We start from the raw sequence: 72,089 nt of genomic DNA, 5'->3' as shown, positions 1-72,089 counted from the left end.
GAGCCTTGGCTCTATAAGCCTTCTTTATTTCACTTACACTCACGTTCTGATCAGCATGAAGAGAAAGAACTTCATAGTAGTTTGTACTGTGTTTTTCTCTAGCTAACATGGTAGCTCTGCATGAAACAGTGATAGATTTTCTAGATTCAAGAATGCTTTGTGATTGATGAGAAGGATGTATGAGTAGTTTTGAACCATTAAATCTTGAGCTTAATGACATATCCATGATGGTGCTCAACTTTGATCAATAGAAGGATGAAAATTTGGTTACAAGTTTCTTTTGAAACTTTGAATTTTGGATACACTTGGCCACTTAGGAACGATGAGTACTATACTACTATACTTATAGGAATGATAGTTTGTTGATGACTTGATGTAGTTTTATAGGAAGAATGGAGTTAAGGGAGATAGGACAAAGCGAATCGAGTTTAATTAGGAAATGCCGGCAGGACAAACAACTAATCGTGATAACAAAACGTGTTTTTTCTATGGTAATTATCGAGCCATGTATAATTTTTATTTATTTTTTCGGTATAGCCGACCATACTCATCAAAATGTCACCAATTAGTCAACGAATTTCTACTTCCGTGATCTTACCAGACAAACAGCCGCTTAGTGCAATTCATACAAACCATATTTCACATTTGCTCTCACTGGCTTCACAGAGGCGGACCATTTCTTTATGGAAAATAAAATAAAATTCAAAGCATGTCTGTATAACAGTTTATATGGAATGAAAAAGGTTCCAAAATCAACCTTACAAAGCATACTCATTTATATGGATCAAAATATTTGTGCGTCTAGGTCCAATAAAAAATGATTCACATGTTTAAATATAGTTAAATTGCACAATATACCACATGGCGTTATGCATCTAGCTACATAGTACAAATTTTCCAAAAGTAGCGCGATCAAAAGTAGTACATAATAAATAAATATATAAAAACTAATATAAACTTCATGCCGTTTTTAGGGACAAAATACCAGTTTTGAATGATAAAACCAAAGTTGCTAGCTGAAATAGTCAGCCAATCAAAGCCAAGTTAAGCGCATTTCTTCGTATGAAAGTGGTACCAAAAAAAAATGTTTGTTGAAACTTGAAAGTATGACAAAAAAACAAAAAGTTAAATTTCTTCGTATGAAAGTGGTACCAAAAAAAAATGTTTGTTGAAACTTGAAAGTATGACAAAAAAACAAAGTAAAGACTCTTCTTTGACTGATAATACCAATGTGACTTGGCGAACAAGGTACCTTTTAGTCATTAGTCAAAGCTTCCTTGCAGACACTAATAAGTTTTATTTTTTTCATGTAAACTGTAATAGTAAGCAACTTGTCACTCTGTGGCTTGTAGTGCCAATTTTGTATTATTGTGTTCGGCTATAGAAGACCCTCATTTTGGCAGTTAGTTATAATAATCAAGTATTTCTTCTTATATCAAACAGTTATGAATTGAATATGTTTGGAAATGAAATTCTGGCTTTTGTATTCATCATTAATATCATTAATGGTGGTTACAAAGTCGTTATTTCTCTCTGTTTCGTTCTGGTTTTACAAATATTTCTGTAATGAATTCAATCCTTCCCTTTATTTCTCTTGATCATCGCTTTATATAGTCTTCCAGCTATATTGGTGCCCAATCCTATCCTGACACGTGTCAATTCTCATTCTTTTCCTTCCTTTTTCCGCTTGTTCATGTAATACATAAACTTATGCACAAAATACCGACAATTATGTCGATATTTTGAGTTAGTTATGATATTCGGGTTGGAATATCGGGTTGACAATATTTGCCCACGACATTGCCCCCTCTTGAAATTTTCAAATTTCAATATCGAAAATTTGAATGTTTCGAGAAGCAACTGGGAAAAACCAAAAGTTCAATCTGAAATACTCAAATTCAAAATTCAAATTATCAAGCGGTTACCAAATTATCAAGCGATTACTGTTGGGACAGAAAAGTCCCATCAAAATATCAAATATAAAAACTCGCCTTCACTTTCTCTCTCTTCACTTATTCGCAAAAAGCTTGAAACATTCAAAACCACACCACCATTAACAACTTGAAAAGCTTCGATTTGGAATTACTTGCTATCCTCTTCATCAGATTTTCCTGCAAATAGGTTAGTTAGAATAAAACTTTAATATGTTTATTTCTGTCATAATCACTTCTCCTTTTATCTGTTCATCTTTAATATCGCATCTGTTCTTTTCTTAAATTACGAGGGTTAGGGTTAGGGTTTAAACTTGAATGTTTTATCTGTACAACCACTATACTAACTAGATTTTTGAATTATATATTTTGATCTGTTTTAGTATGGCTAGGAGAAAAACTTTTGTTAATTTTAGGCGAACAATCTCGAAACGATCCTAGCTTTGACGTCAAGAACGTATGCTTTTGAGACACATTATCACCTCGAAAACCGTCATTGTCACCACGAAAACTCGATACATGTATAATAAATAATATATTATACAATTGTACTGAGTATAGCGATAGTAGTATCGATGAAGGATATAATTCTAATAAAAAAATTATTGTTTCTAGTGATACCGATATGTCGAACGAAGGTATCGAGTCTGAAGATAGAACCAGCTCTTATTCCTTAATTTCGACATCACAAAGGACTGAAACTAATGAACTAGCATGACACCTAACGTATTTTGTTGACGGCCTAGCATGCCATCCTTTCGAGACTGTGACCTCAGAATCAGAGCGTGAAATTATGGAAGAAAATAGCATATGGAATGATGGTTTAAATCCTCATTTTCCGAAAAGACCCAATTTAGCATTAGTTAGAGCTGCAACCTAATACTGTCACTCTTCAACACTATGCTGGGTGTAGGAAATGTACCAAATGCCAAAGTGGTGATGCCCAGTCAATCATCATCACTGTTGGGTAACTAGCTGTTGGTTTGCGACTCCCTTTGACTAACCTCGATCGAGAGGTACTGAACCATTTAACCATCTCTCCTAGCCAAGGCACAGACAATTTTTGGAGATTGATGTACATTTGCAACTATTATAATGCGCATCTTGAACCTGATATGCAGAGATCCTAAAAAATCAGGCTTATCGACATTCAGACCCACTATACCTTTGTCGATTGTACGGAAAAAAACAAAAATGGTTTAAATGAGCCTAGTGGATATTTTTATCCTAAGAAACGAAGTAACCGACAGGGTATCATAAGAGTGAATCGAGATAGTAACTTTAGATGTCCACTCTATCCTCTCATTATATTTGGTCAATGGGAGTCATCTGCTTCTGTCGTTGTTCCTTCCTTGGTACACCATATTTTTAATCTTAGAGGTACGTTATCTATGACCCTATCTCTTGAAACAAAATTTCGACATTCCATGTCGAACCTTTTCTATGATTGGCCTACCCTTGTGCCCTTGTTTCAGTACTAAAACATGCGACTTCAAGAGGTCGTGGAGAGTCTACTAGAGTAATGGAGCTTCTGAAAGGCACTGATGAAGAAATAACTGGTAGAACTGGTGTTGATCAATATGGAAATCCAACCTCGAATGTCGACTTACAAGATATCGATAATTATGTTGCTCCTTTATATACCTTAAAGAGTAATTTGCTTAGAGGTCAAGATCCTTGACCTCCCCAAACTGTAGTACCTTCCCAAGCTACTCCATGTTTATTACGGCCTTGTTCTTATGAATAAGGAATTAGAAAAACTTTTGATTCTTCTGAATTGGCTGATAACACTCTTCGATGTTATTTTGATTATATGATTAATGGTTTTAATATGTTTGAAGATATTTTTCCCAAAATTAAACAAGAAGTTCCAGACTTCTATAATTATCCACTTTTGAAAGATGTGTTTGATCATCACTGATTATTGTACACAGATATGACATCTCCATCTATGAAGGTATCTAAGACTGCGAAAACTACCACCACTACTGCACCTGCCTTTGTGCCCTCGAAATCTTCAGCTGTTCCATCCACTATTCAACCCACTGCTCCATCCACTGTTCATGGTTCTTCTTCTTCATCTGAAGTTTTTGTGGTTGATTTTATCCTTCGTAACAAGAAAAGGGTTCTAAAATCTTCTTCTCTATTTTCTTATCCTCCGACACCTAGACTCGGAGAAGCTCTAGTTATGAACATGATTCTTCCTCGAGATCGATCAGCGATGGCTGAAATTCCCATTACTGAACGATTTCACATTTTGTGCTCTTCTCTCGAAAAGTAAGTATATACCTTTGGCCTTACTCTTATAACGGTTTGTTCATTATTTATAATGCATCCATTTGTTGTATTCTTGATTTCAAGCTAAAGTTGCTGTGGTCAGTTAGTTTGAGAACAATATGACTTCCTTCCGCCTTCTTAGGGAAGATAATGACAAATTGAAAAAAGACAAAAAACAACTTCAATACTCTTTTAAAGAAGAAAAGAAAAACCATGCTCTCACCATCACCAAACTCAATGCTTCCGAAACCGCTCGTCAAACTGCGAATGCCAATCTGAAGACATTTATTGACGAGAATACCATATTGACTGATGGACTGAGGCACTCTTATTCCAATATGGAAGCGAAACTCAAACAAGAAAGAATAAATTTTGAGAAAGAAAAAGTTGAACTTGTGGCCGAAATAGCAAAGGTCAATCTCGAACTGGTTGAAGCTGATCACAATATGCATGAATTATTGTGTTTTTACTATGAAGAGTTTCAAACAATACCTTCCTGCATATGTTCTTACTCAGTATAACCTTGATTTTGATGATGAAAGTGATCATACTTTTGAAGCTGCCCTCGATGTTGAGAAAGAAGTTGTCATAGCTTATACGAATGCAGCCGAGGCTATTGAGACTGAGAAAACACCCATAATGACGATGTGGCCACAATTAAACCCATCGAGACTGTGGCTTCCCCAACTCTCATTCTTGACTTATTTCAGCTTGATCCCTTTACTCTAGAAGGAATTGACATGCTGGCTGATGTTGACTTAGCCCTCGAGGCCTGATGTAATGTTCTCAGTCAGCCCAAAGACTCCACCACGAGCTGAAATTTGCTCCAACTTGTAATATTGATACAATGAGCTATATATTTTGTCTTATTTTCTTAAACTTTCTTCGACATATGAAATAGATCTCTTTTTCTCCTTTTGGTTTGTTTATATTTAAAATATATCTGTTAGTAGCCTTTGACACTTAAACACATATCTAAAAAGAAAATTTTAATTTTCAATACCACTCTATTGAAAAATAGTATCAATTGATACTTAGTAATATTTTGAAAAGAAAATTAGACTTTCGATACCACTTCAATTAAATGCAGTATCTAGTGGCGGAGCCAGGGGGCCCAGGGTGTACCCTGGCACACCCTCACTTTCCAGTTTCCACAAAAAAAAAAAAAAAAAAAAAAAAAAAAAAAAAAAAAAAAAAAACTATTTGGGTCAGTCACTTACTATTCCCTTGTAACAAAAACACAAGCAAATAGGAAAGAAAAAAAAAAAAGCAAAGCAAACCCAGCCAAAAAAAGAGCCCACTGACCCTTACTTTTTCTCTCTCCCCAAAAATAACAAATTAAAAGTAGAAACCCCAAATATTAACCTCACGCACTCTCTCTCTCTCTCTCTTATTTTATATAAATAAATAAAAAAAACCAAAAAACCCTCACGTACTCTCTCTTTCGGTGACTCGGTCTCTCACTCTCTTGAGGACGCTGTGGTAAGTTTTAAGTAAATTTTCTAAACCATTGGGTTTTTTTTTTGGTATTTTGTAGGTTTAAACTTAATGCTTTATTTCTCTTGAAATTTAAAGTAATAGATTGCATTGATTAATTGCTACTTAAGTATTGTTTAAACAATTATATTAAAATATTTGATCAAAGAAAAATCATTGCTAACTCAACCAATCTTTGAACTTCGAGAAGATGTTAGTAATGCTGAAATAAGATCCTCTTCAAAACGAAGTCACCAAGAAAAATGGTGGTTGAAATATTAGTTAAAAGAAATAATGAATTTTGTGATTGGGTTTGAAATATCTAAACAATATAAAAAATTTGGAGTGTGAGTAACAGTAGATTCTGTTTTGTCACGGTGGCAGAATCTTAATTTTTTGGTTTTCGCGTGGCAATTTCATAGCTTTGTGATTTGTTTTTATGGTGGGCAAAATGGTGGCAGTTATGTAGATTTCATCAAATACGGTGACAAAGTTTGAAGTTTTTTTTAAAAAAAAAAGAAGAAAAAAGTGATTTCGTCAACTCATGTAGGCTTAGCACCACTAAAAAAATTATAATAAAAAAAGTGTTGAAAAAACATGGCTTGCCACGTGCACAAGGCTAGTTAGTTTAAAAAAAAATTGTATGCTTGGTTGTGGTGGCTCACCCTCACTTAATTTCCTGACTCCGCCACTGGCAGTATCAATTGATACTTAGTAATATTTTGAAAAGAAAATTAGACTTTCAATACCACTCCAATTAAAAGCAGTATCAATTGATACTTAGTAATATTTTGAAAAGAAAACTAGAGTTTCAATTTCACTCCAATTAAAAAGCAGTATCAATTGATACTTAGAAATATTTTGAAAAGAAAATTAGACTTTCGATACCACTCCAATTAAAAGCAGTATCAATTGATATTTAGTAATATTTTGAAAAGAAAACTAGAGTTTCGATACTACTCCAATTAAAAGAAGTATCAATTGATACTTAGTAATATTTTGAAAAGAAAATTAGACTTTCGATACCACTCCAATTAAAAGCAGTATCAATTGATACTTAATTAGTATGATTTTGAAAAGGAATTTAGACTTTCGATACCACTCCAACTAAAAGCAGTATCGATTGATACTTAGTAATATTTTGAAAAGAAAACTAGAGTTTCGATACTACTCCAATTAAAAGCAGTATCAATTGATATTTAGTAATATTTTGGAAAAAAAATTAGACTTTCGATACCACTCCAATTAAAAGCAGTATCAATTGATACTTAGTATGATTTTGAAAAGGAATTTAGACTTTCGATACCACTCTAACTAAAAGCAGTATCGATTGATACTTATTAATATTTTGAAAAGAAAATTAGACTTTTGATATCACTCCAATTAAAAGCAGTATCGATTGATACTTAGTATGATTTTGAAAAGGAATTTAGACTTTCGATACCACTCTAACTAAAAGCAGTATCGATTGATACTTATTAATATTTTGAAAAGAAAATTAGACTTTTGATATCACTCCAATTAAAAGCAGTATCGATTGATACTTAGTATTATTTTGCAAAGAAAACCAGAGTTTCGATACCACTCCAATTAAAAGCAGTATGGATTAATACTTAGTAAGATTTTGAAAAGGAATTTAGACTTTCGATACCACTCCAACTAAAAGCAGTATCAATTGATACTTAGTAATATTTTGAAAAGGAAATTAGACTTTCGATACCACTCCGATTAAAAGCAGTATCGATTGATACTTATTAATATTTTGAAAAAGAATTTATACTTTCGATACCTCTCTAATTAAAAACAGTATCGATTGATATTTATTAATATTTTGAAAAAAATTTATACTTTCGATACCACTCCAACTAAAAGCAGTATCGATTGATACTTATTAATATTTTGAAAAAGAATTTATACTTTCGATACCACTCCAATTAAAAGCAGTATCAATTGATACTTATTAATATTTTGAAAAGGAATTTAGACTTTCAATACCACTCCAACTAAAAGCAGTATTGATACCGTTGTCTTTGATATATCGATATCGAAGATGAGGATCTATATATCACCAGGATTTTTTCTTTGATCTGGTACCGATACCAGGATACGAACTCGTAACCTTGCTTGAATACAAATTTGATAATGAACTTGTAACATTTATTCAATATAAAAAACTCATATTACCAACAATAAATAAATTTAACCATTTGGCTCAAAACCCAACATGCACTGAATTAAACAACACCATTAAACTTTAGTGAACTATCATTTAAATCTTAAACCATCCCGCACACCATTAACTTTTTCATTAATTTTCCTCATTTTCTTGGTAATCACCATTAAACTTTTCTCGTTTTCTTTCTAAATACCATTAACTTTTCTCGTTTTCTTGCTAAACACCATTAACTTTCCTCGTTTTCTTACTAAACACCATTAACTTTCCTCATTTTTATAATTTTTTACTACTATAAAAAGACCTTCACCTACATGATTCTAAACCATCTTTTGTAATCCTCTTACTGAAAACACCAAACCTAAACAAAAAAAAATGTCTCTCGTTTCAAACTTTCTTACTATTCTTGATGTCTTCATGGTTCTCCTAGACTGGCTTCATTAGTCAGACTGTCCTATCACCGAGTATTCAGATGATGAAGAAGATCAAGAAGAAGAAGAAGAAGAAATAGAAGAAGACGAAGAAGAAAAAAAATATGAAGATAAATGGTTTCGAGACCCATATTGTTATGAAAAAGGTAACGATAGTCTTCGACTGATGGTGATGATGAGGATGAAGATGAAGACGAGGATGATGATGAAGATGAAGATGAAGATTAATGTTTTTCTTCATGTTATTTAGTTTTACATTCGATGTGTAACAACCTTGTTTTGCTTATGTTGTCCCTTTTTAATGAATTATTATCACACTACTTTTGCTTAAACACAAAATTTTCAGTGCAATTCTATCAAATGGCATTTGCAATTATTTAAAAAGAACAAATTTGAAATTTGATACTATTCCCCTAACATATTTGGAACCAAAAAATAAGAAAGAAAATATCCCTTATTGTTACATACCTTAGGCGTCCGCTTCCTTTTTCTTTGACTTGGTATCGAGCAAATGACACCACATGCACCAGGATTTTCTTCACAATTTTGACCTAATATCGACATTTCTGCCCATACCAGGATTTTCATCACGATCTTTACCTAATATTGACATTTCTGCCAATAGCAGGATTTTTTTACCCGAACTCGACATTTCTGCCAAGAACTGGATTTTTTTTACCCGAACTTGACATTGCTGCCAAAAACTAGATTTTTTAACCCGAACTCGGCATTGCTGTCAAGAACTAGATTTTTTGACCTAGTATCGAGATGAGGATCTATAAATCACCAGGATTTTTGTTTGACCTGGTATCGAGATGAGGATTTACAGATCACCAAGGTTTTTGTTTGACCTGGTATTGAGATGAGGATCTACAGATCACCAGGGTTTTTTTTACCTGGTATCGAGATAAGGATCTACAGATCACCAGGGTTTTTTTTGTTTGACCTGTTATCAACATATAATTCTAGAGATACAAGGATTTGCGATATTTGTATGGATATTGCTTTTGAACTTATCAATCTCTTTATTGAATGCATAACTTTGAAAAATACATCATGATACTTAGAAATATTCTTTATTGATAAAATTCTTTCAAATTGCTTACATTTTGAGGCTTTGGTAATATTATGCCTTCAGTCATTTTTAAGTAGTAAGCACCATTGATTCCCACTTTGTAAATGATGTAAGACCCATCCCAGCTTGCTGTTAGTTTACCAGATCCTTTCTCTTTAGTTGCTTGAGTAACCATTTTCAAGACAAAATCACCTTCTTGAAAATGTCGTTCTCTTCACTTTCTTGTTGAAAGCTTTTCTGAGGTGCCGATGGTATGTGTCGAGCCTTAATCTTGCTTGATCTTTTGTTTCCTCGAGATTTAGGACTTCTACTGCCATTACTTCATTATTTTGGCCATTCATTAAAACTTTGGTTCTGGATGTCGATACCACAATTTCTGATGGAGTTACTACTTCCATGTCATAAGCTAATGTAAAAGGAGATTCACTCGTGGCAGTTCGAGGTGTTGTTCTATAAGCCCATAGAACATTGTTTAATTAATCCACCCAGAGACCTTTCTTGTCTTCCAGTTTTTTCTTTATATTATCTATAATGGTTTTATTTGTTGCTTCTGTTTGCCCGTTACCCTGAGCATAATATGGCGTAGATGTGAAATGTTTTAACTTGTATGATCCCAAAATAGCTTTTACTTTTCTTCTCTCGAACTGTGGCCCGTTATCTGATATAATGGCATATGGCAACCCGTATCGATATATTACTCTTTCGAAAAGAAAATTTATCACATCTTGCTCTTTTATCTGTTGTAAGGCTATGACCTCTACCCACTTGGTGAAATAGTCTGTGATTGCGAACATGAATCGTCTTTTACCTCTTCCAGGTGTTAGAGGACCGACAATATGCATGCCCCATAGCCAAAGGGCCATGGGTTCGATACATAGTGCAACTCCTCAGCTGGAACGTGTATAACATTTCCATGTATTTGGCATTGCATACACTTTTTAACATAACGAAGACAATCTCTTCGCATTTGGGGCCAAAAATATCCTTGCCTCGTTATTTTATTTGCTAATGATCTTCTAGCTGAATGGTTTCAACATTCTCCTTCGTGGAGTTCTGCAATGATTAAATGTACATCCTCAGGTGATATACATTTTAGATGCGGACCTTCAGGATTCTTTCGATATAGCTCATTATCAATCAATACATATCTTTGCACTCCAGACTTGATTATTCTAGCTTCATTTTTGTCCTCAGGTACTTTACCCTCAAATAAGTATGATATATATGCTTCCATCCATGACGACCCCAGTGTGTTGATTTCCATAACCTCTGGTTTGTCGACATCGATGCTTGGCCTCTCCTGGATACCGATGTGCAAAGTGCGACCCTACGTGTTTTCTAGCATCGCTGCCACAAAAGTGAGGGTGTCTACATGCCTGTTTTCATTTTTATTGAGGTGTTGAAGCCTTATTTTACTAAAGTCCCTCAACCTGGTTTTTATAAAACTTAAGTAATCCACCATATTATCACATTTTGCCGAATATCCTCCATTAATCTGGCTAACAACGAGCATTGACTCACTAAAAATTGATAATTTTTTCATTTTAAGAGATTTGGCCATCTCGAATCCTACGATTAATGCTTCGTACTCAGCCTCGTTGTTCGATGCATGGAATCCTAACGTTACTGCTGTTTTGAGCCTTTGATTTTCGGGTGTAACCAATACAACCCCAATGCCACATCCCTTACTCCCAGATGATCTATCGACAAATAGTTTCCAACCATTTGTTCCAACCCATGGATCATCTGTATCGATAATATCCTCGGGCTCTTGCAACGTTGAGAACTCCTCTTCTTTCATGCCCCAACTAGCATCCCCACATGGAAAATCAGCCAAGAAGTCGGCCAGTACCTGACTTTTCTCCGATACTTGGTTTTGGTATTCAACACCATATTCGTTTATTAGTACTATCCATTTCGACATTCTTCCTGATTTGACAGTTTTCGCCAAAGTCTGCTTTAATAGGAGATTCGTCATAACGATCACATAGTGTGATTGAAAATACAGCTTTAGCCCCTGAGATGATAATAAAAGTACCAAAGCATATTTCTCTAGTGTCGAATATCGTTTCTCTGCCTCGAGTATTGTTTTGCTTTGAAAATACACCAATCTTTCAACACCCTTTTCAACTTTTACCAATACCGAACTTATAGCAAATTCTGACACAGCCAAATAGAGAAGCAAACTTTCTCCTTCATCTGGCTTTGTAAGCGTCGGCATTTCTTGTAGATATTTCTTTAATTCAGAAAATGCTTCTTCACATTCTTCATTCCAACATAATTTAGTATTCTTTTTAAGCAACTTGAAAAGCGGCTTGCATCGATCAGAGGTTCTGGATATGAATCTGTTGAGCGCAACTATTCTTCCAGTTAGCATTTGTATCTATTTTCTAGTTGTTGGAGATGGCAATTGTTGAATTGCTCGTATCTGATCAGGATTAGCATCGATGCCTCGCTTGGTAACATTATACCCCAAGAATTTTCCAAAATTGACCCCGAAAGTACACTTTTCTGGGTTAAGCATCATGTTAAATTCTCGCAATATTTGAAATACAGTATCGAGGTCCTTCACATGATCTTTAGCTTTCATGGACTTTATAACCATATCGTCGATATAAACCTCGACAATTCGTTTTATGAGCTTCTTAAACATTTTCTCCACTAACCTTTGATAAGTAGCTCCGCATTTTTCAACCCAAATGACATTATGATAAAACAGCATATACCTCCATTAATGACAAACACCGTTTTGAGTTGATCTATGATAGCCACTAGAATCTAAAAATATCCCGAATATCCATCGCAGAAACTGAATAATTCAAAACCAGCTGCTTGATCAACAAACTCATCTATCTTTGGCATCGGATAATGATATTTAGGACACTTCTTATTTACATCGGTAAAGTCGACGCAAATTCAAACTTTACCATTCTTCTTGGGCACTACTACTATGTTCGCCACCCATTGAGAATGATTCACTTCTCTAATTATGCCATTATTTAACATTTTTTGTATCCCGGCTTGCACCGCTTCTTCGTACATTGGTCTAACCTTTCTATGCTTTTGATGGACCGGAGTTGTATTTTCTTCCATATTAAGCTTGTGTGAATAGATAGCTGGGTCGATATCGGTGAGGTCCGACATTGACTGTGCAAAAACATCATGATTCTCTTTCAAAAAGACTATCAACTCATTTATTATAGTGGCAGACATTTCTGTACCAATGAACGTATGACACTCACTTTCTCTTGTACCAATACCAATTAAACCCAAACAAACTAAATTGTGGTGGCTTTAGATGAGTCTCATCTAGACCATTGCCTGTGAATGCTTTTCAAAATAAAATATTTACGGAACTACCACAATCCATGAGTATCTTTTGCACATCATATCCAGAGATGCGCAAAGTGATTAATAATGCATTATCATGTGGCAACATCACCTTAGACAAGTCATCTGGTACGAACATAATTGCTCCTGGGATACTAGCCGATACCAAACTCTGACTTATTAGAACAGGCTCGACATTGACCTTGAGCACTTCTTTTACCGTTGAAATCTTTCTTATTTTATCTCTCACGATTTTCTTCTGTGGTATTTCCCCTTTGTAGATCATATTTATTACTCAAAGGGGGTTTATCGTGTATTGTTGTTGTTTCTGCGAGTCTGACATCAGCCCTGAATTCTCAAAACTTCCCATCCTTCATTAGTCCATTAATTTCTTTTAATAACTGCAAGCACATATTTGTCTCATGGTTCTCAATCTTATGGAATTAACAATAAGGCTTGCCCTTCATCTCCCTGAGAGTGTATTTTGGCCAAGTAACGAAAATTTCTTTTGCGACCCTCCTTAATATATCTTCCGATGTGGTATTGATGGCGATAAAATTACTGGGATCTAGCTCTTCTTTCAGTGTCCTCTCATATTTCCTTCTTTGTTGTAGTTGATTATCCCAATTTGTATAATGCTCCTGAGGTCTTTTGTTATCTGACCTCGAGGGGTCTCGACTTTCATGTCGATCTCTATTATCTTTGTCTCTCTTTCCTGTCTTTGACACTTACAATACAGTTTGCACAGTGGCTGCATTTATCCCTTCTTCCACTCTAATATCTCTGTCAGCTTTGTCATACAACTCTTGTAGACTTTTAACTTCTTTTCTCAAGAGATATTTGTGCATATATGATCTAGGTATCACACCTGTTTGGAAAGCCATGACAGCTGTCATTTCAGACTCATCAAGCCTCTCGACTGATTGAGTTTCGGCCTTGAATCTCACCAAGAAATCCTTTAAAGACTCCTTTTCCCCTTGTTTTAGCTGGAATAGAACTGACACCTGTTTCGGCTTCACCCTCTGATTCCTATAATTGGTGAGGAATCTTTCTTCGATTTCATGAAAACATGAAATGGTCCCCTCAGGTATTGTACTAAACCATTTCAATGCTTTGCCTTTAAGGCTCGAAGAAAAAGATCGACATAGTACAGAATCCCAATACTCCGTTCCGTAAAGAGATGGTTCATGGGGTGGTCAGTGGTCCCATCATACTGGGTGAACTTTGGATTCTTGAATTTTGGAGGTAATGGCACCCTCTCTACTTCCTTTTTCAATGGGTTTCTATTTACATCATCTGCCAATTTACGAATCAAAGCTTATACCTTTTCCAAGAGCTTGTCCCTAAATTGCCTTTGCACCATTTCCTTCGTAATTGGTGTTTTTACCTCTTCCTCTTGCACCACTTTTGGTGTCGATTTTGCTACTGATTGCACCTCTTTGATGTGGCTTTTTCTCACTTTCTCGAGATGACTCTTTCTCACCACTGGAGTGCCTGAACTCGACTCCTCGCCATCTTTCTCATACATAGCATCTACTGCACGTTTCTCATTCTCTTATCTCACAGCTTTGTTTTCAGCCATTAAAACTTTGTTATGCTTTTCCAATTCTTCCAACCTTCTCAACAAGGCTTTTAAAGATACCTCTTCTCCATGTATCTCATCTACTTCTTCCATCAATCTATTTACCGATCGCCTTGTTCTTCGTTCCTCATTTTTGGATGCTGCTTGAGAAATACTCCCTTCATTAACCATCATCGTTTTACTTGCTGTAGCACGCTTTGGAGGCATTTTGACAAGAAAATGAATACCTCCTTAAACAACTTCATTGATCTAACAAAATCTTCTTGAACACACCCAATTATTATGTATCTCAAAACTTCTACCCTTGGATTCGATCTTCAATGAAAGAAGAAAATAAATATATTTTCTTGTCTTTGAATCACGGATGGCGCCAATGTAGTAATCAAGTGTCTTCTTCTTGGATCAGTTATGAATTGAATAGGTTTGAAAATGAAACTCAAGCTTTTGTATTCATCATTAATGGTGGTTACAAAGCTCTCTCTCTCTCTCTCTCTCTCTCTCTCTCTCTGTTTCGCTCTGATTTTAAAAATATTTTTGTAATGAATTCAATCCTTCCCCTTCTTTCTCTTGATCATCGCTTTATATAGTTTTCCAGCTATAGTGGTGCCCAATCCTGTCCTGACGCGTGTCCATTCTCATTTTTCTCATTCTTTTTCCCGCTTGTTCCTGTAATACATAAACTTATGCACAAGATACCGACAATCATGTTGATATTTCGAGTTAGTTACGATATTCGGGTTGGAATATCAGGTTGACGATATTTGCCCACGACAGCAGTTACGAAATTTGTTGAGAATTTTTTGTACACAACAATAAGGATGCTTCTATCTATCTCTTTTCTTTTTTTTTTTTTTTCAATAACAGCCATAATTAAATTCGTCAAGACTGAACGATAGTGAATAAAATTTAAGATAGTTGAAGCCCTTTGCATGCCAAATGCCGATGCTTTTGTCTATCTATTATTGTAATACACCTCTTCTCTCACTTGTCTCTTAAAAATATTATTTTTTTTCCTCTGTTTTTTAGGGCTGTCAATGGGCCAGGCTAGGCCCGAAGCCCGATTGAATCCGAACCGATAATATGGGACTTACTTAAAATTAGACCTGATAGTCTTAATAGGCCAGTTCTGGACATACCTATGTTGGTCCGTTAGTGATTAGATCCGACATTTTGATACTTGTAGAGTTCTAGACTTGTAGACTTGTAGTTGTATTTTTTATTTGTTTTTAAGCTTTATGAGTATTAGTTTAAGTTAAACGGAATTAGAACAAATAGAATGTGTGGCTTGTTGGCCAAGTTCTCGGTCAATTCCCATGACCAGCAAAGAAACTTTTAGAAATCAGTTAGTGTATTTCGAACTTGGGCTACGCCCTATCAATCTTGAGCCGAAAAGACTTAGGCCGGGCCTGTCTTGGACGGACCAGGCCTTGATATACCTAGGTCCGGCTTCGTTGACAGCCCTATTTGTTTTCCAATTGATCCCACCATTTAGTTGCCATAAAGGGAGCGAGAGGCTATAGTGCTTACACCAGGCTTTCGCCCGGTCCAAACTCTGAAAAGAGATAAAGAAATTTAAGCCCATACTCTTATAAGTGGCTTGAAATTTGGGCTTAGCTCAAGTAAATATATGGTACAAAAAGCCCATACAAGCCCAAGCTAAGCCTCATTTTAGCACCCACCCCGATAAAAGTCACATTTTTTTTTGGTAAAGCCGACATAAGAACATCTTTAATGGAGACCAATTTCTACGTAAACACCAAATTCTTAAAAATCTTACTATATTAGAAAAATGTGGGGGTTGAGGAATAGTGATTTAGTGTCACGTTGGTGTCCGTCACAGGGGCAAAATTGTAATTTCCTCACTTAACAAAACTTCTAGCGTTTCTCAATTTTTCGTCTCTCTCTAATCACCTCTCTCTCTCGGTCTCTCCATTTCGCTCTCTTCCCAAGTTTGGAGGTCGCCCACCCTTTCTCTCAAACTCATCTCCGACATCATCACACTCAAAACCCATTGAATGCTTTAACCCACTTCGTTTAAAACCTACCTTACAGTTAAAGAAATTTCGAAGATACAAGCTTGCTCTTGAGGTAAATATTATTGTTTATAATGGGGTTTTGAGTTTTCGAATATTCAACTTTTTGGTTTATTTAGATTGGGGTTTTGAGTTTTGTTGTTTTCATGAGGTTTAATTAGAATGGGCTTAATCACGTACTGCAGGCAAACATCTAATAGTGACATTATGAGCTTCAACATGAAATACTTAAGTTACTTAATTAAGTACTAAGAAAACACAAATTTGTTTATCTATCTTAGTGAAGACACTATATTGTATGTGAAGACATATTTGTTTATCTATCTTAGTGACCACTAGATTGACCAAAATGAATTGCTCTTATGCACTGCTTTCTCTTCTACTGTCTTCTCTTCTACTGTATACATGTGAAACCACAAGTGCCTTTATAGAATAATGATAATTGTGGTGGAAGTGCTTGAAAAACAAGATGGTATCCATCACTATGAAAACACCAGCTTCCTTGATTACTCCTATTTCTTAATTAAGGGAGGCCGTTTTATTTTTTATTTTATTGGTATTATACAGTTCAAACTGATGGTCCTGGTCATCAATTCTGATAAGATAATACATATGCTTGTATATCTCTAGTGTAGACCAATTCAATTTCAATGAATCTTCCAGGCATTTATATCGCTTTAGTCTGAGAATATTATCAAGAGCTAAATGCAGACTTCTAATCTAAGTGGTTCAATAAACTCTATGATTATTAAAATTAAACTCTAAGTGGTCCAATAAACTCTATGATTAAGGTGCTCATTTTGGTAATTGTTTACATTATGTTGTGTTTGTATTTTTTTAATTTTTTTTTTTTTTATGATTGGTTTGATTATATATGTAATGATCAGGTTGTGCATGTTCTTCTCGCCACCATTTATTCTCATTTGCACTCCAAATGGAGAACTTGGCCCAAGAGAACTCATTGGTACTTAACGGAATTCATGATCGTTTGGATCGGCAACGATTGAGACAAAGAAATTGATGCCAAAACATGACTGAGGAACAACTTTCTGCGCATAAGAAACGCGAACATTTGTGTCGGTGAGATAGAAGACAACAAATGACTACTGAACAACGATCTATTGAACGAGAGCGAAAACATGAATACTATATGCGGCGAAAGAATGGTTTAATTGGCGGCCAGGTTCAACTCAATCATGATAGATGCCAAAAGATGAGTGAAGAACAACTTTCCACGCATAAGGAATGCGAACATCTGCGTCAGCGAGAGAGAAGGCATCGAATGACTGGTGAACAACAATCTATTAATCGGGAACGGAGATGTGAGTAATATAGACGTCGAAAGAATGTTTCAACTAGTGAACGAGTCAAACTCGACCATGATAGACCACAAGAAGGCCCTACCAACGTCAAAGGACCAAACCAACTACATTCCCAAGGAGAATACATTCAAGGCGTCGATCAGATTTCACAGCATTCAGGTAATTGATTGCTTGGTTTATGTTATTTTGATTAATATATGCTTATTTATTTAGACTTTGCTATATTTAATACTGTAGACCATAGCCAAGTATGGTCCCAAGAAGAATCTACCCAAGTTGACGCTCAAAGTTCACAACGTTCAGGTAATTAAATACTTGGGTTCTACTGTGTGTATATATATATATATAAACATCTATTTAGACTTTAGTATATTTAATTCTATATTGTTGATTTTCATTATTTATGCATGTTCTATTTTTTACTTCAAGTGTCACTATTGTTGAGTATGACGTAAACCATTTGCTCTCTCTACTGAGGCAACATAATGAGTCAGAGTTTAGTAGATTCACTGGTAATTACTTGCCAGTCACCCTTGAAGTTGATGGTCACACATTTCGAGTTAATATTGGTATGTAGATTTTTATGATTATATATACTTCAGTTTATTTCTTTATTAATTTGTTTGTTATATTTGATATTATTAGGTTATTATTGTTATCAATTCATTGTTGATGTTATTACTAACTAATTTTTTTGTTTTTTTTTTTTTGAAAGCTGGTGACAACGTAGGAAATCCAAATATTGACTTAAATGATGTTTATATTGAGAATGACCTACTTCGTTCCCGGCATGCATTTACGGATGAAATTCATTCTAGAGAGATAGCTACAACCACATGTTCACTTCTCTTGGAATTTTCTCTGATCAATATACTAATTTCTTACTTAAATTTATGTGATCTTTTGTAAAATATATGGCAGCTACACTAGATAATAACAGATTTTCATCCGATGGTTTAGATCAAGAAGGACATCATTGCATTTATACCACAACAGTGCAAGAGGCTTTGAAGATAGCCCTTATATTGAACCGTTCTGACTCCGAAGTTTTAAAACATGTCATCACTGTGGAGCGAAATTATTTCCTTCTGAGACAAGTAGTCTCTGTTGTCTTAACGGACAAGTCAGACTCCCTTTGCTAGCACCTCCACCCGAATTAGCATATCTATACACGTCACAATCAGCTGATGGTATTCATTTTCGAGATAATATTCGTTCATATAACCATGTGTTCTCTTTTACTTCCATGGGAGTTCATATTGATGATGCTTTGGCAAATGGTAGAAATGGTGTGTACACATATCGTGCCAGAGGTGCCATATATCATCGAATTGGTGGTCTCCTACCACGACTTGGTGACTGGCCGCGTTATTTGCAAATGTATATTTATGACACTGACCATGAATTGGAGTACCGTCTAACTGAGAGAAAAATTCTTGATAGACGGGTTTTAACTATCTTGAAAAAGGTGTTAGACTCAAACAACAGATTCGTACATATTTTCCGTGAGATCTCTCATCATGACATTCTTAACAATATTCATCTACACATCAAAGAGTAGCCACCTAATCACCATCAATATTCACTACCAGAATCTTCGGAGGTTGCAGCTATCTTAATCGGAGGTGAAGAGCCAACTGACATGAATGAAAGAGACATTATTGTTGAAGCAAGATCTGGTGATATATTCAACATCCTAGACATTGTGGGTTATTATGACCCTTTACACTATCCTTTATTGCATCCATATGGTAACTTTGGCTAGGATTTGCACATATTTTTTGATAGTTCACGTAGAATCAGTTGCCGAGCTTTTTATTCTTACATGCTACAGGTACATGTCGATTTTCATATATGAATTTCATGTTTGACATGTCCAGATTCGAGATAACCATCTATCGTTGTTACTCCATGGCGGTAGACTTTTGCAGCAGTACGCGGTCGACAATTATGTTAAGATAGCAACTCAACAACTCTGTTTTATATGCAACAACCAAGATATGATTAGGGCTGAACTATACCAAGGTTTACATGATTCTCTTGCCGCTGGGGTCACTAATACAGGTTTGCAACAAACGCAATTGTTATAATTTATTTATTTATTATTATTTATACTTTTTTTTTTCTTATCTATAATTTATCTTTCTGGATTCCTTTAGGCAATGTTGGTCATAGAATAGTATTGCCATCAAGTTATATAGGAAGTCCTTGCGATATGCACCAAAGGTACTATGCTGCAATGGCCTTGGTTCAAAAATTTGGAAAGCCGGATCTCTTTATTACAATGACTTGCAACCCCAACTGGGATGAAATCAAAGAGAATTTATATGAAGGGCAGACACCGCAAGATCGTCCAGAAGTAGTAGTCCATGCATTTCATGCAAGATTTGAAGAGCTCAAAAATGATCTCTTCACCAAAAACATCTTGGGCAGGGTAATAGCACATGTTCATGTCATTGAGTTCCAAAAAAGTGGTCTCCCACATGCACACATACTCTTAATCCTTGATGATGATGATAAATTCAGCACTCCTGATGACTACGACAATATTGTTCGAGCAGAAATTCCAGATCCAAATTCAGAGCCTGTCTTATATGATTTAGTCAAGCGACATATGATTCATGGGCCCTGTGGCTACCTTAAATCAGATGCTGTTTGCATGAAAGATGGTTTCTGCAAAAAAAAAATATCCGAAGGAGTTTGTCGAAGACACAGTTCAAGGAAACGACTCTTACCCAACATATAGAAGAAGACGTAATGGTCGGGTGCTAACTCTCTCTAAGGGGTTATCTGTTCATAATCGTTGGGTTATCCCTTACAATCCTTGGCTCCTGTGGAAATATGATTGTCACATCAATGTAGAAATATGCTCAACAATCAAGTGTGTGAAGTATATGTACAAGTATGTGTATAAAGGCTCCGACCGGGTATCTATGGAGGTAAATTCCACATCTCATGCTGATCAAGATGAGATAAAGAAATTTGTAGATGCACACTAGATTACACATCATAAAGCTTTGGAGGATATTCAAGTTTCCACTCAATAAAATTTATCCGTTAGTTTATGCCCTTCAAGTTCATCTTGAAAACATGCACCAAGTCCTTTACTCCGAGGGTCGAGATCTACGGGAATTGTTGTCACATGAAATGACCTCACGCACGATGTTAACTGAATTTTTCAGAAAAAATGCATTGGACACCAATGCAAGACAATATTTGTATTGTGAGTTTCCTGAGCACTATACATGGAATAATTCGCAAAGATGTTGGGAGAAAAGACGAGGAGTTAACAAAGTGATTGGCAGAACTACTAAAAGAAAGGTTTTTTGTGTCACTTTTTTTTAGGCCTCGTGTCACTTTCTACAAAAAAGTGACACACAGAAGTTTGATGTGTCACTTTTTTATGGGATGAGAGTTGATGTGTTGCTTCTAGGAAAAGTGACACAACTAACTTAATTTTTTGTATCATAATATTTGAAAGTGATACTACCGGTTTGGCTTGTTGTGTCACTTTTTACTATGAGAAAACAAAAACAAAATAAAACTACGATCAAATTTTAAAAAACGACACAACTGGAACTACAAAACACAAGTTCCAGCCCACGTTCTCTCTCCCACGCTCGCAAAAACAGGTATATTGCACTTATTACAAACACCCAAAAAAAAATAAAAAAAAACACTCGATCTCTCACTCTCGTCACGAAGGTAGTAATCAGTTTTAGAAATATTTCACAAACTCTTCTATGATTTCTCGTGCTCAACTCTCCTAAATGTCTCAAACACAAAATCTTCGGTGTTCTTCTTAACTCTGATTTAAGTCGCATCTCACCCCAGTGCCCATTTTCAATATTTTGTTTTTTAGGGTGTTTGTAAGTGCTATATACCTATTTTTGCGAGTGAGGGAGAGAGAACGTTGATTTTGAATTGAAGAAGGGTTAGGGTGAATTTTTACGAAATGAGGGAGAGAGAACAGGCGAATTTCAATCAATTTTGATTAGGATTTTTATGCGTTCACACCTACTCTACCTCTCTCAGACGACAATTTCCCCTTAAATCGAGCAAGGTATGGCTTTTCATCTGATTTTGTTAGGAATAACACAATTAAATAGTGGGTGCTTTCAGATTAAATTTAGGCATGGGCGTTGATAATTTCTTCTTAAATGATCAAGCAACATTGATTATTTATATGCCTGATTATATTTTTACCTTAGATAGACGCTTGCACGCATGATATGCCGGTCTTTGCAGGCATAAATCCTTTGATTACTTTTTTTCTTTTACAGGTAGCTTGCAGAGACTACCTTCATCCATGACATCTGTGTGCTAGATTTCCATTCAGTACCAATCAACATGAGAAGCACTGTGCTCTGGTACGTTAACTGAGTAACTGACTGGTTTGTGACATTCCTAGCATTTTTGCTAACCTTTTTTTCCTTGAAACTGACTTTCTTCTTGTGGATTATTTCACGACTTTATTACATTGATTTTTGAACTATTACATCTTTAAAATGTAGTGCCATTGTTATGTCTGTGACACTCGAGCTCCATGTGTCTATTGGGGCACTGGTGTTTGGAGTGGTGACCATTGTCATTCAATTGACAAGGAAAAATCATGGAGAGACCATAGAAAATGTTTCAAGGAATGGAAAATGGCACACTTTTTACAGTCAAAGCATCCTGAGACTACTTCTTCAGTGGCATCACCCCAGCATCAAACGCTCACTCGGTCTCAACCTCTGAATAGTGGCAATGTTTCTCTACACACAAACTCCTGCTTAAACACTCTTATTGCATCCTCCATCGATGGTGGTGGTTATGCTAACCGTGGATCCTGTGTTAGGGAAACAATAAGAAGAGACAACAATGGCGGCAATTCCTGATGGAGAGGTGGTGGTGGAGGCAGCGGATGTAAAAGTTATGGTGGCAGAGCAGGTTCTTCTGGATGTTTTAGTTGTGGAGAGACAGGGCACTCAGCAAAGCATTGTTATTATAAAGGAAGTGGTGGTGATGGTGGCAATTACCGCTACAAGGGAAACATTGGTGAAGAAGGTTTCATTGGGACAGCTTACAACAATGGTGATTACAGGCAATTAGAAAGGGGCTATACCAATGGAAATTGGCCTGTCTATACCAGTGGAAATTGGAAGGGTGAGCACAGGAATTTGGAAAGGGATTACAACCATGGGCACAAGCATTCGGAAAGGGTATGTTACAATGGGAAGAATTATCAAGGCAAGCGTGTGGAAAGTGATTTTTACAGTGGAAACAATGGTGTTTGGCATTCAGAAAGGGATTACAATGAAAACCAGGCTCGTGAAAATAGTCATTCCGAAAGGGAATATAATGATGGATTCATTGGCGGTGCAGGTGCTGGAAGGTTCAACAGAAGTGGCGTTGGCCGCTGCTGCTATAACTGTGGAAAAGGAAGGTCACTTTGCAAGAGAATGTCATTTATTCTAACAAAGCAATGAAGCTAAAAAGGGTAAACATCATTCCTCTATTTTCTTTCTTTTGTACTTGTTTAAGTTTTATAGTTATACTCTGAAGGGGTAAACGGATTCATGTTACTTTAGGCCCTTGTTTTTTCTTCTTCTACAATTAAATTTTAAGAGGGGGTGGGAGCTGGGAGGATTACTAAGAACATATATGGGCTTGGTTTACATAAATTCTAACGTTTGTGTATCACAGCCACAAAAGAGATAAGAAATCATTACACAACAGTGACTAAAGATATGCTAAAGCGCCTCTCAGCCAAACACCTTATAGCGAGTTTTATTGACTCCATATCTGTTGTGAATATATGACTGTGGAAATAACGTTACCCACAACAAACGGATCAATCCAACACAAGGATCGATCCTTCTCAATAGACAAGACTTCAACACCCTCCAAGCAATATCCCAACACTTTTCAATATCAAATAACAAGCATATAAAGTAAAACAATTAATGTAAAAGAAGAACAAACCACAAGACGAGATATATCGTGGTTCGGCAATTTGCCTACGTCCACACTGCGAGTTCCAAGCTTTACTAGATGTCCGGAGTAACAGATTACAAGTCTCTCAATTCACTCACAAAGAATGAATACTCAACTCACAAAGAATTGCTCTCTTCTAATCTCTCTCTTTCTTGGTTTTGGAAAAGTTAGATTTTCCAAAAAAACTAATTTTGTTTTTATACCAAAAAACCAAAATCGCGGTTACTATAGTGAAGCCCACAAAAAAAAGGACCTGAGCGTAGGTGCGCCCCCATTGAGCGCGGGTCGTGCCAAAACACTGGAGCATGAGCTGGTCGCTTCACTTCGAAAGCACAAGGCGCTGCCGGCGAAAAAAAAAAAGAAAAACTATTTTTTTTCTACATTCTCCACCTCGGTGAGGTTTTAACACATAAAACCAAGCCGAACACATCCAAAGAAGATCACATCCAAGAGGGAACACCTCCAAGAAGGAAGACTTGTAAATAACCGCCAGAAGGGCTATGCCCACACAGGGCTCTTTCAAACATGTAGGATTTGGAGCAAGTCCAAACAGTGTTGGAACTTAACTCCGGTGACAACTTTCGTTAGCATATCAGCAGGATTGTCATGGGTGTCTACTTTCTCAAGTGCTACATTACCATCATCAATGACATCCCGTATAAAGTGATAACGGACATCAATATGCTTGGTCCGAGCATGATGAACTTGGTTCTTCGCCAAATGAATAGCACTCTGACTATCACAATACAAAGCAACACTATTCTGCTCAATACCCAAATCATCTAGAAGACCTCGAAGCCATAGTGCCTCTTTCACTGCCTCTGCCACTGCCATATACTCTGCCTCCCTCAGTAGTAGATAGAGCAACTGTAGCCTATACATAGACCTCCAACTAACCGGTGCACCATGCATCATAAACACATAACCAGTAGTCGATCGTCGTCTATCTAGATCACCTGCATAATCAGAATCCACAAACCCACTGACATAACAAGTGCCTCCACCATAAGCCAATCCCACATCCAAGGTACCCTTCAAGTACCTTAGTACCCATTTCACTGCCTCCCAATGCTGCTTCCCAGGATTTGCCATATACCTGCTTACAACACTAACTGCCTGTGAAATGTCTGGGCGTGTGCACACCATAGCATACATCAAACTACCCACGGCACTTACATAAGGAACATTAGCCATATGCTTTTGTTCCTCCACCAAATGCTTGACTAAAGGGAGAGAATTCTTACCAAAGCCTAAAATGCTAAACTAAAGGTGTAGAAACCGACTTTGCATTCTCCATACCAAATCGAAATTACTTTTCTCAAGGTATTTTTCCGAGATACAACTATCCGCCGCTTCTTCCTATCTCCGTCAATCTCCATGCCCAATATCTTCTTGGCTCCACCTAAGTCTTTTTCATCTCAAACTCAGAAGACAAAGTTAAGATCTCTTCTTCCAAGTCCCCATGCAAGAAAGCGGTTTTCATATATCAAGTTGCTCTAACTCCAAGTTGAAGTGAGCAACTAAACTCAATAACACACGAATGGACGTATGTTTGACCACCGGGAAAATACCTCATTGTAGTTGACTCCTTCCTTTCGTGAAAAACCCTTTGCTACCACTCTTTGCCTTGTACCCGATCTTGTCGGGTTCGGGAAGGACCTCTTTCTTTCTCGAACACCCATTTATTGCCGATAGTCCTTTTGCCCCTTTGGCAATAAAACTAGGTCCCATGTGTGATTTTTATCAAGAGATTCCATCTCGCTTGCATAGCTACCAACCAATCTCTCAGAATGAGCATCTAACAGCCTTCCTTGAAGCTATCCGCTCATCATCTTCGATATTTAGTGCATATGCCACTAAATCCACCGACCATAGTGTTTCACGGTTTCGTGCCCATACTTGTGCACTTCTTTAACTTGTCTCTCGTGGCCTAGGGTCGACCACTACAAGTTACGGATGCTCTTGCTCTTCTTCCCCGTTGTTGTGTGGTTCCATGATTTGGTACCTCATCATGATCTAACCGGTCATCTGCTGCAGATCGCACAACTCAAGCTCAAGAAGCTTGAACTTCTATAGACTCACCATTTCGCCCCGCCTACTTGAAACATCAAAGATAACACGGAAGTCTCATCAAAGGTAACATCTCTGGCCGACCGGGGAACTTGTGGTCTTCTAGACACCACAATCTATATCCCTTTACCCCATTTGCGAAGCCTAAGAATATGGCCTTCTTAGCTCTAGGATCTAGCTTGTTTGCCCCTCACATGGTAGTAAGTCGCCGATCCAAACACTCGCATAAAATACTATAATCACCGGGTTACCCCGACCACACATCATAAGGTATCCCCGCAATCTATAGCTGGTATGCGGTGACCTATCATACAGTAACACGCCATGGACACGTGATTCCGCCTAATACTCTTTTGCCTAGACCGGCATTAGATAATAAACATCTTGCTCTTTCAAGCAAAGTTCTATTCATCCATCCTCGCCATTCCATTCTGCGTGTGGCGTGCCCCGGTCATCCGATTAATCCGGCAATTCCCTGTCAGTTGCGCCGAGAACTCTTGGAAAGGTCCATAGGTATACTCAGTACCATTGTCAGACCGTAATGTCTTTACCTTCCTATCTGTGCGATTCTCAACCCTTGCCTTCCACTTCTTAAATGTCTCAAACACTTCATCTTTCGATTTCATCATATACACCCACACATAGCGAGTATGATCATCAATGAATGAGACATAATAGCGGTTACCTCCCTTGGAAGCCACCCTGGAGGGTCCCCAAACATCCGTATGCACATAGTCAAGGATGCCTGTTGTCGTATGCTTGCTTGACTTGAACTTGACTCTGCAGATCGCTTCCCATAGACGCTAATGCTCCGCGGAACCCCATACTTGGCTTCTTCAAGTCCTTCAAGAACCTTCGCTTGCACAACTCAGACAAACCCTTTTCACTCATATGCCCTAAACGCATATGCCATATCTTAGTGCACTCAGAATCATTACTACATGCACCCACTGCTATATCGCCTATCACCATACTACCTATCAGAGTATACAAGGTTCCATATTTTTGACCCTTCATAACAACTAAAGAGCCATTAACAATATTTAGGACTCCACCTTCACCCACAAACTTGTGGCCTTTGGAGTCCAAGGTACCAAGAGAAATAAGACTTTTCTTTAGCTCAGGAACATGTCTCACATCGGTTAAAGTCCTCACTACACCATCATACATCTTGACCCGTATAGTTCCAATTCCTACCATCTTACAAGCAACGTCATTACCCATTAAAACGGAACCACCATCAATGCTCTCATAAGAAGTAAACCACTTTCTATTCGGGCACATATGATAGGAACATCTGGAATCAAGAATCCACCTTTCGGTCATATAGTCTTGTGTGGACACACGAGACCTGAACTCATCCTCTCGTGAGCACCAAGCATAATTTGCCTCAATTTTTGCCTTTACCTTTCTTCCCGACCATCTCTTGTTCTCTTTCTTGGTGAGGACAATTACTTTGCGTAATGTCCCTTTTCATTGCAATTGTAGCACTGTACATGTTTTAAAGGCTTCTTTGACTTGGACCTAGAATTCTCATTACTTGAATAATTCTGTTCATACGAATTTCCTCTTGCCACTAGCCCCTGACCTGCATCAATGCTATTCTCTACACGTGTCTTCTTCATCAACTCATAAGAAAGAAGTGCACTCTGAACTTCGTCAAGATCGACGACTTCTCTGTTCATGAATGTAGTCATTAGATGCTTATAGCTTTCTAGCAAGGAGAATATTAAACATGCCGCTTGATCCTCATCATCCATCTTCATACCAACATTCAAATAATCCGCTAGACGTCGACAGAACTCACTAACGTGCTCTTGCATCGTTGAAACATCGACCATCATCTACCGATAAAGACACTTCTTAAGGTACATCTTGTTCATCATGATCTTGGTCATATACATAGACTCTAGTTTGAGCCAAATACCAGCAGTGATATTTTCTCCCATCACACTATACATGACCTCATTAGCAAGACATAACCGGATTGATGAACAAGCCTGAAGATCGAACTCTTCCCAATCATCATTACTCATACTCGCCGCTTTAGATTTAATCCCCTTTAAAGCCTTGTGCAAACCTTGTTGGATGAGGATGTCCTTTACTTGGACTTGCCAAATCCCAAAGTTATTCTTCCCATTAAACTTCTCTACTTCAAACCTTGCGTTTGACATCTTGGGAGCCATCTTTCAAGTTACACACAATAACCCAAAAAAATATTTCACCTCGGAATTTAATCGAACACCTTGTCTACACAAATTTCGAGCACTAAACTCAAAATCCTAGGTTGTATACCTAGGCTCTGATACCAATTATTGTGAATATATGATTGCGAAAACAATGTTACCCATAACAAACGGATCAATCCAACACAAGGATCGATCCTTCTCAATAGACAAGACTTCAACACCCTCTAAGCAATATCCCAACATTTCTCAATATCAAATAACAAGCATATAAAGTAAAACAATTAATGTAAAAGAAGAACAAACCACAAGACGAGATATATCGTGGTTCGGCAATTTGCCTACGTCCACACTACGAGTTCTAAGCTTTACTAGATGTCCGGAGTAACAGATTACAAGTCTCTCAATTCACTCACAAAGAATGAATACTCAACTCACAAAGAATTGCTCTCTTCTAATCTCTCTCTTTCTTGGTTTTGGAAAAGTTAGATTTTCCAAAAAACTGATTTTGTTTTTATACCAAAAAACCAAAATCGCGATTCTTAGAGTGAAGCCCAAAAAAAGGACTCCGAGGCTGGCGCTTCATTGAGCTGGTCGCCAAAACACTTGGAGCATGAGAATTGGTCGCCCACTCTCGAGCGAAAGAAGCGCACTCGAGCGTGAAAAACAAAGAAAAACTTTTTTTCTCTACAATATCCAATATTGTCTCCTTGAAATCTCACTTTCAAGGTATAGAGTATTATTCCTAGACAAGTAAAACCAAAGTACCTATCTGCTTTAGAATCCATCTCCTAAAGTGAGAAATGTGAACATTTCAGTTTGGAGAATGCTCCATCAACGGAGAATTTCCACCCAACTTCAGAGCCATTGTCTATGACAGAGTTCATTCTACAGTGTCCTAGAACTACAGATCCTGATTATTACAGTGTGTTATGTTGATTCCATCTGACCTGATTTTGATGAAAAAGAGGCAATGCCATCTGTATAGGTTTTGGTCCTTGTCAAGTGGAACTGATGTATGCAATGATGCTCTAGTTTGATTTTGCATGTGTTTTTAGTATGTCAATCTGATAGGAACTAATAAGCTCAAGTCGACCTTGACGGAATGGAATTATACTGAGTTTTCTCCTAAAACATTCATTTTTGTTTCCTATTGAGAGATATCTTCACTTTTCATTTGTTTATATCATTAATTCATTCAACATTATGAACTATTTAACGAATTGTCACTTTTAAGTTTTAGGCGCCGAGCTTTGAAATCAAGCTCGACCGTTGCAAATGCATTTTTACACTGATTTAAGGAGGAAAAGTGTTCCAGCACATATATATTTTCTTGCCAAATTTTTTTCAGCTCATTCTATTTTTAAAATCCTAATGACATGTGTCCGACTTCAGTACAAATTCAAAAAACTTAAGTTGAATTTCTAAGGTACTCCTTCTATTTCCTCACCTCAACTTATTTCTCTATTCAGGGAGTTCTAGGGTATTGATCGGTTATTCGTATTTTGTGTAAATTTTACCTTTTGTTTGATCACTTTGAGTTTACAAAGTTCAACTTTACTGAACTTTGAGTTAAGTTCAATTTCACGCTGTTTTTTTGTCGACTAATAAAGGTATGAATTATGATATGACAAATTAGTAAGACAATCTAGTTTCTTCTTTGGTTTTATTATTGTAGCTGAGGATTCAAAGGTCGAATTCAATGTTTATGTAGTTTTGGTTCTCTGAATTTTGGTTCAAGATTGGAATTCACAAAAGGAAACTGCTTGAAAGTTTTTCTCTAGAGTCTAGGACATGTCCATTGTAGAAGATTCCTTGTTGCAGTGATTATTTGTAATGCGCTGTTAGGACTAATTGATCATAACAATAGTCTCTTGCAGGTTGCGATGTAATTATTAATACAGATAAAGGAGTATCCCGAGTTCATGCGGAGGTAGTTATTGATTCAATGATTTCATTGGATCCTCTACAGAGAAGATCAACTAGCTTTTCCACTAAAGTTCGCATCAAAGATTGCTCAAAATATGGAACATTTCTAAACAAGAAATCTAGATCAAAGACAAAAGTTGGTGAGTATCCAAACAAGGAGGCCCCTATAAAAGATGGGGACCATATATCATTTGGAACCGGTAATGCCACCTACAAGTGATTGTATGACTTACGTATACTTTACTACAAATTTGACTTTTAGCAAGCTTAATTTTGTAGGTTTAGGACATTTTGGGAGTGTGGGAGTGGTAGGTCTTCTGTAAGCTAATTGTTTCTTATTTTCTTTTGGCAACAAACAATGTTTCTCTTTCAGGTTCATTCTTTTTTGTTCTACTTGTATTTTTTGTGTACAGATCAAAGGCTAATCGTATGGAACGTTCTCTTCAAGAAGATGTATCGTCTATAGGTTAGTATTATCACTAGAGTTGGTCTTTCTAGTTTTAGTTTATATCTGTAGTGAGGATTTGCATGTCTTTTGACTAACTTGTTATTTTATTAGCTACTATTACCTTCATTTGAATATAAACTTGGTTATGCTCTTGTTTTAAAATTTACCAGTAAGGTGCTAAACATATTATATTTTTACGTTACAATATCTTGGTATAACTATTATATTAATGCACAACCAAACGCATACTTACTACACTTTTTTTTTGGTGCTTCTCAATTATGGTTTAACCTTGAACCATTGCCCACTAGTGTTTTCCTCTTTTTATCGTGTTGTTTTTGTAAACTCCATAGACGATTCCCTTCTCAACTATATTTTTGGAATGTAAATCATTTCAAGTTTTTAAGTTTTACCAGTTGCGTTTAGCATAATTGGCAATTTTTAGAAGCAATAGACGTGACATTAAGTTCCATTCATATATTGCAAGTACTTTGGCCAGAGTTTCTTTAACATTTGTTCCTCTCATAACCAAAAAACAAATTTTGGCATACATTGCTTAGAATTCTATAAGTTGGTACTTTACTAATTTTGTGTATTTTGTGTAGGTGCTGGAATTACTCATAGTTGGAAGGAAAAGTGCACACGTACATGTTCTTGTTGATGAGTCCATGCCCATTAAAGAAGATTTACTTGATGCTATTGTGGCCCAAAAACGTGTTGTTCTTAAAAGTTGGCTAATATCTAACACACATACACGTATTTTCTTGTATCTTTCATGTACATTCCTATACTAGGGATTACAAGAAGATGCTTCCTTTTCTTCAGTTGGTAATAAGTTAATTCATATTTAATGGTTCATTAGTTTAGGGTGTTGTTTTTCTCGTGTTTAATGAAATTCTTTCAATTATTGAAACACATTTTTTTTTTTTAAAAGTTTTTAATAGAAATCTTCCACTACTAAACTCAAATCTCTCAAAGGATTCAATTCCAGAGAAAAAGAAAGAAAATGACATTTAATTGGAAATTGGTCCCTTTCTAACCAGAGACATTAGTGGATTGGTCATCTTTCTGATAGCTTAGTTTTATTTCGCGACCTAGTAACCCCTCAAAGTTGAGGGTACTACCTTTCTATAAATGAGCTATAAAATGAATAGAAGTGTATCTTAAGTCTTTATTTAGCCACCTTTTTATATTTTTCTTTGCTTCTCTAGTGCAACTACACTTTATGTATAATTACTTCTGTACCCATAATTTATGACACTCAAGTGATTGTAGAGAAAAAAATTCGGACTGAAATTCCTAGTTGTTTACTGCAACTCGCCACATATATATTTTTCTTTTTAATGCCCTTGCATGTTCTTAACATGCATAACGATTGGACTTGTAGGTTTATAAGATGTTGGGATGCTAAGCTTGCACAAGAGAAATACAGGATAACGATTAGACTTGAGGGTGCGCATGAACTTTGTGTATGATCACTGCTTTTCTTAAGGTAAAACCATTAGTTTCTAGTTTGCCTTTACTAATTTTAATAGCCTATATGCCCAAAGCTTTTTCCAGAAAGTAGTACTTTTTTTTCCAGGGTAATAGAATCCATTTATTTATACCCAAGCAAAAGGGATTGTGACCAATGCACAATTGTTGAGTGGGCTGAACACATGGAGATGGCCTCATAAGTTCATGGAATCCTAAGTTAACCAAGATATGCCGTTGGTGCAGAACGGGTAAGGACTATGCCTTCGGTTAACCAAGCTATAAGTACTTGATATGGTACCTTAAAACACTATCATGCCATTTTTTTTCGTTGTTTGCATCTTCTTATAATAACTTATTACTTGCATGTTTTGATATTTGAAGCATATAGCTGAACGAAAATATAACTTCTGGTTACTTGTGTAACAATGTGGAGTGACTTTGTTGTTTACTCAATTATTTGAGCTAATTTGATTCACAACTATTCATTGCATCCTTTGCTAACGTGATAAGATATGGTAGAACCAGAGTTACTTACTGCTAACGTATATTGTTTTTATCAATTTTTTTTTCTTACTTGTGCAATATACCATACCTTTCTTTCATTCACTTGCTCTTTAATTTTGTATAGTCATAGTGGAATGAGGACTTCGTGATGCAGATGCATAAATCGATTAACAGATGAATAGATGGCAGCTAGGTTTTTTGGTGTTGGAAGTGCGCACAACAAGCTAAGATATAGCTAGGATAACGTTAGCGTCACATAATTATTGTTTTTATTATTTTATTGTGATTCTTTTGGTATAGGAATGATTTATTTTGTTGGGAGTCAAACTAGATGATAAATACTTGGTTGATCTATGAAATCAATAGAAGTTAATTGTTTTGAATGTTGTTTCTTTCTTCTCGAGTGGATGTTGTTTCCATATCATAAAGCAGGTTAAAATGATTTTGGTTGTGATGTTTTGATAAATTTATGTGGATGTTGTTTATGTCGTAAAGCAGGTTAATGAGATTTTGGTTATGACGTATAGGATGCAGGTTGAGAAATGAATACGATCGAATATAAAAATGAAAAAAAGTTTAAAAAAAAAATTATTTTCATTTGTCTCACTTTTGGAAAAAGAGACATAATATCTATTAAAAGTGACACAAATGACCACTCTTATGTGTTGCTTTTCTTTTTCATACGAGTTACATGGAGTTGATTCCTAAAAGTGACACAAGAAGTAAAAGGCTTTTGTGTCGCTTTTGACGTACTTGTGTCTCACTCTGGTCTAAAAGTGACACAACTAGTATACTTAATGTGTCACTTTTGACGTACTTGTGTCTCACTCTGGTCTAAAAGTGACACAACTAGTATACTTAATGTGTCACTTTTTTTGACGACTTTGTGTCTCACTCTGGTCCAAAAGTGACACAACTAGTATACTTAATGTGTCACTTTTGACGTACTTATGTCTCACTCTGGTCCAAAAGTGACACAACTAGTATACTTAATATGTCACTTTTGATTAAATTATGTCCCATTCTGGTCCAAAACTGATACAACTAGTGTCATTTTTGACAAGCACTGTGACACTCTTTCTTAAAAGTGACACAAGAGGTTATTCTTAAGTGTCAATTTTATTAACAAAAAGTGACACATTTAGTAAGGATTTTATGTCACTTTTGGTAGAACTTTATGTGTCGGGGGCTTATAGGTCACTTCAGAATTAGTTTCAAAAGTGACACAAGTGACTTCTTGTGTCACTTAAAAAGTGACACACTGTGTCACCTTCCAAAGGAGAAAGATTTTACTTAAAATTGTTGCTTGACCATGTTAGAGGCCCAACCTCTTTCGATGACTTAAAGACCGTTCACTCTTACAAGTGCTCAACATTTAAAGAAGCTGCTGAGAGATTGGGTTTAGTTGAAAGTGATAATGCAATAAGGGAGTCGTTGTTAGAAGCAGCTACTATTCATATGCCTTCAGCACTCAGACGATGCTTTGTCACTATTTTAATACATTGCCAGCCAGTGGGTGTTCATGCTTTATGGAATGAGTTCCACAACTATATGGCAGAAGATTTCTCTTCTACAACTTGCTCCACTCACAAGACGAATCGTTTGCTCACAGAATTGAATTCATTGTTGTCCCAATACAACAAATCTATTTCAGATTTTGATTTACCGTGCATATCAGAAACATGCATTCGGTGCACTTCGAACTTCAACATAATTATGGAGGAGCACCGAGTACCTATACCACCTGAAGACTTGGCATATATTCAAAGTTTGAATCCTGATCAGCGGATTGCTTTTGACACTATTATACAATCAGTTGAACGTAACAAAAGTTCTGTTTATTTTATTGATGGACCAGGAGGCATTGGGAAAACATTTCTATATCGGTCGATCTTAGCCTATTTGAGGAATGAGGGTCGCATAGCAATTGCTACATCCAGCTCTGGTATTGCTGCCACAATGTTTCCAGAAGGTCGTACAACACACTCAAGGTTTAAAATACCTATAAATCTACTATCAACATCCACGTGTAATATAAGTAAGCATTCTCCCTTGGCTGAATTGCTGCGAGAATCCTCTATTATCATTTGGGATGAAGCTACAATGACCCATTATCACGCATTTGAGGCTTTGGACAGAACCTTGAGAGATATCATGGATGTTGAAAATCCTTTTGGTGGTAAAGTTTTGGTGATGGGTGGTGACTTTCGCCAAACGCTACCTATTATAAATAAAGGTACAATAGCACAAACTATAGATGCATGCGTAACAAAATCAGATTTATGGAACTATGTAAAAGTCATCCGTCTTAGAGTGAATATGCGTGCATTGGAAGATCCTTCATTTTTGATCTTTTACTACGTATAGGAGACGGCATTGAGACATGTATCAATGGTGATATGATAAAGATACCTGATGACATGGTCGTACCATGAGTGGATGATCACTCTTTGACTCGGCTAATAGACAGTGTGTTCCCAGACTTACAAGAAAATGCAGGCAATATAAATTATGTAGTCTAGCGGGCTCTCATTACTCCAACCAATGATGCTGCTGATCGTATAAACGAGCATGTTATTCAAAATTTTCAAGGAGATGAAGTCACATACTACTCATTTGATCATGTTGAGAATGATGAACGCCATTTGTACCAACCGGAGTTGTTTAACTCTATTAATCCAGGTGGGTTGCCTCCTCATATATTGACTTTGAAGATAAGATCACCGATAATGCTTATCAGAAACATTGATCCCAAAAATGGGTTGTGCAATGGAACAAGGTTAATATGCCACTCTTTTCTACCGAACTTAATTCATGCAGAGATTGCTACATGTGGTTTTAAAGGTGCACCCGCTTTCTTGCACCGTATACCCCTGAAGCCTAGCGAGGATCTGAAGCTTCCATTCAATATGATAAGAAAGCAGTTTCCGATTCGTTTGAGTTTTGCTTTGACCATACATAAAGCTCAAGGGCAAACATTGCCTCACGTTGGTGTTTACTTACCTGATCATGTATTCAGTCATATCCAACTCTATGTGGCACTGTCAAGAGGTGTATCAAGACACATGACCAAGGTATTGGTCAAAAAGGAAACCAACCAGGTTACTTGGGAACTTTCATGAGAAATGTGGTCTACACTGATGTGTTCTCCTCATTTAACTCCATATCACAATGATATCTCTCAGAGGTCACTATCTTTTTTTCTGCTGTAAGTGAAGCTTCTCTATACTTATAAAAAACAACCTATGTTCACAACTCTTATATATGGACATTGTTGTTGTTGTTGTTTTATGTTATGTGTAGTCTGTACTGAACAAACATGTTGTCATTGTGAAGTTTCATTCATTGGCAACTCTATGTAGCTCTCTCAAGAGGTGTATCAAGACAGACGACTAAAGTGTTAGTTATAAAAGGATACCAGAAAGGTTACTCAGGGACTTTTACAAGGAATGTGGTTTACACTGACGTGTTCAAGTTATTTAATTCCAATGTGCATTGACATGTCTCAGGTATTGTCCTCTTCTCTATATATTGTCTCAGGTATATATATACACAAAACAACTGTCTTACACATGTTCTATTTGATTTCATTGGAAAACAGATTCTGATTCGTCTAGGATTTGCTTTAACAATACCCGAGTCACATGGTCAGACCATTCCTCATTGCACTCTTATTGGTAAGTAATTAGATTATGAATTGCCGTAAGTGAACTCTATACACAGTTTGTTCTCTTTTTTGTGCATATTTATTATTGTGTAAAAGATGTTTGTTCTCCAATGGTTCTAGGTGTAACAAACCTGTTTTTCCTCAAGTCCCTTCGGTGCATACCACACATTGTTTCAATTGGTAGCCCTGATCCTAATTCAAGCAGGCTCGCCTTAACTCCCAAGTCGTCCTTTTCATGCAAGACCTTTAGTAAGCTAGAAGGTTTTGGATTGCAGCAGTTGTCCTTAAAGAAGTTGTCTCCTTCAAATTTGTTGAATTCTGTAAAGTTGCGGAGAGATGGTTCTCTTAGTCTAATGACGGAACATAGGGAGGCTGTTTAGAGCTAGCACATATAGTGCAACAACCAAATCAGACACTGCTATCCTGAATAGGTTTATTGACGTAAGGATGTCCCCAAGGGTTGAGGAGTCAATGTCAGTTGTTAACAATGAGATCCTGCAGAGACATTTATTGGAGCTAACAACAAACTTCCTTGCACCTTTCGGCCCATACTTGAGAGCTACTACGCCTTCTGAAAGAGCTTCACCTTTCTTTGATCCTCCTCCTCTGCCTACATTTAATGCTAATGAATTTCTTGAGAGCTTATCAGCCCGGGGCACTGGGAAGTTCTTATCTAAAAGGATGAGGGCGAATTGGCTGGACCTATATAGGTAAGACCTGCTAGCTGCTGATGCCTTTCAGTGTTTTGCTATTGTTTTCTTCTTTCTTTAGCATGTCATTACAGTGACTACGGAACTGAATCGCTTATTTGGTATGTCTTGGTCATTTTTATTCTCAGGCGCTTTTTGAAAGGACACAACTTTATGCCATGGTTCCAGAGAAGGCGCACTGTTGCTGAACAAGAACAACATAGACTATGGAGGCAGGCGAGGTTGAGGACTGAGATTCAACAATATCTTTTGAAAATGTCTGAATTGGAAATTGTTGATTCTTTCAATGTAATTGAAAAACATTTACTTGTAGAGATACAAGTAATATATTTTCTACCTCTTCTGATTACTCTTGTCACTTGTTGACGAGTTTGAATATTTGATGAAATACATAGTATATCTGTTTGTAAAAGACTTTTGAAGCTCTATAGATGGGAAGGTTGGCTTCAATCAACAGTTTAAACAACACAACCCATTAAATTCTATATCACACAATTTTTTTTAAAGTAGTGCTGGTTTAAGGCATCAGTTTAAATGACACAACCTTTTGCATACTAAATTATAATCTTTTTTCTTAAAACTTTCTAGTTACAACATTCTGGGCGCAGTAGTGCAGACTCTGTGGTTGCGTGCCAAAAGCTCAAGGGTGATCTGCAAGCAGTGTTCAAGGTGCTTCCCAAGGACATGCAACATCTTCTACTTTTCAACCCACAAACAGCAGCCCTACTACAAGGTAGTTTGGAGGTGACTAAAGTCCTTGGGCATCCTTCCATTCAAGTTGAGGTTGTTTCTCCCCATTCACCAAGGTAAAGCCAGATATTGTTACTTTGCCTCTGTTAAAGGCGAGACCTTCCTCAATGCCAAAAGAAGACAGTACCTTATGACGGGATTGACTAGATTCTTTGATCACGGCGCTTTTGTGTTGTCGAGGTTCAAATGAGTTTGTTCTACTCCCTGTTTGGTCTCAAAGCTTCCATTGCAATTTCAACTAGCTTTTGTCCATATCGTTCTTTTCTTCTTTTGTAATGTTTCAGCTAATTTTGACATGTACAGATGATGATTTTGGTTTTAAAGTATATAATCAATCAACTTTTTTGTCATTTCTTCGACCTTGATCTTTAATTATGGCTTTGTACCATATTTATCTTCAATGCAGGTGCAATCTATTCTTCTGCTTTTCTTTTCATAGCAACATATATATTAACAGGTTCTCAGCGCCCTTAATTGATATTCATGCATACAAGACTTGGTTTAACGTGCAACATACGTGCATAATGCTAGTTTGATTAAAAATCATTTTTAGTGGTTTACCAATCAATCATCAACAACATAAAAATTTGATTAAAAATCATTTTTAGTGGTTTACCAATCAATCATCAACAACAAAAAAATCAGTAACCTCGACACCCCATTTGGTGTCAAAGTTGATGTTTTACCAAATGTACGAAGCCACTTTCCAAGAATATCCACTATAACGTCGTTTGGTGATGAAAATTTGATTTCAGACCGAAGATGTTTGAGTGATTTGGTATTTGGTTTGATAAAAAAATTAACTGATTTTCAGCTTTCACCATTAAAGATGCTCTAAGACTGGGTGCAATGGCTTCGCATTCCCTCAAAATCGGTGGGAGTTGCGATGGTTTTCTCTCCCTATCCACATTTAACTCTCTATATATAGAGTATTATCGAGGAATGGAAGTGCATTCCACGCGAGTTGAAATGGCGTGGTTTGTAAAAACCCAAATAGCGCCACTTGAAGTGGCATGGAATGTATAAACAATTTCATACGGCGCCATTTGAAGTGGAATGGTTTGCGAAATGTCCCCACCAAACCGATTTTGAAATACAATTTCATATGGCGTTGATCGAAGTGGCGTTAAAAAACACGTGGGTTTCAAACCGCGCTAGTTCAAGTGGTGTAGGATTGTTCAGACCATTGATTCACCGAAACCTCCTTTCTATCCGTATAACACTACTTTTTGGAGGGATAGAGATGCAGAGTACAGAGCCATTGGACTCAGTCTAAGTCACAGAACTACCTCAACCCGAGGTAATACTGATAGGGTTATATACTAAAAGCATTACTTTTGTATTAACTCTAATTCTTTATATTTTGAATGAGAATCATATGGGCAAATGTTATGCATATTATATATGTTATTAGTTATATGCATGTGTCTAATACTTTATGTTGTAGATGATATGGTGTGAACGCACAGAAGATCATATCATCAGTACCTTATAAAGTATAAGTAATCGTTCACAACCTAGATGGATTTGGACAAACCATTGGTACGGTTGTAGTATAATCTGGTATTAGTCTATCTTGACTATAGGATTACACTAGTACACTTTGTGTGTATGGAATAGGACCAAGTGATGTTGTTTCTTCTTATACTGACTATATAAGAGAACAAACGCCTCTGTTATTATGGATGCTTGTCCTCCTAATCCGGATATAATAACAGGAACTTACGTGCATTGTACATTACTTTAAATCATCAATGAGTGAGATTCATTTGTGAATCAACAAACTCGATGGATTGGGTAATGACATTGTATGTAAGGTGTCTTTGATTGATTATAGAAGGAATCAGGTGTCCCGCAAGAAGGGTTGATGATGTCCCCTCGAGGAGCTCAAAAGATTGTCATGTAAACCTTGCAGGTGGATTTATTCCGACATGACAATGAGGTTGAGTGGTACTACTCAAGGACATAAGAAGTTGATTAATGTAGTTGTCAGTAACTTGACTTAATCAACAGATATTCGATATCTTAAACACTGGGAGATTAACGAGCATATAATATGGAGCCCATAAACGCTGACACGTAATTTGGGATTAGGGCGATAGTGCAACAATGACCTTTAGTGGAATAAGCCATTTGTTGATGGACTTGGGCCGTGTGTTCGGGGCGAACATGGGAAGCCCAAGCCCATTAGGAGGCCCAACCCTAATTTCTTTTCATGGTCCCTATTGTAGCCTATAAATATAATACTCTTTCTCTGCGGCGAAATTCACTATTCAATGGATCTGAAAAAGAGGCAAGAAAAGTAGATCTGAACTCGTTTATGATCTTGAGAGAAAGAAGGGGGTTGGTAGATCGTTGTCCACACAACGTCCAATCTATTCTAAAGGAATACAACAGAAGATCAAGGGGTTGATTGTTGATTTTGGATTTGATAAAGCTTGGATTCACAGAGTTATCTAAATCGGATTCAAATGTATGTTTTCCAATCACAAATCGTAGACACCCATTAATTCCGCTGGCGTGGTGTTCGCGGTTTGTAGAAATATTTGCATTCTGAATAACGGTTCCTACAAATACAAGATAATAGCTCTGAAAAATTGAAGAAAAATCCAGATTCAAATTATCATGTTGAAATTAAAATAATTGTTATAAGAGCAATCCCAATGCAAGTCAATATGATGGGGAATTGAGAATTTTCACCTCCAAATGCTAAAAGACCCTTGCCCAATGCAAGGGTGACTATGGGGGTGACTTATTCACTAAGTCAAAATGAGAGTAAAACTTGCGACCGAGATAGTAGATGAGTTGGGAACTTCGGACGGGATGTTTTATTCCGTCTCGTGTGTTTTTTTAAAAAAATTCGGTTTTTTTTTCAAACGAAATGTTTCATTCCGTCTTGCGTGTTTTTTCGACTTTTTTTTATTTTTTAACTTCAGACGGGATGTTTCATTCCGTCCGGCGCGTTTTTCGATTTTTACATTCAGACGGAATCAAACATCCCGTCCGAGAATAATAGTCACATTTGCATTGGGTATCCTCACCTTGCTTTTCACCAAAATGATAGAAAAGAAGAGAAATTGAGCCTACGTGGAGGCAGTGTTTGTGATTCCAAACGAAACCACGGAATTCCGCCCAATATTTTGGTTTTTCAAAAAATCAGAATTCCAAATATAGAATTGAAATATTGATTATTCATAAATCAATCGAAATTCCAAATATGATAGGAGTCGAAATTTGATGAATTTCGGTTTTTAGATTTGTTGGAATTCCGAAAATTCCAAAATCCCAAACTATGCGTGGAGGTGAATATGAGTGACTTGCATTGAGAATGCTATAAAGGGTATGAATTATATTAGTAATTAGTAACTACTTTTTCATTTTTCCGTAATTCATGTTGGAGGGCGCATGAATTACGAAATGAGTCAAGTAATGGGTAAAGTATCTCAGTTGGATTTGCGATGGGGACTGCGGATAGGGACAGTGCTGCGCGCACTCTGTAGTCACATAGAATTATTGACGTATAGACTGATGAACATGTAAGCAAACTGTTCGAGATTGAAGTCTGAGAACCCCTGATGATTAGGAAAGTCCTCTTAAGGTCCGCAAATAATAAATGGAGTAATGGAGATGTATAAAAGTCCTCTTAAAAAGTGAGGTTACTCTTTCACTAATTGATCATTACAAAAGTATGTACAACTATAAACTGAATTATACATAACAAAATTGGTAATTAAAAGAGTAAAAGAAGACCAAGGTTCATCTCCTTTGCTTTCTACCCATTTTAAAATGAGATCTTGATGCTAGACCTTGTAGCTGATCTTCCCATACGTCCCTGTGAAAATTTGCTTCACTTCTAATCCCGGTCATTCCAAAACCGGAAAGGTAGTTCAATCCTAGTTCGTAATCATACTTCTGCCTTGAATTTGGATTAGAAAGTGTTTCATAAGCTCGTTGAAGCTCCACAAACTTTTTGGTTGATTCTTCTTTTCTTGAAGCAGGAACAACATCTGGGTGGTATTGACGCGCCATGCTCCTGTAAGCTTTCTTTACTTCTTCAAAACTAACGTTTTCTGAATCAAGTGAAAGAACTTCATAGAAATTTGTACCAACTCTTTTTGTCTCCAAAGTGCTAGCTCTACATGAAATTAAATTGGGCCTAGAAGCCCTGTGCATGGACCTTCTAGTGGAAAACATTGGAACCTGCTTGGAGTTCAATTGGCAAGAAATCATCATTTGGCAGAGAGAGGCGTGAGTCTGTAATGGAATTTTTGAAATAAGGCTGATGACTTGGTGTGAAGAGTTCTCTGTTATATAGAGAGGCGTCTGTGTGAAGAGTTCTCTGTTATATAGAGAGGCGTCTGGTAAGGTGGACATATAGAGTTCGCTGGTTTTGGTGGCCAAATAGGTTGGCTAATTTAGTAACTATAATATCAAGGGGCGGTGGCCCCTGTTTCTAGAAGTGTGACTTAACTGACGCGTAAAGGATCTTCTGATTTTCCAATTAATCAAAAGGTCTATTTAGACTCCTTTTATAACTCCATGACTCTCTAGCGACTCCCTATTTTACCTGACACCCAAATTATATTTTTTTTAAAAAAAAAAAAAAAAAACCAACGCTGAGAAAAGTTTCACTCTTTTTTTTTATTTCTGTCAAAACAAAGGCAAAAAAAAAAAAAAAAAAAAAAAAAAATCAAACATACCGTATTCCTGAGAACAAAAAATCATAGGTTCTATTTATTTAAATAAATGGGTAGATGAACTAGACATAGAAGATAAAGAAGATAATGAATGGTCTGAATATAAAAATGGTGTGACTGAAAATGATGGTATTTTGTTTCTCTGTTTGCTTTTTGAAATTTGGATGCGGCATTTAGAAAATGGAGTCACAAAGGAGTTATAGAGAGAGTATGAGTAGAAGCGCTCTTGCCCAATAACACTGGCTTTAATCTCTAAATATATTTATTACTAGTGTCAAAATCCTCCTTCCTTAAGCGGAAGCTTAAAATGACGTGCTTGGCCAATCTCAATGGGAAAGGAAATGCTAAGAGCACAGCCAGCTTCACCTATCAAAGAGCACAGGCCAGCTTCACCTATCAACGTGCCCATTCCATTTGAACTACTGACAATAAGCAAATTCGTAAATTTGTGTTATCTGTATTTTCTTTAACCAATTATTTGTAATTTGAAAAGTTAGTTAGGGATGACTCTGCAACTAGTTGCAATTAGAAATTACTTCATTTTAAAAAAGATTAGGCACCCAATTGCAAGATCCAATTGCTACATTGTGAAGCCTTTTTTTCACTTAAAGAAGCGCACTACCGATGGATCTCGTAAGTAGAGGGTTCTGCCTTATATTTTTGAAAATGGAAGCAGTCATTCCTAATTGCAATTGCTAACTAACCCTAATTGAATTGCTGTTATATTATTTTGTTTCTAAAAAATCCCTAATACTGGTTTCAAGTCTGATCTACCTCTTTAAGTTATACAAGGATGAGGTCATTCATGATGTTATCGTCTCAAAAAGTCATTGCAATCACTCTCTTTTGTATGGACCCAAGCCAAGTGAGTCATGCGCGCTCTTGCTGGTATTTATCTTCTTTGGGCGTGTAGGTCCATAAGAAGCTGGAGTGAAACTTACATAACCAAGTTGGCTAGTAGTACTAGTACTGTTCCAGCAAGTAGCCTTGTATCGAAAGGAGTTGTGTTGTCGAGAAACAGTGCATTATCCATTAAACTAGCCGTCACTACGACTTACAGAAAGCTGCCGAAGTTTGTTTATATTTGGTAGGCACAAATCGACTGCGTAGAGCCGTAGAGGTGGTTACTGGTTATAACCTTTGAGAAAGGTCATGGTGGTTAGTGGCAGTCGCTGTCATTTTGATGCCATATTTCGTTTAAGCAACCAGCAAGTGTATACTCTTTTAAAATTGAATGAAACTCTGTGACACAAGTCGTGGGCGTTTAAATGTGTTAAGGTAATGCTGTAGTGGGCGATGTGTGGACCTTCGCAAGACATTGTCTATCGCAAAAGGGTCACATATCAGTCTCATTGACTGAGATAGTACTATTTGTCTTTACAATGTGAGACGTTTGAACTTTGAAATGAACATTTATCCTTATCCATTGTCACCCTCTTCGCTTACGTTGCTCTTATCCAGAACAAAAGCTGTACATGACGTGGCTAGTTCGTGTCACAAACAGTCGACAATAAACCGGCAACTTGAAGTGTGTGTTTGTGGAATTTTTCTCAGATATATTATATGAGTTAGTCTTTAGTGCGCGAGATGTATAGTGCGCAGGTAATGTGGGCTTTTGGATCAGTACTTTTGCCATGCAATACACACGCACCTCTTGGTATAAGTGGCCCAGATTTGATAGCATACCATACGACCTGCGCACTATAGATTTAGCCATATTATATATGTACACAAAATCAAAAATTGAATTGAAATAGTACCCATACCAACCAACATGTATCAAGGGTTGTGTGGGCCTGTTCACCTGTTTTGATCATGCGTTAGTAATGCACATTTGTTTTTGACAACGGTTAAGTAATTAGACCATCTTTAGGAGAGAAACAAAAAAAACACTAAATTTTTCAACAAAACCAAACACAAAACCAAAAAAACATCAACTATTTTTAGAAGCAACAACAAATCTTTGTCATCAAATAATGCGGTTTTGGATAAACCGTGCCATATAGCCCACACGGTTTTTCCAAACCCGTGCCATTAAAGTCCATCTGACAGGCCTAAGCCCACGCGGTTTTCCAAAAACCACGCAGTGTTCTCAACACTGCGTGCTATATCTATATAAAGATGACAAAAACCGCGCGGTTCAATCACTTTTAACTTTTCTCTCAATTATAAACCCTCTCGAAAAAAAAAAAAAAAAAAAAAACCTACTTAAACTCTTGAAATTTTATATAGATCATTTTCAACCTTTTGACGGTAATGACGATGTGTATTGGCAGTACACAAACGACATTGGCGATGAAGTAGAGGTAGAAGAACCCGAGGAAGTACAAGACGGTGGGGGAGAAAATCCGAGAATGTTGCGTCGGCTGATAGACATCCCTATGTACTTGAGTATCAAATGAACGACTTCAATTGGCAATTTAATCCAGGTGAAACACTTGATATGCAAAATGTGTCTTCTACACGTGATACAAAACACGTATCGAGTGCTATGGCTAATTCTCAGGTAATTAATTAGTTTTGATTAAATATTTTGAATATTATGTATTAATTAGTTAAGTTGGACCAATTACTTTTTTATTTTATATGCATTTTTTTTTTCATAATATCAGCAAGTTATTGACTACCGAGTTAGATCGGCTTTACTTGGTGTTAGAGAGTGGTGGAAAGTTATTAAGAGTTTGGATGAGTTTGTACATATTAGTGATAGTATTCTATGTACACCTTTGGGTCTTTTGGTTGATGTAGATTATGAGAAGGCTGATTAGCCAGTGGTCATAGCTTTAGTAGAAAGATGGTGGAATACAACTCATACATTTTATTTTTCTTGTGCGGAGTTAGGGTTCACACCACTAGACTTCACTATGATTTCTAGGTTAAGTATCGGTATAGGCCAACCGATACCTTTTAATACAAATGATGAGAATATTGGTAGTATGTGATAAGAGCCCAAAACTGTAGTTTTAACCCCTTAATATCATTACATTTAGACCAATTATGTGTATAATAAATATGAGCTAGTATTGTTTACGTGCGTTTATATATTTAAGGCATTGGAGTCAAATATGTAAAGAAATATGTCACTTTTGCGAGATAAATGAGCAAAGGTTGGTTGCTAAGAAGTTCTATGATTAAAGGCCAAGATTCAAGAAGAAAAAGCTTTTTTAAAGCCCGATCAAAGTTGAAAAGTCAAAGTCAACACGGGCAGAAATAGAGTAAAAAGTCAACAGAACTTCCGTAGGTCGTATCTTTGGACTCAGGCCTCGAAATTGGGCATTTTATATGTCACAACGACTGTCTCGGAAAGAGCTTTGTAAAGGTCTAGGCCTTGACCCAATCAGAGGAGTAAAAATGGACAAAAAGGTTATTGCAGTAATTTTCACCAGAGAAACCCTTTTTGGACTTATGTAATTAGGTTTTGGGCTTGATTTAAGGGCCCAAATATAACAACCCCAATTTTTAAACAACATAAATTACATTATTTGAATTGAAAATAACTATTATATTATGAAGTTTAGCTTGTTCTAGAATTTGTTTGGTTGTTGTTGTTGTTTTTTCAAAATTATTTTTACTTGAATTGTTTGTTAGAACTTGTGTGGGTATTTTAGAATCATTTTTGGGCTTGAAAACATTGTTAAAATGTACTCATTCATATAGGTATGGACCTTGGGTGTTTTTAGACCCATTTGAGGCCCATAGGTTAACTTAAACAGACTTAAAACATTAAATAAACAATACATGTGAATTTTCTCTGTAAAAATCTCATTATTCAAAAACAAAACCCTAGCCTCCAATAAAAAGAATAATTTTTATTGAAAGAAATAAAAAGAAGTGGAAGAAGAAGAAAATGGATTGGAGAAAAGGAAGCATATATGGGTATTCTTTTGCAAATTCAATTTCGGGTGAGTAGTATAAACCTTATTTTCACATAATTGATTTCTTACTATGGTTTAGATTAGTTGTGTATTTAATTTTCTATAATGATATAGAACTTTGAGATCGAAATTATTTGTTTAATCAGAAACTTTCGGTATATTGAGTTACTGGCACCAAAAGTTTAGCTTTGATATATAGGTGTTGTTGTGTTCAGGAATATTTGTATACGGTAGTGAGTAAACCATGTGTTTATTGATTGATTGGTAGTATTATATAGGCCTGCAACTGTTTTGAATGTTGTGAAGTCATTGGGTTCATGTTATAGGGTTTTGATTTTAATAATTTCAGAACTATTCTTAGTAATTTAAGCATAGAAAATTCTTTTTTGATCTTTTTGATATGAATTCAATGCCTGTCTACTATAGACACGCATATCTACAACTTTTGTGTTTCATAAAATTTCATATCTAGTCGTTTTACATACTGAAATTTAAGTTGAAGTCTGACGAAGAAACTGGGACTAAAATTGAGCAGTCTGCAGTAATGAAATCATATAAAATAAAATATTTACTCTTGTGTGTTGATTCCAAAACCATTAGAATCTAGACTTACAGAGGTACAACCTCATACTTTTACCCGAGTTCATACCCGTGTTTAAGATTATGAAAACTGACTTCAATATATGATAACTGTTTGTGCACATATTCTGGATATGTTGCATTGTAGGAAGTGTATAGGACACTATACTTTGTAGATTTGTGCGAAACCAAAACCTAATGAAACCTTAGAGAGTCGTTTATCCGACGCAGTGAGCCTTACTTAATTTGGATGAGTGACGGAAAAGATATGACCTCGACAATTCTATGCGTCAGAAATTCTATTCGTCAGAAAATAGTTTTCTGCATAAGGTTTGATCACAAATTGCATAATGCTAGGAGGAGAGTTAGAGTTTTTGTAAAACATGAAAAGGTGAGTTTTATAAGTCTTCTTTCTAACTCAATTGGCCTCGTCATATTTCGAAGTCTGTGGAGGTAGATATGTTGTCTGGAAGTTTGACTGGCAGAAAACAGTGCGTCAGAAATTAGTTTCTGTGCACTGTGTTATAACCTAGTTTTCATATATTTAGAATAAGATTGAGTATTTTTGTAAAACATAAAAAAGTAATTTATGTGTGTTAGCTTTTCAACACAAAAAGCCTCGATGTATTTGGATATCTGTGGAAAGAGTTGTTTCATTCGGAAGATAGCCCGTCAAAAATCCAATTTGCTAAAATTAGGATTTTTACCATTTTCAACATAAATTTTCTTTTAGATGGGCTGAGGTTGAGACTTCGAGTTATACATGAAAAAGTATGTCTACATACCCTAGTTTCTAAATAAATAAGTTACATGTCATTTGGATGAATGTAGGAAAAACTATAGTATTGACAAGTTGGCTAGAAAACCTACCATGTTATCCTTTATGTGTATGAACCTATTTTGGGAAATATGTCTAGTAATGAACTAAGAGTCTCTTAAACTCTTCTTGGGTGTTTTATATAGTGTTTGTAGTCTACTTTTAGACTATGGGTTTATTTGGAACCGACATGGTTCATAAGATCGTTTTTCTTAGAATCAAAAGTAGAGAAATATCCAATTGTGAGTTTTTAGATTTAAAGGTTCATAGTGTATCTCTGGGTATGAAACTTTACGTATATGATTGTGAGAGTATTTGAAACTTATTGTATGTGATTCTATATTGTATAAATTGTTGTTTTCCTTAAAGGTACATACAATGATGTTGATATTTATTGATTAAGAGCTATGTAAGGCTTGATTCTAATCTTAAAAGATTGGATATGTAGGTAGCCTTATGTACAGGTGTAGTCACTATATTATATATTATATATTAATTTTTGTGATAACTATATATGTACAATGTTAGTACTTAATTGTGTACGTGATTGTGATTATTTAAAATGTATTCACGAGACATTTAACTAATGTGTTATTCCTGATTGAACTTTTTGATATCTAAGATTTATATAATTGATAATGAGGTGAGTTGATTAGTTATTATGTTTGGAATCTTTAGTAATGAATTATTATTTGAGATGATGTTTGTTTTGTAATGAAAATATTATAATAATTGAGAATTCTTGAGTATTAAAATTCTATGTAAAAGTGTTCCAGTGAAAATTTAATGTGTCGCCCACATCTTTAGATCTCTCTACGCCTCTTTGATGAAAAGAAAAGAAATGAAATGTTTATGACTAATGATGTCATGTGAAAAGCCGCCTTAGAGAGGAACTAAGGCATTCGCCTTGTGGACTGGTTGTATTCCTTGAATGTACGGGGATGTAGGTGGATATTCCTTGAATGTGGCGAGAATGACCCAAGGTATTCATTGAATGTGCCATGAATGACATGTTAGTGTTATGATGGATATTCCTTGAATGTGGCGGGAATGACCCAAGGTATTCATTGAATGTGTCATGAATGACTTGTTAGTGTTATGATGGGTATTCCTTGAATGTGGTGGGAATGACCCAAAGTATTCATTGAATGTGCCATGAATGACCTGATATTTTGTTATGCCCAATAAAGGCTTTGTGATTATGTGTATGGGAAGCCCAGTGATGGTTGTGACTCACAAGTTACGAGTTTAAAAGATGAAAATATGTTTCCTGGAGGCAATATCCCCGCTTGGGACATATGTCTTGTAGTGGTACTCGGTGTGAGTGAGGCACACGAATATGTGTGATTTGGCAAATGTGTGTAGTGCAAATCGTGGAGTAGGAACTAAAGGTTGGGCTGTGCCTTTTAATAAATGAGTCAACGAGATAATTAATAAGCAAAGTAAAATATTAATTTTATGTGTAATGGAGTTATTCCATATGATGTATTCGAAATTTCTTACAAGGAAATGTATACGTGGTTTGTGTGAGTTGATACTCACGAGGGATGAATGTACTCCCTAGCAGTGATATAGTTCCTCGTTCTCATTAGTAGACGAGTGGTTTTTAAGAAAAATATTGGATTTAAGTATGAGCGAGTTGTTGGATATGATTGGTGATATATTATGATATGATGCATATAATTTCTTACGAAGGAATGTGAATATGGTTAGCGTGATATGATGGATATGGTGGTGTGATATGAATGTTAGTTAATATTAGTGATATATTATGCCAGATTATATATATCCATGATGGTTGCAATCAGAGTGAAATAGATGTATACTATAAATGGTTAAATTTGGGAAATCTAACTTTGTTTTGCAGGAGGGTAGGACTTATTAACTTTTATGCAAAGACGTTGTCCTACCCTAAGACGACGTACTGGCTTAAAGGTAAAGTGTATCAAACTCATATTTAAATAAGTTATCATATGTGTATGTAATAAGTTGAATGTAAGTGGAAATTATATTGTGAGTTATTTTGGAAAGTGAGCATGATGAATACTGTTATCTGAGATTTCTTGGAAATGTATATTGGGGGTTGAAATTTTACTTGGGAAGAAACTGCATGCCGTTTTGAAAATACGGAATTAACTTGTCTTCCAAGTTGAAATGATTGAATAGTATATTTTTGTATTCGAAAGATATGAACGTATTGCTATTTTATTTTTAGTCTTACTCATACCAGCAAATTTAATTTGCTGACCCATGTTTGCTTTGTTTTGCAACGTGGGTGTGTTCTTGGAAACATAGATGGTGGAGTGCAGTGGATGAGGACACGTGATTTGGATTTACTTTTGAAGTCTTCTGGTTTAAGTTTTTCTGAAGTGTACGATTTTGTTTCGAGACAGATGTAAAAGAGTTGGTTAGTTTCTTTATAGTTTAATAATGTGATTGAAGGATTGTCCCTTTTGGTTTTAAATTTTATTTCAATTTTTTTTTATCATGGTTGATAATATATTATTAGGGTTTCATTTTACCCTGGGTTTTCAGATGATTGAATAGGGTGGTAATTAAGATATGTATATCTTGAAAAAGATTCTCTATTTTAAATTTTCTGGAAATTTGGGGTGTGACACCAAAACATGGCTCCAAAGCACATGCACGAAAATGTAGACCTAACTTATTTTATATAAAGAGGACTAAGGCATATCTCTTAATATACTTAGATATACTTAGACTTAGATAGATATAATTAATTAGAGATAGATAGTTAGAACTTAGACTTAGTTATTAGTTTAAACTTAAGTTATTTATTGTTCTTCAGTATTCATTAGATTAATAAAAGAAAGTTTGTTCTTCATTATGTTTTTTTCTTATTTATATGTTTATGATAGTCTAATGACTTCTAGCTAAACCTCCATTAGAGGGGTTTGATAAAGCTTGATGAAGATTTGATGTGTTAGTTAGGATTATTGCTTTTAAGAGTTTCACTTTAGTAGGATAGTTGATTCGCCATGAGAATGGGTTGGACTTCCTCACATGCTAATTATTAGTTGGCAGAGATTGCCATGAGTAATTAGGGATCGAACACTTAATCTTATTTGATTAGGATTGTAATAATCTACACTAGCATATTAGGAGTACATCAAGTAGATTCAATTCCCCATAATCCCTTCTCCATGGAACTAATTCTCTACTCCATATATTTCATGATTCATGAGAGTAGAACTTTGATAGTTTAGAGTAAATTAGTATGCTTTACTTCTGTTTTAGTTTAATTAATTAAGTAGGAGTAAACCTCAACTTTTTACTTTTATCAAATTGCGCCGTTGCCATCTTAGTTATATTTAAATTCATTTTCTTTAGTATTTTCGTCCCTACCAAAATCTCATTAAACCCACCCACCCTTGTTTGGTTCTAACTGTGTTTGTTTGGTTCAGAAATATTTTTTTTCAGAATTCTCCACGGAGCGCGCCCACGCCCATAGTAGGCTATCTCGGAAGCGTGCACGCCCTAAAAACACTGGACATTGGTTCAGGCAAAGAGCGCCCGCCGCCTAGTTCCTAGTTCCAGCAAGCGGCGCCACTTCGAATTAGCCCAATTTTCACAGGTTAGTTTCCAACTCACTTTGTTCAAGTTATTCAGTGTTTCCAACTTCGTGAATACACTGTGATTGCATATACAAGACGATATTCAAAGGCGTAGCAAGGAGGCATTCAGGTACTCCTGCTTCTACTCCTCGCCTATTATGTTAAAGGATTTCTTCTAGCATATCAGGGTTGTTTGACTGTTGTTAGTGGTTTGCTTCTTATTGGCTTTAGTCTTGTATGAGATTAAGGTCCGGTACTAGTAAACCATCTTCTGTTACTTATCGCAAACGTCAACGCACACACCTATCTAGAATACCACACACTACACCTGCAAAAATGGCTGACGAAACAGAGACTCCTCTCTCTGACTTTTATAAAGCCTTTAACGATAGCCATAAGTCTTGCATCGTTCTTGCAGACCCAGTAGGGGATTTTCGAATCCCCCCGAATATATTTAATTTGTTACCAGTTTTTCATGGTTTAGGCCATGAGAAGCCTTATCAGCATATGCGTAGGATAGAACAAATTCTTACCACATTTCATCATCCTACTGTTGGTTCAGAGCAAATTAAATTAAGGGTATTTCCTTTCACCCTCGCTGATAAGGCAACATCTTGGTTAACTGCCCAAGCGCCTAATTCTGTGGACTCATGGGCCAAACTTGTTCAATTATTCATGGAACAATTTTACCCACCGCTAAAGATAGATGAAATGTTTCAAAAGATTTATTTCTTCCACCATAATCCTCATGAATCCTTTTCAGAGGCCTGGAATCGGTTCACTGATCTTCTTATCGAGTGTCCACATCATAACCTTGCGAAAGACACGTTTGTTCGTGCCTTTTTCAAAGGGTTTTTACATCACCATAAAGAGGTTCTTGACATAATGACTGGGGGTAGTTTCCTTTGTAAAGGTGCCTCTGAGGCTTATTGGTTTTTGGAAGATCAATCTAAACATCAAAATAGGGGGGGGGGGTAATGACATCCCCCGGTCCAGTAATTCTTTTTCCACAGTTAAGGCTGCCAGTATGTTTGAGATTAAATATGATCCTGAGCTTAAAACTTTAATCGAATCTCTCACTAAAAAGGTATAAGCCATTTCTGTCCAACAACAACCTACTCTTGTCATGAACGTCAACACGCTTCCATGTAATTTATGTTACAGCCTTGAGCAGCCGACTCCAATTGTCCTCTAGTCTATGAACAACCATCCGCTTAACCGGACAATGTTTGTTCCATTAATAGCGAACCTAACGCGCCTTGGAGACAACATCCTAACTTCGATTGGAAAAATAATCATCAAGTTACACCTCCAGGGTTTAATAATCAAAATGTTAGGTCATCGCCAAATCACAACGTAACCAAGCTCCACCGAGACAAGGACAAGGACAAGGTAATTATAATAATTATAATAATAATTATAATGCTAATAAAGGTATCGTTCCAGTTACTAATAACTATCGCAACCCACCCGTTAATAATCAACGTGAGGTAGTTCCAATCACACCACCTGTGCCCACTACACCTTCACAACCGGATTGTCTTGACGCCTTCATACAGGTTAGCCAACAGTTTTTATAATCTATTAATCATTCTAACCAACAAGTTCTATAATCCATTAATCATTCCATCCAGCAGTTAGCCCAAGAGAAAGCCCCACCAAAAGGTGTGTTTCCAGGTCAAGTCATACCTAATCCTAAAATGCCAAACACAGCCTTTGAAGTAACCGGTAATCCTAGTAATAAAAATCTCAATGTAGGTGAGCTAAATGCCATCACCACTCTCCGTTCTAGTAGAGTGGTTGATAACACCGTAACTATGCCTGTTGTTACCCCACCAGTGGTTCCTACACCTGATATTTTACTAGATACCGAAGTCGTAACTGATGATCCTACTCCTGTAGAGGTGCCAGTTAAACCTCAACCCAAGAGGAAAACGGCCAAGGTTAAAACTCCTATTGATCCATATGATAAATATAGAGAAACCCACCGTTTCCTCAGAGACTAGCCATATTACACAAGGATACTAACTTTGATGAGATTAGGGAAGTTTTTAAAAATCTAACGATTAACCTACATTTTCTTGACGCTATTAAAAAGTTACCACAACATGCTAAGTTTCTAAAAGAGTTGTGTACTACTAGGCGAAAGACCAATATACCAAAAGACTCCTTTTTAATTGAACAGTTCCCAACTCTATCTGAACATAATGGAATCGTTAAGTACAAGGACCCTGGTCGTCCTACTGTACAATGCACCTTGGGGGATACCCATATAAGGACTGTGCTATTAGACCTAGGGGCAAGTGTTAACTTACTCCCTTATTATCTCTATAAACAAATAGGTCTAAAAGAGATGCAACCAACTAAAATGACGTTGCAATTAGCTGATCATTCTATTAAGTATCCTAAGGGTGTGGTTGAAAACGTGTTGGTTAAGGTTAAAATTTTTTATTACCCCACCAACTTCATTATCCTCGACACAGAAGTCGCTAACGACTCTGTTCCTATCATTTTAGGGCGTCCCTTCTTGGCTACTGCCAACGCGCTTATAAACTGCCGCGATGGTTCGATGTCCTTGTCTTTTGGCCATCTTTCCTGATAATCAGATGCCCAAATTTCTTTCCTTCGGAAGTTCGACTCCGACGCTTTCGTCCTTACACTAGTTGATACCCATCTTATGGACGAGGACGAAAATCACAATTTCGACTCCTTTACGAGATTGATGACTTTCTCAAAGATGCAGAGGTATACCATAATCATGTGGATACGTCCAAGCTAGATGATGAATTCGATGAGTTTCTTAGAGCCTGTGATGATCCACCCTCTCAAGAACTACCTAGCGCACCACCCACCTCGTTTCCCCGCCCTCCACCTTTTCAAAGGGCCCTTGAGTTTGCACTTGACCCTCTTGTTTCTCCTATGCTTTATGATTTTCTAAATTCTCCTAGTACGAAATTACTACCTATAGAGCCACCTAATACTTTCATTTTCAGTTGTGTGATTATACTAATCCACTCCACCAATGAATTTTGTGATAAACCCACTCTCTCATTTCTTCCATTTCTTACTTCTACAATTCATCCATATCCACCATATCTTCCACAACCATCCATTTTCTCACAATCATTCACTTGCCCACCCTTTCGTTGGATAAACAAGAAGACTTTGCATGATAGGTTATGTTATAGAATCATCAGTATTTACTCTCATTTTGCTATGCCACGTCATGGGAAATCATGGTGCTTGATTGTGTTTGGATGTATTTTCTGTGATAATTATTTATGGCAAGATCCACAATTATTTCGATTGTTGATATATGGTAAACTGCAGGGTATGTATATATATCTATTTATTTGTTAAAATCTCGAGTATCTGACTATAAACGACTCATTTTATTATTCGGTGTACTCCATTCCACTCTTATATTTTGGTAAGTGGACCATTCTGGTAATCGAGCCCTCCCTTTGGAGTATGTAGCTGTAAGTACCGGATCCTAAGTCCACGTTTACCATAATTCACGTTTTCCACTCTTGCATGTTTTTTCGATTTTTGAGTCATGTTTCTCTATGGTGTGAATTATGTCTTTGTTGCTTTATTGTTTTCCTTTATATTAAAATTTATTTATAAAAAAGTAGAAAATGTTCAAACTATATAAAACTATAATCTAGCAAGTCTCGAGAATCTGACTTTAAAAGACCCACGTATTTAAATAAATTTTCTAAACCATGTTTTCAAAATTTGTTTGGGGGTGGGGTGTTGGTCTTTCCATTCTTGTTTGCTCAACTTTCTATTCTTATTGTTTATGTTGTTTAGTCATATTTTGATTCGGGTTGACACTATCTATGAATTTAGATTCTTTTTGTTCACATAACTTATGTCATGCACGCAATACGAGGTGTTTTCCATTTTCTTACATGTCAACCATGGTTAGATTTGAGTTTTTATAGATCAATGGATTATACTCTTTGTGTTGATCATTTTCATAGCTTATTCGCAAAAATCAGACCGTTAACGAATCGAGGATTTTAGTTTTAAGTTTACGAGGCATAGGACATGATCGGTATTTTGGAAATTGTTTTGGGCTTAGACCAAAAGGGTTATCGCACGTGCGTCTCCAAAAAACCAAAAGAGGAGAAAAACCCTTCGCGAGTCATCTTCTTCACGCCTCTACCAGCTCAAGAACACCAAACCTAAAAAAATAAATAAATAAACCACTGCGTCATAGCTTTCCCCCCACTCCAATTTCGCTATTTACTTATTCCAATTCATCTTCTCCATCTCCACACCTCCATTAAACCACCGAAAAAAAATATCCAAAAACCCCTGCGACCCACTCCAAATTCTCGAGTGAGCTTCAATTCAAACTCGTTCCCCACATTGCATTAAAAACCAAATTCGACTTCCAAACCTCAATAGCTCAAACCTGAAAAGTTCTTCTGGAACAAGCTTTCACTTCAGACCATTTTACACCCTTTTACAGTGATGAGATGATTAGTAGGAAGTGGCGGAAGTTGTGGTATTCGACAAATAATTTTTATCATACCGAGTTGGTGTTGAATTTCTATAAGAAGAGGGAGATTGAGGATCGGAAGATTTTTGTGAAGGTGAATGGTACGAGGAGAGAAGTGTGTACAACTATGTTGTCTAGGATTCTGGACGTTGAGGCAAGACACAACCTCGTAATCACAATGCAGGAATCGCAGTGGGGTGGAATCGAGGCATTGATGAAAGAGACTGTATTAGAAGGACAGTACAATGCGAAATCACATTGTGTTCGACAGTCGTCTCTGATAACCAACCAGCTGGCTGTAGCTCAGTGGCTTGGTAAGAACATCATTGGCACCTCGAAAGTCATTGACATCGGCTCGTCTTGTCTGCACGTTCTTTGGGTCCTTCAGGAGAAGAGGTATGAGTTTTGCATCATCGACTTTTTGATTGCTGAGCTTAGAGGCGTTGGAAAATATACTGCACCCTTCCTTATTTTGATTACTAAGATCATGCTGCATTTTGGAGTTGTTCCGAAAACTTAGCGGATTATGTTGAAGTTGCATGAAAATGCAAAGATTTATATGGATTGTATTCAGAAGACGTGGTGGTTGCCTGATGATAGGGTTGTTAACTCGGATGATGATGATGAGGAAGACACGACATGTTTTGAGGATGATGCCTTGGAAAAGGCTACTTCTGATATAAAACGCATGGTATTGCTTCATCATGGCATGTGTTCTCTTAATACCATTTGTGAGGATCTGCAAACTAGGCAGGTTAACATCCATCAAAATTTTGAGGAGCTCAGTGCTAGTAACCGGGAGCTCCGGGCTAACATGGAGACCCTAGTCCAGCGTGATAAGGAGAATGAGGAATCCATGAACGCATATATATAGGGACAATGGAAGTTCCAAGTAGAAGTTCTACTACGTACGCTTGCCACCTGATGGGTTCTTCTTCTGATACCTCTGTGAGGCATGAGCGTCATCGGCGTAGGATGGATGACTCTGGCCCATCATTGTCGTGTGGCTAGTTTATTTTGTATTCGTGTTGTGTTAAGATTTGTTTTCTTGATTTTCTTGATTTTGTTTCCGTATTGTTAGTTAAGTAGTTAATATTTGGATTCTATAATTATTATTTTATTTTAATTTAATTTGAAGTTATTTTAGTTTCCGGCATATGCTATGTGTTGTATCGTGAATCCCACCCTTTCAACTTATTTGGGGGTGGAATTATTTATTTAGAAATACCTATAATCATATCTACGTATTTTTTTGTCGAATTATTATTGTCTGCTTGATAATAATTGAAATATGTGAGAATGTTGCTAAATTGGTGTCGCTAGAATTAGCAAGTGTTGTTTGGTGCAACCTCAAGGAGTCATAACTAGATGATTGCTATTTTAATTCCAGCCAAAAAGTTATTGGTTTGGTTTTGGAGCATGCCTTTTGTCTAGTTCTATTTTGGTTTTAGAAATTTTCCATCATGTTGCCTTAGCTAGTTGGGAAGCTTGTGGAACTTAGAAACTAGTTCTCTATAAATCCTTGGTGCACTCTCAACTTCACATCACACCTGTCACTTTGCCTTTGAATTTTCACTTCATAGCACTCATCATACTCGGAGCGCGCAAGCCCTCTCTTTTGCTTATACTCAGAGCGCGCGCGCCCTAAAATCACTGGACATCGAGCAAGGCAAGAGCATGCTCGCGCCCTCCCACAGACAAAGTTGAGCACGCCCGCGCCCTTCACCTCCACAACCACTTCCAGCTCTGATTTTTTTGTAGGTTCTTCCGAGGTTGCTTCCAGCAGTTTTAGAGTATGTTGTGTAATATGAAGTCTCCTCAGATCATACCGGAGATGTCATTCGAAGATTTGTTCACGAGTGACACGTATGGATCTTTGTTCCACAACGTGATTATACAGGCAGGATGACATCCTCTAATGGTAAGCCCTGATGAACTATATTTTCTTATACTTACAACTTATTTTTATGAGCATTGTACATTCTTTGAAAGACCGGATGGAGAGCATGTGTTCTCCATCACCATTGAGGATGAGACAATGGATATAACTAAGTTCTTATTAGCGTTTGCCCTTGGACTGTCAATGCCTGCTGAAATTCAAGACGCCATGGGGCTATTGGGTAGATAATATGTATGTATACACCTATGAGTTTTTGCATGAGGCTTATGGGGCAGGAATCTTCCGTATAGAGGATCAAGGGCAATATAACGTAGCCCTTGGTAGCTTGTCCCTTAACGTGGGCACGATGATATTTTTTTATCATGCTAAACATATTAAGGGAATGGCGTTTTTCTTCTGTGAATGATGCCACTTGCAAGGTCTTCCTTGCTTTAGCTACGGGACATATGCTCTATGACCTTCCCCAGACCTTAGTTTCTAGTTTAGCACGAGCCCACAGTATGAGGCATAACTATCTTCTTATGCCTGTCTTAGTTTGTCGAATAATGATATGTTTCTTTCTGGATTTTTGTATCCGTTTCACGGATTGGGTTGGGGTTGACACTATGCGACCCACCAACTGCATTATATGCTCATTCCGTGCAATGACTTGGTTAGGGTGGAGGCTACAACCTAATTAGGTTGCCCCTTACACCCCATCCGACCAAGTGGCGCTTGACCGGTTAGCAATTGTAGATGATAAATGGTGTGAGGCCTGGCAAATTATCATGGCGTGGCAGGATGCCAAGGAACCTCAATTCTTTATTGAGGAGGAGAACGACGAGTAAATGCGGGATATGAGGTAAGTTTTTTAATTTTTGTTCGTGTCTGCTTATGTCCCAAGCAAGTTAATTCTTGTTAACCCCATAATGGGTAGAACTCATATAGAGTTGCCTATGTTTTTATTTATCTATATTAATATGTTTTAAATTTGTTTTGCATGTGTTCTTCAATTTTCACGCATTTCCATGGTATTTCCTACCCTTTTTATTTTAATACTTTGAGGACAAAGCATGTTCTTGTTTGGGAGTGGCATAGAAACACGCATAATTTAAGGCACATATTAGGATAATACATGTATAATATGCACTTGTTTTCTAGTAAAAAAAATAAAATATATATATATATAAATAAACATTTTATGTTATACACTTAGAAAATAATGGTATTGTTTCTTTCTTTATGATGATAATAGTCTAGATATTTAACGTTAGCTCTTATATTAGAATAGTCTTTAGAAATTTAGTTTAATATGTATGTAATAATCATTGTATCTTTTTATAAATATATTGCATGAGTATCTATGATTGTTTTGCAGTAAGTTTCTGAAATCTAAGCTAGAGTACTTATTCTACAAATCCTGTGAGAATATAGTCTAAAACCTTATATGAGTGAAATATTTGAGAAATGACACAAGGGAGAAGTAAATTCCAAATAGAGAAATCACACGTCCACTTGCTTGATCATTATACCATATCCTAAGCGAGAATTTAGGCCCTCTTTGGATCGATATAGCAAGAAATTTAAACCTATATAAAATTATTTCCCCTAGTCTCCCCTCTGAGCCTTTCTTTAGTCTTTCATAAACCGCAAATCCTTTACCCTTTTACAAAACAAAATAAAAATAAAAATCAGCCTACCCATTTTTTAATGAGTCTGAGAATAGAGATGAAATGAAGAATAGGAAAGAGAAAGACCTTTGAAACTAAGAATTTGTTAGTTGCTTCAAATAAGAAAAGAAAGTTTCCATCCAAAGAAAAGAAAAAAAAATAAAAGTTAGAACTCCAAAAATAGAATCAAAGGAGTCAAAAGCCAAAAAAAAAGAAAAAAAACTGGCTAAGAATGGAAACAAAGTGTAAAAGCAAAGTAAGAACAAACTTTTCTCTAGTTTTTTTTTTTTTTTTTTTTTTTGAAACGGACTTTTCTCTAGTTACGTAATATGAATACTCTATTATCTCAGACTTGTCCTTTTTGAATATCCATTTTCTTCATTCTTAAACCATCACCTAATCCCCGCAATACCTAATAAAGACATCTAGCTCAATTAGGAATAGATTAGTGTGATAGTAAGTGGCAGATGTGTTTGATCGACTTCGGCTTTCTTGTGTGTCATTGAGATTGTAAGGTAAAGTGTGCCCACTGCGCACTAGAGTTAACAAAACTTGAGTGGAAAAATCATAGTGGTTTTTGTCTTGACGTATATGTGAGGACCTACTTAAGGACGCTATTCCAAAGTTTCATAAACGGACCTCTTATTGCATTTCATATCATAGTTCATTATATATATATGTTTATTTGTAGATGATTGATTATTATGCATGTATTAGCTTAGATTTCGACTTGATTATTCTGTATTCATTGCTAGTGAAATGTATAGATATCTGAGAATAAAGTAGGAAACAGTAATTTTAATTCTTAGTCATTGTAGTATAGATGAAGTTTGTGAGTACCTTCGCTGGAAAACTCTCACGGGGCTATAACTCGTCCACTATAGAATTCCTAATGGTTTAAGGCCTTGTTGCATATAGTCAATGTAATCGCACTCAGCGAAAAGAGATTAGTTAGAACTCCATTTTTGGTCACTTATATTAATTTATCATATTAGCTTGAGGACAAGCAAAATGTTGTTTGGGGGTGGTTTGATAAGAGCCCAAAACTGTAGTTTTAACCCCTTAATATCATTACATTTAGACCAATTATGTGTATAATAAATATGAGTTAGTACTGTTTACGTGCGTTTATGTATTTCAGGCATTGGAGTGAAATATGTGAAGAAACATGTCACTTTTGAGAGATAAAGGAGCAAAGGTTGGTTGCTAAGAAGTTCTATGATTAAAGGCCAAGATTCAAGGAAAAAAAGTCTTTTTAAAGCCCGGTCAAAACTGAAAAGTCAAAGTCAACGCGGGAATAAATATAGCAGAAAAGTCAACATAACTTCCACACGTCGTATCTTTGGATGCAGACCTCAGAATTGGGCCTATTATATGTTAAAACGACCGGCTCGGAAAGAGATTTCTAACGGTCTAAGCCTCGATCCAATCAGAGGAGTATAAGTGGATGAAAAGTCTATTACAGTAATTTTCAATAGAGAAACCCTGTTTGGACTTATGTAATTAGGTTTTGGACTTGATTTAAGGGCCCAAAACATGGCTCCAAAGCCCATGCACGAAAATATAGACCTAGCCACTCTTATATAAAAAGGACTAAGGCATAACTCTCAATATACTTAGATATACTTAGACTTAGATAGATATAATTAATTAGAGATAGATAGTTAGAACTTAAACTTAGTTATTAGTTTAAACTTAAGTTATTTATTGTTCTTTAGTATTCATTAGATTAATAAAAGAAAGTTTGTTCTTCATTATGTTTTTTTCTTATTTATATGTTTGTGATAGTCTAATGACTTCTAGCTAAACCTCCATTAGAGGGGTTTAATGAAACTTGATGAAGACTTGATGTGTTAGTTAGGATTATTGCTTTTAAGAGTTTTACTCTAGTAGGATAGTTGATTCGCCATGAGAATGGATTGGAGTTCCTCACATGCTAATTATTAGTTGGCAGAAATTGTCATGAGTAATTAGGGATCGAACATTTAATATTATTTGATTAGGATTAATATAATCTACACTAGCATATTAGGAGTACATCAAGTAGATTCAATCCCCCCTAATTCCTTCTCCATATTCACATTTTAATATTCAATTATTATAGTATAAGTTAAACATCTCTAACTAAGTGCAAAATCCATATTAGTATAATTTAATTCATTACTCTCATTCGTTTTGTTAGTATCGATTAAACTAGCAAAAACTAACGTTTAAAGGACTAGGAGTGGAACGAATTCTCCACTCAATATTTCATGATTCGTGAGAGTAGAACTTTGATAGTTTAGAGTAAATTAGTATGTTTTACTTCTGTTTTAGTTTAATTAGTTAAGTAGGAGTAAACTATAACTTTTTACTTTTATTAATATGCTTGTGATTTTTCCTAGCTTGGATGCAAATGCTTATGATTCGTTTGGTATTAAGCTATCTCATATTAATACTACATATATGGAACCCCTCTTAGATCTTGATACACGAGCGGAGTTAGCTTTGACTATTCTACCTGGTAGTGAAGGTGCTTATGTGTATGTTAGGGCTTTTTTGATGTTTTTTATTGGACATGTTCTGTTTCCAAATGGTTATTCTACGGTACTACTCGGATATTATGCTTATGTTTCTAATTTGCATAATATGAGAGATTATGACCTTGGTAGCTCAGTATATGCCACATTGATATCGGTGTTAGAAAAATCTTCACAGATATTCCGAAGTAGAAGTCCTCAGATTGCAGGATTCACAGGACTTTTAGAGATTTGGTTTTATGAGTACTTTCGTTGTCTTTGTCCTAACATAGACATGATTGCTGATACTCGCCCTAGATTTGCTAGTTGGTCAGGGCCTCACTTGACTCGTAACAAGGGGCAGATTAGAAATAATGTCTGTATGGCTCGTGCTTAGTTTGATATTAGATCATTGTTATCTATTGAGTGGAGACCTTGCAGTTTGTCTACTGCCTTTGACAATCCAGTTGTGTAGCATGCTTGTGTTTTGTCACGTCACAGAGTTGTTTTACCGCACGTGACTATAAGGTTTGGTACTGTGGCGACAGATGTTGGAGGCAGATGACTGGATGTTATGGAGTTCCATGTGCTCCCATACCAGATATTAGTGATGCTAAGTCGTGGAGTAGAACTCAAGTTCATGAAGTTCATGCCAGTTGTGGTCCTTGGCCAGATGTGTCTTCTTTTGTTGTTGAGCAGATTGCTGATTAGTATTATAGATGGTGGAACCGTGTCTCCATGGGTCCGTTGTTGCCCCCTGTTAGTCGGGCTAGCAACTTCAAGTTTGTGGGCCTATAAGGGATGAGACGTGAGCTATGTATTCCTCATCCGCCACAGCTTGTTTACAACCCACAACCTCTGAATGCATATCATCTAGCTCCTGTGTCAGCCAGTAATCCTCAGATTTTTGCCGTGTGTGGACCTGATGGGGAGGCTACTTACATTTCCATTCCTGAGGTGCCTCGTGCTCGTTGCCATGAGTTAAAGCCACATATTGATCAGTATACCACGGTGAGTTTAGTTGTTTTATTTATCTTATTCATTATATATATAATATGTACTCACACTATATTTTCTTGGATTTTCAGGCTAAGGTTTGGGAAAGATATGAGAACCAGATTTGTATGTTTGATGGGATGAGGACTGCCGTGTATCATTATAGCCAAGAAAGAGAGGAGGAATATTCTCAAACATATTAGCAATCCCAACGTGCATATGACGAGACTCGAAAAGCGTATGAGAGTATTCAGCAGGTGTATACGCAACAACATTAGGGATATGAGGAACTTTAGGCTGAGGTAGTTACCCTTCTTGCAGACAGAGAAGATCTTGGTTCTTAGGTTAGGAACATAGAGGAGCAGCTTCAGAACATCTAAATAGAGAGAGGAGAGGCATCGAGTGGTAAGGGGCATAAGAAGAGAGCTAAATAAATTTTATGTAATATGATAGGTTTTAGATCATTTTGGATATTGGGTCATAATCATAGATTTTGGATCATTTTTATTGTTTTGGATACATAATCATAATCATAGGTTTTGGATCATTTTTATCATTTTGGATACATAATCATAATCATTTTTAACATTTTTAGATACAATTGCACAATTCCTAATTTCTTCAACTGCACAATTCTTAATTTCTTCAATTGTACAATTTTTAATTTCTTCATTTGCACATTTTCTAATTTTTAGAAAAAACGCACGCGATGTTGGCAAAACCGCGCCAATAGAATCCCAAGCCCAGGCGGTGTTGGCAAAACCGCGCTATAAAAGCCCACTTAGCAGCCCAAGCACATGCGGTGTTAGAAAAACCGTGCGGTTTTTCCAACACCGCGAGAGAGATTTGATACAGCACCAAAGCTGGAACCAAATTTTGGCCGATTTGGTATTTTTTTGGTGTTTTCATCAACATGTGACTCTCCTGGAAATTTGGTGTTTGATGCTAGAAAAGTATCTCTCCTAAAGATGCTCTTAGTAATGTGCAATCAATGAAGGATAATTTTCCAATTAATAATGTCAATGTGTTTCTAATTAGGCACCAAATAGCAACACAACACATTTTATCAATAATTAGTGGGATAATGTCAATAACATTTTGCATTGAGTTGTTGACAAGTGTCTAATTGGAAACACCTTGATATTATTGGTGTCTGTGAATTACTATTGATGAAACTAGAACTTATCTTAAGAGCATCATCAACGCATTTCTAAATTTTGTTGTTACACGTCAGCATTTTTCAGCGAATAAAATTACCAAATCAAAGTCAAGTACCAGCACGAAAAATCTGAAAATTTGATTTCGTTTTCTGGACGGCACAACTTGTCCCGTGTGAAACTTTTTTTATTTGGCACGGGTAAACTTGTCCCGTGCCAGTGGAATCCAATTCGTTCTCCACTTCGAGACTTCCAATACTCATTCCATTTCAAGTTGTCATCATCCCATTTCAAATTCTCCACTCCCTTCAATCACCAAATAAATATTCCTTTTTTAACCAAATTTGTTTATGTTTTTTGCAATGGATCAATTTCGTCTAGCTGGACGTAAGAAGAGTATTCTGCGTGGGTCAGGGAGTTCAAATCCTCGGGAAAATGAGGGTGAACTCGTATTGGAAAATGATTTCAATTTTCTACGGAGATTGAGTATTGTTGATCATCCAACGTTGGCTCCCGATCCAAACAAGCATGTTTCGTGTTTATATAACACTGACGGAGTAAGTATGAGTTTATGAATGTTGTTCAATTGATTTTGGTTTAAAATTTTGTTTAGAATTTATCGTATACTAACTATTTGATTAAATGCCTCAACGTGTAGAAAATGAGTTCGACGAAATGGATATGCGCAATACCGAGCATTAAAGACTTCTAGAGTCACCTAGTTAGGAGTGTAAACAAAATTGTTGACCCATCATCCGGTAGGGCACCCAGTCTTCACCCGCTACCCAAACCCGTATCGACCGAAAACAAACCCGCCCCGCCCCACCACCATTTTTACGAGGTCGGGCTATGGGTGTAGGTTTTATGTTCAAACCCGACCTGTCAAGCCGCCCGACCCGCACCGTGTCAAAAGCCGTTGACCTAACCCCATTGACCCGCACAATTTCAAGACTCAAGTCTAATATTTTTGTATTTTGTTTATATTTTCTTTTAACTTTTGTAGGAATTTGGGAGATAGATATGAACACAAACTTATCAGTTCAACATCAATTTCAAATATTCAAGTTTGAACATTGGGCAAATATCAAAAGTTCAAATTCAACTTTCAAATTTTGGAGAAGATAAATTATTCATCCTTGTATTAATTTCAAATTCGTTTAGTTTATATTTTATTGTTTTGTACCATAGATCCTCGCTCCCATCTTCATTTTATCATGCTATGGAAAATAATCAATTACAAATGGTAAATCACAAGAAAGAAGTTTCAAATTTGCAGATATGGTTTTGGGTTCAAGTTCAAGTTTTTTTTTTTTTTTTTTTTTTGTTTATTTTCCATTGATTGATTCCATTTTTTTTCTCTATGTTGTGAATTGGAAATATATTACTTGCAAAATTTGAAAGTTTTTTTTTTGGTAAAATTGGGTTAAAATGATAATTTCCACCCGACCAGGATGACCCGCCCAAAACTTGCCCCGTAAGCTCACTCAACAGGCCGGGTGATGGTACTAAGACATAACATTTCAACCCGCCCTGCCCCGTCCCATCAGGGACCATTGGATTTGTATCCCCTAGACCCGCCTCGACCCATCACTATTTGACCCGCGGTTGACCCACCTCACCCCGTATTACACCCTTACACCTAGTGGAAAGAGGGGACGAAATGGAGCACATAAGAGCTTGAATTTTGGAAACACCTTTTGGTCTACTGATATCATGTACGAGCATTCGGACTAATCGCCCACTGATATTTGCATTGGTGGAACGATGGTGGCACACCCCACACACTTTTCACCTTCCATGTGGTGAGATTGGTATCACATCGGCCACTTGACTTTACAATGCTAACGGGTTTAAGTATGGGCGAGTAGAAGTCAGTTTTGTTTGATTCAAGTATCAAAGATTATTTTGAAAGGTTGAAGACTCTACTGCGTTCGTTGTTTGATTTTGAAGGTAGACTTGTTCCACGAAATATGGATGGCAGATACATTTTAAACTTGCCCATCAAAGAAATATTCATGCACCGATTAGATTATGAATATTGTTTATAACATGAAGTTGACACTTTATATTTGGACCCAAACTCTGCAGAGGAAGATAAGTTTATCAGGATTTTTTTGTTATATTTTTTGGGCCAAGTAGGTTTTACACCTGGAAAATCTGGGATTCGGGCTGGTTGGTTAGTGCCTTTGGTAGACCTTGATAATTTGGAAGATTTTGACTGGGGAGGTGCTTTCATGGAACATCTATATACAGGGCTTGATTTGTTTGTACAAACAAATGAAATGAGGAAGCAATGCAACGGAATTACTTGGATACTACAGGTAATTCAATAGGATTTAACTTTTAAGATATAAGCTTTTATTTTGTTAGTTAACTATTATATAATTTAAATTAGATACACTTTCATTTGATTATTTCAGTACTGGTGGTATAAGTATTTAGCTTGCTTAAACCCTATACTGAAAGAGGATTGGAATAAGGACTTATATGGCCTCGCCCACAGGGATGGGTTGCAGACGGTCATGCTAGATTAAGGGATGAGGTCCATAATGATCTTCAAGATGCTAGGATCCAAATAGAGATGAAAAGTGTGAGATCTATTGTTTGGAGTCCGTGGCAAAGTTCTCAATTTGAGAATATGCATATCTATCAGCATAGTATTCTAATGTCGTTAAAAAGATTCATATTGCAAGCCCCTGATATACGTGCTTGGTTCCTTGGAGATAGGGTGACTATGCAGACCATTGGATAGATATATTCCTGCTCCCCCACACACAGATATGCGTGCTATGGATGTATCCGAGAATTTGATTGAATGGTATCGCGTTAAGAGTGTGTAGCTGTGTTTTACTGATTATGTTGATATGAACTCCAGTCTTGATTATGAAACTTATTAGCGAAAAGTTTCTAAGGGAAGCCTATCTGCGGGTCTATTTTATAGAGGTGCAAATATGGATGTCGCAACTAGGTAGAGTATTAGGCGAGACGTCGAATTCCCAGAACCTGCAAGTTCCACAAGAACATCTGGAGTCTATTATGGTTATACACCCCCATCTAGTGATCCATACGACCCATGGTCATACCGCGTTGTTAGTTCTCAGGGAATGGAGAGCATGTTTCAATTAGAGCGTTCGGTGTTTGTATATAACACCCCGGCTTTTTCTTTTGTTTTCCTAGTATAAAAAATAATAATAATAATAATAATAATAAATAATAATAATGAAAATAGATAATGGATAGATGATAACTATCAGATAAGGATAAAAGCTCCGTAGGTAAATAGATAAGTGTTGTCCTTATTTTTCGGGGGGTTTTCTCACGTAAAGTTTTTGGGGAAAAACACAGCGAGGGTTTTTTTGAAAAAAATGGAGTTTTACTGACAGCACAAAAGGAATATTTTTCTTGGTAGCTGGCTGATAATCGGAGAGCGCTACAGGTGAGTAGATTAGTTTTCTATTTCATAATATATGTTAATTATTTCGTATTAATATTTAGATCACGTCATTTGGTAAAACTGTCGTTATTCAAACTGATTAAAATCTGTTGAACTCCGAAAATTTAGATTAAACTGTCGAAGGTTGATTTGGGCATGTTAATGGAGCCTTGACCCCCCAAACAAGATAATGGTCCCAGATATGAATTTGTAACTGTGTGTATTTTATGTTTCGGTTTTACACTGTAGACCGGTGGTTGGGGGTGGCATGTTGGAGTTCTGTTGGAGTTTGGATGGAGACGTTAATGGCGTCCTGTTTATGGCTGTTTGAACTCGTTTTTATGTTGTTGGTTATGGGTTGTTGAGGGTTGAGTGGGGGCTTGATAGTAGTGCTGTCGAAGCTTATGGAAGTCGTCAATGGCGGTGGCCGAATCGGTGGTTGGGTTGTTTTGGTTTAATTTGAGTTGTGGGGCTTGCATATAGACTAAAATCGATGGGTTATGGTTGATTGTAGTGTGTGAGGGCGGTAGATGGGAGCTGTCGAAGCCATTAATGGCGGCCAGAGATTTCTCAGATCTAGATTTGGAAGATGGGGAATTCAAGAATGGAGTTTTAGCTTTTATTAAAGAGGTTGGGTTTTTCTCTAGGAGTCCAACCGCATGGTTGAAATGGGTGGGCGATTAGGTTTTGGTGGTGGCCGGTTTTGGTGGTGGCTGCTGGTGGAGGGAGATAGACTTTCATAAAGTAATAAAGAGAATTTTTGGAGATTATTTTTGTTGTTAAGATTCTTTTATGATGTGGCTTTTAGGTTTTGACATGTGTTGTATCCCCCGTCATAGCCTGGGTTTTTAGACAATTGAACCGAGTGATGTTTGAGATATTTATATTTCAAATATTCATTTTTTAATTGTTTAGAAATTTGGCTGTGACATTGTACCTGACTTACAACAGTTTAATGACGTATATTTATATTTCATTATGTTAATTTAAACACACTATGTATATTTTACTTAGATATAATATTGACACAATGCAGAAAACAGTGCGTGCACGATTATCAGATGAAATGCAAATCAACCAGGGGCTTCGAGCTAGTTTAATTGAGCACACTCAACAGTATTATGACTATTTAGATGAAGAACGAACGCAAAGAGCAAATGCTGAGCATAGGATGGATGAGATGACAAACGAATTGGTAGCCTTGGTAATTTTATTATATGTTTTATATTTTCAAATATTTTTTTTATATATCCAATTTTAGATTTTAATTGCATTGTGTTGATGTTTCAGAGATTAGCTACCGATATCATGCAACAAAACAGTGTTCCTAATAAGAGAGGGCGAAAACGGAGAGGGAGTGGCCAGAGCAGTCAGGGCAGTGCTCCATAATGCTATATTGCACTATTTTGTAATAATTTAGTGATGTTATTGTTGTTGTCGTTGTTAATTGTTGTTGTTGTTTTTTAGGGTTTGAACAGGTTTTTGAGAATCTTAACAGGTTTAGGTATATGAATTATGTTGATTAAACAAAGAAGGTTATGTCCAAATTTGTTTATGCATTAAATTAATTATTACATTGTATTAATTATTACATTGTTTTAATTATTATAGCAAGTTTAGAATCTATACATTCTTTTTGTTATGTAGACAAAGAAATTCTCATGTGAACAATTAATCCCATGTGAACATGACAAATAAGCCCATGGGCCTCTAAGCCAAAACTACATTGCATAGTAAAGGAAAAATACACTAAAACAAATGGATCAATTTATATCTATTGACATTATTCCCAAGGGGGGATCAATTTATATCCGTTGGCATTATTCCCAAGGGGGATCAATTTATATCCGTTGGCATCATTCCCAATGGATATATTTTTATCCGTTGGAATTTATTCCCAACGGATATATTTCTATTCATTGGGCCTTTGGCTATATATTCAAAGTCATTTTCATTCCTCACTTTAGCTTCTCATTTTCATTCTCTAATCTTTCTCAACTTCAATTTCTATCTCAACTTCAACTACCAATATGGGCGGATCAAATATTGTCCACATTTCTACACCTAAGATTTGTCAGTGGTGTAAGGAAGTTGGTCATTACGCTACTTCATGTCCATGCATTAACATCAAATGCCCAAAACCTGAATGGATGCAACGATATGATGATAGTAGTCATAGCTAGCAATGATGATGGAACATTGGAAGACAAACTTCTAAAGTGTGATGTTGATGATTGTCCCTCAAATATCAACATCTATCATTCAAGAAAGGTTGACATACATGTATGTCATTTTTGCAAGGAAATAGTAGATTTCTGCACTAGGTGTGGCTTGTGCGATCAATGCAATCCTTCAATGTGTGGTGGAGAAACAAGTCGTACCTTTTAGAATTTAAGTATAGGATATATAATATTTGTACGTTGTTTAATTTCGTAGTGTATTGTCTTTAATTGTTTTGCATGTGTTTTTAATTCCATAGAATTTTATAAGATGTTTTGTAGTTTTATTTCAAATTAAGTTGTAATGTTTTTCATTTCTAGTTGAGTTGATTTGTTTTTAATTTCAATTTATAAACAAACACATTTTTTCAATAAAATATACTTTCATTAAAACAAAATACTATTTTATTTAAAAAAAAACATACACGTAAACGATAAAAACATATTACAACATAAAACGTAAATAAATTAGTACGCTAAAACATAATCTAATACCACTCAAGTACATGTCTAAGAATATCCAAACAACGTTTATGAACAAATTCAACTCCTTTAATTTCTAGAAACATATATGTTTCGCCTCAGTAGTTTTTCGCTCTTCATCGCTATTGAAAGCACCAACAATCCTAAGTGCACGCTGCAAGGTAAGATATTTCTTACAATTTTTGCAAATCCTCTCAAATCGTTCTAATAAGATTTTATTGGTTATACCTCTACGATTGTCGTTCTGTCTGAATATTTCACAAGTTGTATCCCAAATAACTCGCCTAGGTCCATAATTTGATAATGCAATATTACGCTATATTCCTTCAAGTGCAACCATATGTGCTTAACACAATAATTCATCTTCAGCAGGGATGAATTCCAAATTACGTCTTGGATGAGATTGACACTTCATATTTTGTAAATTGGTGAGAGAAAGATTAGTGAATTGGTGATCCATTTAATGAAATAAGAAAGATGAGTGAATTGGTGAAAAATAAGTGAGGTAGTGAAACAATATATATAGGCCACAAGACCAACAGATCTAAATATATCCGTTCAGGCCCAACGGTACAAAATCGAACCATTTGAATTTTTTATTAAAAAAGAAAGAAAAAAATGTTGGACGGCAAAACTTGTCCCGTCCCACTCTTGGACGGGACAACTTGTCCCATGCGAATCATTTCTATACTTCTGATGAATTTGGTTTCGGATTTGACAATTATTAAAATAAAAACGGTGTTTTGACAAGCGTTGGTGACGAAAATTGCCAAATAAATTGTCAACTGTTACATTAGAAATCGATTATAGCAGCGCGTTGATGATGCTCTAAGCAATAACACTCTAGCACCAATGTTTTGCTAACCGTTTCAATTACGTAAATTACGTACTATTACAAAAGTACTTGTAATTTTTATTCAAAAGAGGGCAAAGAGCTAATTTGGAGTCAAAATAGAAAGGCAAAAACAAAAAAAAAAAATTACTATTGAGTACTGAGTTAAACATTTTTTTTTTATAGTAGTCTGATTATTATTATCATTATTATGTGCTCTTCCAAAAAGATATATCTAAACTTTTAGGGAGTAGATTGGACCCAAGTGTAGGAATCATTTCATTATGGCAAGTGAGGCCTTCATGTATAATAGATTAATAGTTAAGATCTAACTGTCGGTTAGGGTTTTTCATGGTAAATATCTTTACCTATATCGAAGACATCCACAAGTCACAGTAACTCCATCAATCTATAATTTTCTTTTGATAGAGTTTAGAATATTTTTTCGGTTAAGTAGTCATTGTGATGTTACATTCGGTTTAACTTGTGTTCAAGTTGGTTGGGGTAGGGCTGGTCATCGAGCATCCGAGTTGAGTTTTGCCATGCTCAAGCTTGACTCGCACCTGGCCACATGTAGAGGCTCGACTCGAACACAACTTTGAATTTAATATGGGGCTCAAACTTGACTCACCGGGACTAATAGCTCGATCTTGACTTGTTTTGCACTGTGAGCTTTGGTTTAAGCTCATGTTCAGTTATGCTCGTTTGAACTTGAATTCAAACTCAAACTCAAAAAAAAATAATAATAATAAAAATAAATAATATATATATATATATATATATATATATATATATATATATATATATATATATATATATATATGAATGATTGAGAGCAGTGGATCTTTCCAGTTATAACTCTATATAGGTTCAATTATTACGATTAAGGTCAAAAGGGTATTATGTAATAGTATAGGTGAGGGAGGGGTAAAACCGTCAATTTCTATAGTGAAATTCAGACGTTTCTCTCTCATTTTAGCACATTGTCATCAATTTTTCAAACAACTACGAGATTGCCTCTGACCGAAAATTGGATTTTTGTGGCTACCCTGCCCAAACCAGCTGATCGCACATGTAATTTATCACCTTGCCATCAGTTTTGTAAACAACTACGATGTAATGCCTGTATTTAAAATACGTATTTATTAATTTATTAATTAATTTATTTATTTATTTAAAATTGGTTGGATTGAATTTGGGATACGTGGGCCTGGTTTCTGGGCCTGAGTCTGTGTTGGGCTTGGGTTTCAAACCCAAGTATATAATCACATTGTTCTAGAGAATAGGGTTTGGAGAGAATAAAAAAATAATAAAAATGGAGGCAGAGCTAGAAACTCGTTTGCTGGAGGGTGGAGCACGATGATTCGGACTAGGAGGATTCGTCGAGCTGTTAGTTAAGGTGAGTAGTTATATTTTTACTCTATTTCACAAAAGCTTTACTGTCCGAGTTTTTGTTCGCGCTTAGTTTTTTGCTTTTCCTATGTCGGGTTATTTTTCGTAGATCACGTGGAATTTTTGAT

At 36.3% G+C, this 72,089-nt stretch overlaps 3 protein-coding genes, 3 long non-coding RNA genes and 1 pseudogene across 8 annotated transcripts in view; 5 read left to right on the top strand and 2 right to left on the bottom strand.

The window, feature by feature from the left end:
* Positions 1-409, bottom strand: part of LOC147502287 (uncharacterized) — a 5,337-nt gene extending 4,928 nt beyond the window's left edge. Inside the window, exon 1 of one of the 2 annotated variants that reach the window (XR_015221651.1) lies at positions 1-409. This exon is cut by the window's left edge and continues 3,936 nt beyond it. This is a non-coding gene — a long non-coding RNA (uncharacterized LOC147502287). The other variant, XR_015221652.1, reaches the window with a different exon arrangement.
* A 17,278-nt stretch (positions 410-17,687) lies between these two features.
* Positions 17,688-20,376, top strand: LOC147502286 (uncharacterized). Its single transcript, XM_086604501.1, has 7 exons — positions 17,688-17,789; positions 17,868-17,933; positions 18,076-18,199; positions 18,773-19,098; positions 19,192-19,335; positions 19,511-19,694; positions 19,790-20,376. The coding sequence occupies exons 1-7, from the start codon at positions 17,688-17,690 to the stop codon at positions 20,374-20,376; spliced, it is 1,533 nt and encodes a 510-aa protein (XP_086460627.1).
* Positions 20,377-29,750: 9,374 nt separating this feature from the next.
* Positions 29,751-30,975, top strand: LOC147502285 (uncharacterized). Its single transcript, XR_015219958.1, has 4 exons — positions 29,751-29,994; positions 30,074-30,102; positions 30,208-30,260; positions 30,848-30,975. It is a non-coding gene; the product is annotated as an uncharacterized LOC147502285 (long non-coding RNA).
* Positions 30,976-31,640: 665 nt separating this feature from the next.
* Positions 31,641-32,599, top strand: LOC147502284 (uncharacterized). Its single transcript, XR_015219957.1, has 3 exons — positions 31,641-31,734; positions 31,825-31,966; positions 32,347-32,599. It is a non-coding gene; the product is annotated as an uncharacterized LOC147502284 (long non-coding RNA).
* Positions 32,600-33,938: 1,339 nt separating this feature from the next.
* LOC147502283 (uncharacterized) lies at positions 33,939-35,344 on the top strand. The gene is made up of 3 exons (XM_086604500.1): positions 33,939-34,458; positions 34,590-34,648; positions 34,745-35,344. Exons 1-3 carry the CDS (start codon positions 33,939-33,941, stop codon positions 35,342-35,344), a joined length of 1,179 nt encoding a protein of 392 aa, XP_086460626.1.
* Positions 35,345-35,722: 378 nt separating this feature from the next.
* On the top strand, positions 35,723-37,677 carry LOC147502282 (uncharacterized; annotated as a pseudogene). The gene is made up of 5 exons (XR_015220905.1): positions 35,723-35,731; positions 35,824-35,899; positions 35,986-36,599; positions 36,728-36,920; positions 37,188-37,677. The product of XR_015220905.1 is annotated as an uncharacterized LOC147502282 (transcript).
* Positions 37,678-41,105: 3,428 nt separating this feature from the next.
* Positions 41,106-41,522, bottom strand: LOC147502281 (chaperone protein dnaJ 20, chloroplastic-like). The gene has a single exon (XM_086604499.1). It carries the CDS (start codon positions 41,520-41,522, stop codon positions 41,106-41,108), a length of 417 nt encoding a protein of 138 aa, XP_086460625.1.
* Positions 41,523-72,089: the final 30,567 nt, after the last annotated feature.

The sequence above is a fragment of the Coptis chinensis genome, chromosome 4, assembly GCF_015680905.1.
Source record: "Coptis chinensis isolate HL-2020 chromosome 4, ASM1568090v1, whole genome shotgun sequence".
Classification (NCBI taxonomy): Eukaryota; Viridiplantae; Streptophyta; class Magnoliopsida; order Ranunculales; family Ranunculaceae; genus Coptis; species Coptis chinensis.
Note: the sequence above shows the minus strand (reverse complement) of the source record. Positions and strands in the feature narration are given on the sequence as shown.

What these genes read in the sequence shown, in the direction of transcription:
- LOC147502286 (XM_086604501.1), top strand. Translation starts at nt 17,688, where the DNA reads ATGATAGACCACAAGAAGGCCCTACCAACGTCAAAGGACCAAACCAAC. An exon ending in TTTTAACTATCTTGAAAAAG is followed by an intron (nt 19,099 to 19,191) that starts GTGTTAGACTCA and finishes ATCAAAGAGTAG; the next exon opens with CCACCTAATCACCATCAATA. An exon ending in CGCTGGGGTCACTAATACAG is followed by an intron (nt 19,695 to 19,789) that starts GTTTGCAACAAA and finishes GGATTCCTTTAG; the next exon opens with GCAATGTTGGTCATAGAATA.
- LOC147502283 (XM_086604500.1), top strand. Translation starts at nt 33,939, where the DNA reads ATGGAGGAGCACCGAGTACCTATACCACCTGAAGACTTGGCATATATT. An exon ending in GCTACCTATTATAAATAAAG is followed by an intron (nt 34,459 to 34,589) that starts GTACAATAGCAC and finishes TACTACGTATAG; the next exon opens with GAGACGGCATTGAGACATGT. An exon ending in AGATACCTGATGACATGGTC is followed by an intron (nt 34,649 to 34,744) that starts GTACCATGAGTG and finishes TATGTAGTCTAG; the next exon opens with CGGGCTCTCATTACTCCAAC.
- LOC147502281 (XM_086604499.1), bottom strand. Translation starts at nt 41,522, where the DNA reads ATGCACAGGGCTTCTAGGCCCAATTTAATTTCATGTAGAGCTAGCACT.